The sequence below is a fragment of the Apium graveolens genome, chromosome 2 (assembly GCF_009905375.1).
Source record: "Apium graveolens cultivar Ventura chromosome 2, ASM990537v1, whole genome shotgun sequence".
NCBI classification, from domain to species: Eukaryota; Viridiplantae; Streptophyta; class Magnoliopsida; order Apiales; family Apiaceae; genus Apium; species Apium graveolens.
In genome coordinates this window covers 194,763,311-194,835,399 of record NC_133648.1, presented here as the reverse complement: position 1 = coordinate 194,835,399, position 72,089 = coordinate 194,763,311, and the positions used below count along the sequence as shown (strand labels likewise).

At 36.0% G+C, this 72,089-nt stretch overlaps 3 protein-coding genes across 3 annotated transcripts; 1 reads left to right on the top strand and 2 right to left on the bottom strand.

Moving 5' to 3' along the window:
• The first annotated feature begins 34,711 nt into the window (after positions 1-34,711).
• Positions 34,712-39,088, top strand: LOC141708040 (uncharacterized). Its single transcript, XM_074511514.1, has 3 exons — positions 34,712-35,034; positions 36,360-37,452; positions 37,537-39,088. Exons 1-3 carry the CDS (start codon positions 34,758-34,760, stop codon positions 37,721-37,723), a joined length of 1,557 nt encoding a protein of 518 aa, XP_074367615.1. The 5' UTR covers positions 34,712-34,757; the 3' UTR covers positions 37,724-39,088.
• Positions 39,089-45,548: 6,460 nt separating this feature from the next.
• On the bottom strand, positions 45,549-46,385 carry LOC141695985 (uncharacterized). Its single transcript, XM_074500184.1, has one exon. The coding sequence runs from the start codon at positions 46,383-46,385 to the stop codon at positions 45,549-45,551; it is 837 nt and encodes a 278-aa protein (XP_074356285.1).
• A 1,707-nt stretch (positions 46,386-48,092) lies between these two features.
• Positions 48,093-49,580, bottom strand: LOC141695976 (uncharacterized). Its single transcript, XM_074500177.1, has 2 exons — positions 49,487-49,580; positions 48,093-48,805 (listed from the first exon to the last, which is right to left on the bottom strand). Exons 1-2 carry the CDS (start codon positions 49,578-49,580, stop codon positions 48,093-48,095), a joined length of 807 nt encoding a protein of 268 aa, XP_074356278.1.
• Between the last annotated feature and the right edge of the window lie 22,509 nt (positions 49,581-72,089).

Genomic DNA, 72,089 nt, shown 5'->3' with positions numbered 1-72,089 from the left:
AACAATTAAATAAGCCCTGATCAGTTCTAGAGATTATCAATTTACTCTATCAAGATCAATTAAATTGAAAATGTACGAAACACAAAAGTTGTAGAGAATTTAGAGACCTTTTTATAATGGTAAAGCTCGTCAAAAACAAAGAAGTAACGAATTCAGAAAGTAAATATTTATGAGCTGCTGGAACAGAAGAAGGAACAACCTCGGATCAGTCTAGTTTTTTGATGTTTAGAATAGATAATTTACAGAATTTCCAACCAAAAGTAAACGAGAATCATAGATTATAAAAAGAGCTTTCCTTAATGGTATCACTCACAATTTTTGAACAAATACTCAATTTAATATAATTTTTCAAAGTTTGGATATTCAAATCCTGAAGTCAAACATGAAGGTCATACAAATTGCAGAAAAACTCATATTTAGGGACCGAATTTCATAAACTGCAAAAAATGAAAGTTGTAGATAATTAAAAGACCTTCCCGAAAAAATCAAAATCAACAATATCTAATAGATAACGAATCAGATATGAATTTAACAAGAAATGAGATCGTATACAATGAACTAAGAATACGGAAACGAAGAACAAGAGAACAAAGAAGATACCTGTACCTCAAGATCTTAGTAATCAAGAATGAAAATCAATGAATTTAGAACCCCAATCACAAGAACCCTAATTTTTTTAACTCAAAATCCAAAATCTTCGATTAAGCTTTGTTGTTAATCTTTTTCTCCTTGCCTTGACTTCTCTTCGCCTCTTTTTTTATCTCTTTCACTCCCTCATCTTCTCTCCATCTCTTTCTCTCTTCACCTCCCTCTTTCATAAAAAATAAACTAATTCTCTTAAAACCCTATCTCTCTTTTTTTCTTTTCTCTTTTTTTAAAACCTCACTCTTTTTTATTAAACTAATTCTCTTAAAATAATATCTTAATCACAAAATAGAAATAAAATTACACAAACTTATTTTAATTATAAGTCACCAATATTATTGAATAATAAATACCAAATAATCAAATCATTAAAATATTGGGATGTTACATTGTCTCTCATTTGTTCTTGAGAAATCTTCAACCTTTTCCCAGATTCAAGAAAATACATCATATTTTCTTTTGGCTAATTTGTGTCATATAAATCAAGTACTATTTGAATTGAAAGAATCTTCTGTAAGTCCTCAAGCTTCACAATTTCTCTCATTCCTGTCAGATTTCTCGGCTCTCTTAGAATCAAAGTATTACCAGTATAATTATTAGCATTTGGAAGTCCCAAACCACCTCTTCATCCAGCCATTTTTTATTGTGAATTACCACTGTAGATCTTATTAATGGTCTCAGAAGAATCCCTTTTTGGTGCTGGTGTCTTGTTTCCCCATATTATCTTTTTCTTCTCTTCAAAAGTCAATTCTGATTTATTAGAGTTTGAGCCTTCTGAATCAGAGTTTGAGTTTCTTCCAAAAATATGATGATCAGCTTTAGTTTCTTGAATTGTACTGTCAACAACATGAGTAGTATCAGAGGTTGTGACTGCTTGAATTTCAGCAATTATTTTTCCAACTTGAGCGGTGTCAGTGGTTGGAATGATTTGTTATTTCTCAGCTCAATCAGATACATGAATCACCTTTCTCTTCTTGTGAACCTGATTGGCTTCTTCTTCAAGGACCTTCACTTCATCAGCATCATCATGAGCTTGACTCACTGAATAGACTGGATCTATCAGTATATGTGTTTTAGTAGATGCTGATTTTTTCTTAGGATTTGACTTAGACTTAGAGTTTGACTTTTCACCAACCTTCTCATTTCCCTTTTAACTCATATCAGCATTTAAAATAGCTTGAGACCTTAGAACAAGTCTTTCATCTTTAGTTTGGCTGATTTCTTTAATCACCACTCCTTTGGTTGGTCTTTGTCCAGGAATATCTTGATAAAGTGAGACATCATCAGTATTTACTAGTCTCAAAGATTTGAATTCCTCTTCCAATAGCCTCAGTTGCTAAAGATCGACTCCTGAGTTTTCCCTTTCAAAAATCCTTCTACTCACCTCAAAATCAAAAGCTTGTATTTTAGAATCCTTATAAGATAGAGTTGTCTTCTTACCTTTAACCTTCAGAGTTTGTAGGAACTAACTTGCCTCAGCACCAGCTTCTATCTCCAGATTTGACTCACACTGATCAGATTATGCTTGACTCCTGCAACTAGAGTTACATCTTCAATGATGACATTTCCAAATTTGATTTTTCCATATCCCAAAGTCTTTCCTAAGTTGCCATCTTCATAAGAAACACTTTGGATCATTTGGCCTTTTTAAGTTTGTTAACATTTACAGCAGAAGACTTTACATCAGAATTTATGCTGACATTCTTAAGATCAGAGAGTTTACACATGCAGAAAAAAAATTTGTTTTATTTAAAGAGGATTTTGTTAGGTCCCAATGTGTTTGTAGAAGGGGGGGTTGAATACAAACAATACCGAATAATCGAATTAAATGCGGAATAAAAAATGTGAAACAAAATTCAAGTTAAATAAAAATATTATTAAACTTGAAAGGTGTTACAACAACTGTATCGATTACAAGGAATTAATCTCAAATTAATTATCACAAATCTAGAATAAATTCGACATGAACTTTTTCTATTTTTGCAATAATTAGAATCAAATGCTAAACGCGATTTAAGATTAAGTTCTAGGGATTTTGATCTGCTAGATTGTTACACAAGAACAAGATAAAGATTTCTAGTGGTTTGGATTTAACTTTACAAACTAGAAATTTGATCTTGAAATTAGCAGAGAATATAAAATATTGTAGGCGGCTGCTTCTGTGTTCTTGGTTGTTGGATTGTGTATTGGATTGGTCTTCTGCTTCTTTTTTAAAACAAACAGCCGAACACAAAAGAACTGGCATGACAATTCCTTTTAGCTCAGCAAGACTTTCGGTAGGACAATCAACTGTACTGGCATGACTTTCGGTATGACTATTGATTGTCATACCGATTGTCATATTAGTACAATCAAATTGTCTTGCTGAAGTTAATAACAGATTTTTAATCTAATAATAATTCTAACAAGATAATTAAATGAATTAGCATGACTTTCGGTATGACTATTTATTGTCATACCGATTGTCATACTAATACAATCAGTTTGTCTTGTTTGAATTTAAATAGATTTTAAACCAATTAAAATCCTGAAAGTCCTTAATATTAATTCTGAATTAATTAATCAATTAATTCAATTAATCAATAAATTAATCTTTGCAGATATAATTTATTTTCTTAATTAAATTATATGACTTAATTAATTAATAGAGAATTAATACTAATCCTGAGCAGCAACCAATCTTCTGAATATCTTCTGAAAATCACTGAAATTATGAATCAATTCCACCACTTCAATGTTAACACTCGATGTACTGTCTGGTTCATGAGTGACTAACTTCCGTGACGTTTCTTCATGTCTTGACTTTGATAATTGATTTTCTTCAGATTAAATCCTTGTAATTAATTGATACCCCGACGAGATCTCTGTCACTTAATTAAATCCACAATCTTGATTTATATCATTGAGGCATGAACAATATCTTGAGCTTCTTCCAGTGAATTAAGTCCTCAAGTCTGTAGATGAACCATGTTTCTGAATCCTTTGACAGATGTTACTTTGCGAGATCTCTTTGACGGTAGATCCACTATTTACTTATTACATTCTTATTTGAGTTGAGTTAAATCCTCGAATATACAAATAGGCTATGACATATGCCTTACAATCTCCCCCTATTTGTTTGTTAGACAATAACACACAAATACCTAGATATTAACTCAACTAACAAATAAGAAAAAAAATATAAACAGAAATGCAAAGTAAATAGCATAAAAGTTCTGGATGACATTTAACCTTTTCCAGATTCCAAGTAGATGTTCCTCTAGACTGAACATATCTTCAAGTAGTTTCATCTTCATTTGTACAACCACATTTCCTGTTGAGAAGCCCATATCTCTCTTGCTTCTCCCCTATAAGAATCAACTGATTAAAGAATATCACCTTCGTTTACCACCTCTCCTGTACAATAGGATCCGCAGATAAAAACCAATGGTACTCCCCTAATAGCTTCTTCCCTTACTAGAAAATCACCTTGTGTTTACCACCTCTCCCGTACAATAGGATCCGTAGTTACAAACAACAATGGTGTGGTGTAGTGTACATGTTTGATCTTTTTCTTCCTCCCTGCTATTTCTCCCCCTTAGTTGAGGAATCCTCCAAACTATTACTTAAGCTTTTATATCCCCCTTAAAGAAGGAATGTATGCCGTCGTCTGAAGGAGTTCTCATATTTCACTTGGTTGGAAAAGAAATAACAAGTAGTTTCTCTTTCTTCCTCACTGTGAGTGTGTGATTCTGTTTAGTGTACCTCACATGTATTTCACTCTTCTCTCCACTCGTGTTTACACTCATTTTCACAAGTGTATCACTCCTCTCATAGCTCCAACATTCAGCTGTACCTGCAAGGAAAATCACCTTAGCCATCCTTAAGGAGGTCACAGGTGGTGCAATGGAAGTTCACAAATCCCCATCTTTGTTGAACTCGTCAGATGAATCTGAGTCATAATCTACAAGTTGCTAGTTTCCCTTTTAGGGTTCCAGATTTGAATTCTGGGAAGGTAAACAATGATCCAACGAATTTAACATAAAGATCAAAGTTCCCTTCTAATGTCTGTGAAGACATTTCCTTGTGACTCATCAGGTAATATCTGAATCATTGTTAACAAGTTGCCGATCTGCGCCTATGTCAGATCCACTATCCGCAGATGCATCCAGGGGATTTAAGCCTGGGGAGGTAGACACTGACCACTAACATATGGCTTTTGGATCAGTATCCTCTACTAACACCTGTAAAGGCAATTGGTCCACTAACGAACCTTGAACAATCGAATCTGACCTTAAATGGTCGAAACTCTTGTTTCCGTCAACTCATCCTTTGTGTTGGATTTTTAAATGCAGCGGGGCGTGGAAAAACACTTTTACACACACAAAATCCAAATAAAAGCATATAAATCGTGAATAAAAATTCGAGGGATCGAATCTAACCTTTAAAAATAATTCGGAGACAACGATCAGAGATCCTTAGCAGTTGCTCCTCAAGTGTGAAGCACTCCACCGGTATCCACCAAGAAAACAACTTTTAGGAGGAGGAGGAGGTGGAGAGAATTTGGTTTTCTAAAACTTTTGGGTTTCTTGGGTTAGAATAAAAATAGGGTCTATAATAGTGTATTTATAGGCAAAATTTTCAGCTGAAATTTTCCCATAAATATTATTATTATTATCCCATTTATTATTCTCATTAATAATTAAAACACCTTTTAATTATTAATCCTTTTTCTAAACACTTTAGAAATAATTCTCTCTCTTGATTTAATTTCCAAAAATTAAATCCTTAATTAATAATATTAAGAACTTTTCTTAATTAATTTATAATCAATTAAATCTCATTTAATCAATTATTAAATTTTCTAATTAATTATTTATTTCACAAATAAATAATTATTAGCCATTATTAATTAATTCCTCCACCATAAAATCATTCTCTTTTTATGGTGTGACCCTGTAGGTTCAATATTAAGCCGGTAGTAGAAATAAATAATAATAAAACTATTTTATCATTATTTATATAAATTCTCTAATTTATTAAATATGATTAATTAATTAATCACATTTATTCTACATCGTGAGTGATGCTTCTCAACATATCGCGACTATCCGGATAATATGAATTCACTGCATAGAATACCAAGAACCTGTCAGTGAATAGTTACCGTACAATAAACTCCTTCCACCCTACAATGTCCCGATTAAATACAAGGCATGGATCTTGTGTCAAGCCTATCTAATTCAATCACTTGCTTACCATTTACTATGCATAGTTCTATGCAAATTAGAAACTCCTTTCTAATTTCATTCACTCTGGCCAGAGATTCCTGAACTAGCATAAGTGGATCAGCCTTGAACATTCGCTTCCTTCTCTGGAAGGGGTAGATCCTTTATTGATCATACACTATCTTCGTGTACAAATTCCTATACCCAGAAGAGCCCTAATAATTGTCCCTGGAGACTAAGAACTAAACCAAAGCATAGTTCAGTGTACACAAGATGACTATGATGACCTCAAGTCTAAGGATACTTGTACAACTATCACTATGTGAACAACTGCTGACACGTGAGTGAACTCCATCAGTTGTTCAGCTGTGCGAGTCATGTTCAGTGAACTTATTCTTTAATAAGCACCTACATACTAGCTATAGTGTCACCACACAAATGTCTATGAGAACAGACATCCTTCATAATGAAGCAAGCATAGTATGTACCGATCTTTGCGGATTATTAATTACCAGTTAGTAATCCTATGACCATGAACTATTTAAGTTTAGAGTTATCATCTTTTTAGGTCTCACTATTATGATCTCATCATAATCCATAAAAAGCTTTACTCTAAACTATGGTATATCTTATTTAAACACTTAAATAGATAAAGCCCGTAATAAAAACAAAACAAGTCTTTATTAATATCAATGAAATCAAAACAGATTACATAAAAGTTATTCCTAAATCCTAATACATGATTGGACATAGGACATATTCCTTTCAATCTCCCATTTGTACTAAAGCCAATCACTCTGGTATCTAATACCCATCTTGTCTTTATGACGATCAAAGTGACTTTTATAAAGTAGCTTTGTGAGTGGGTCTGCTATGTTGTTATGTGTGTCAACTCTAATTCAATACAATATAAGAAATGTTACCGCGCTCCCACTAACCCTTTTGTAGACGCATGGTTCATCTACGTTTTTGATAAAATCAAACTCTTTGATTGTCTCATCAAAACGTATGTTCCATCTATGAGAAGCTTGCTTTAAACCACTTATGGTTCGCAGTAGCTTACACACTAGATTTTCATTTCCCTCGGAAAGAAAACCATCTGGCTATATGCCAGATCTCATAGTCGTAGTAAGCAGCAATCGCAAGCAAAATCCGAACTGATTTTAACAGGGCTACAGGTAAAAGGTTTCATCAAAGTCAATCCATTGCCTTTATTTGAATCCTTTTTCCACAAGCCTGGCCTTATAGGTCTCCACCTGGCCATCTGCTATAATCTATCTTTTGTATACCGTATACATAGATTCCATTCTGGATTTCATGGCACTATGCCATTTCTCTGAGTCAACACTACTCATAGCCTCATTATAGGTCACAGGGTCGTCATCATTAATGATCGACAACTCATTGTCATTCTCAATGACAAGGCCATAATACCTCTCAGGTTGGCGAGACACTCTCCCTGACCTATGAATGGGCTGTTCCACAAAAGGTTGTTCAGTCAGAACAGGTGTTTCCACTCGATCTGTAGTAGTTTGTGCTTCTTGAACTTCATCAAGTTCAATTTTGCTCCCACTATTTCCTTCAAGGATAAACTCCTTTTCCAAGAAGGTAGCATGTCTGGAGACAAACACCCGATGATCGTTGCAAAAGTAATACCCTAAAGTCTCTTTAGGATATCCCACAAAACTATATTTTCCGGATCGATATTCCAGCTTATCTGGGTCAACTTACTTGACATAAGCTGGACATCCCCAAATCTTAACGTGTTTAAGACTCGGTTTCCTTTCTTTCCATATCTCATACGAAGTTTGAGGAACAGATTTTGGAAAGCACCTTATTCAGTTAATATGCTGAGGTTTCCAATGCATAACCCCATAGGAATACTGGAAGATTTGCATAGCTCATCATGGACCGAACTATGTCTAACAAAGTTTGATTTCTCCTTTCATATACCAATCTGGAAGAGTCCACTGGGAGACTATACCATTTACTTTGAGATAATCTAGAAACACTCCATTAAAGTATTCACCACCTCGATCTAATCAAAGAATTATAATACTATGTTTGGTTTGTTTCTCCACTTCATACTTATACTTTTTGAACTTTTCAAAGGCCTCAGACTTGTGTTTCATCAAACACATATCCGAATCCAGATCTATCATCTATGAAAGTAATGAAGTATGAAAATCCACCCATGGCATGCGTAGACATTGGTCCACATACATCTGTGTGTACCATTCATAGCAAATTTGCAGCCCTCTCTCTATGTCTACTAAATGGAGACTGCAGTGCCACTATAAAGTGAGATTTTCATCATCCCTTTTCTTTTATTAGTTTGTTCAATCTAAAATAAATTATATCACATACATACAGACCATTATTTAAAGCACCACGTCCATAAAGAATATTATCTCTAAGAATAGAACATTCATTATTCTCAATAATAAATGAAAATCCAGCCAAGTCTAATATGGGAATAATATTCCTCACAATCGAGGGAACAAAATAACAATTATTTCAAACAATAGTCTTGCCCGTAGGCCTATGTAAATGAAATGATTCTACATCTTCAACAGCAACTCTTGCTCCATTTCCATCAGTAGAATCACCTCCTCTTCCTCAAGAGTCCTACTTCTCCTTGGTCCCTGCAATAATTGCAGATTTGAGAACCACAGGCGGTATCTAATACCCAAGTATAAATTTGATTTAATGACATATTCACTTCTATCATGAACATACCTGAATCAGAAGCGGTAGTCTCACTACCCTTCTTCTTCTTCAATTCTGCAAGGTAAACCTTGCAGTTCCTCTTCCAGTGCCCCACCTTGTTACAGTGAAAGCAAACAACTTTGCTCTTGGGGTCTTCAGCTTTTGGTGGAACCGGCGTTTTCTCACCTACTTTCTTCTTCTTGGAAGGGTTCATCTTCCTTTTCTTAGGATTGGAACCTTCACCAATTAGAAGAACAGAACTCTTCTTAGGGGGAAAATTCGATTCCGCAGTCTTCAACATGTTGTGGAGTTCAGGCAGGCTGACATTCAACTTATTCATGTGAAAGTTCACAACAAACTGCGAGAACGAACTCGGAAGCGATTGCAAGACCAGGTCTTGGCTCAGCTCCCCATCCATGACAAAACCAAGTTGTCCAAGACGTTCAATCAAATTGATCATCTTAAGTACATGGTCATTCACAGATGATCCCTCAGACATCCTACAACCGAACAGCTCCTTAGATATCTCATATCGAGCTGTCCTCCCCGCCACATCATACAACTCTTGTAGATGCATGAGGATAGTGTGAGCATCCATATGCTCATGTTGCTTCTGTAGCTCAATGTTCATGGAAGCTAGCATGATGCATTGAGCAACATTTGCATCATCTATCCACTTATGATACACAACATGTTCATCATTATGTACATCACTAGCAGGTTCAGTAGGCTTAGGTGAGTTAATCACGTATTCCAGCTTCTCAATCCTGAGAACAATTCTCAAGTTTCGAAGCCAATCAGCATAATTAGGACCAGTCAATTTGTGAGCATCTAGTATGCTCCTGAGTGATAGTGCAGAAGACATAACGTACAAAGTAAATCTGTAAATGATAAACACATAACAACACTTAGCAAATATTCGATTTCATTTCAAAACACTATATGAATCGGGTCTTTATTCATAAGTGGCTCCCACTAGTTTTCCTAATTTATTCAACCCCCTACATGAAAAATTAAGCATTCATAATGCTAGTGGGAATAGGGATCCTACATTCCATTACACAACCCCGGCTGTGGCACGAAACGCCATGTAATGTTCAATAGGCAGACAACTCTTGTCAATTACATCTAATGTTATTCCCTAATCAAACTTTAGCCTCTTGAATAATTGAGTCACGGCTGTGGCACGACAAACTCAATATTCTAAGTCAAGTCTAACCCAACATTCCGTACAATTGAATCAGTCCCCAAAGGCCCACGGCTGTGGCACGTAACGACCTGTAGATTCTTATTCAATGTACACATCTCTATGTAATAGACAAGTATTTCTTATTTCGATATCAAAGCCCTCGGCTGTGGCACGAAACGATAATGATTCAAAAATAAGAACTACTTTCTACCATGTTGGAAGGCTATGACTGACACAAGCCCGTTGTATCATTGGCCAATTACTACTTGATATTATTTAATTTTAGAGGGATTATATTACGTTACAATCATAATCATATTATAAAGAGATTCTTCCTTTTAAATTAAATATTTCAAATCAATAATCAATAATCAGATGATTCCCAGATCGGGTGGAGCATTGTCAAGAGGCGTCACTTAATAACCCTTTCTTACAGATAGAAATCTGTTGTTGACAGAATCATCCTTTCTCTCATATCGAAAATTCATATTCAATTACGTGTTTCATAAACACAAGAATCTCATGATTGTATTCATAATATTATTATTAAGGTTATGAAATAATTTCACTATACTAGGTTGTCTAACAAACGCCTTATGTTCATTTAAGTTCACCTAAATCTATCATCGCATGATAAACTAAGTATATATCACATATATAAACATGAATAAACATCAAGGTAGGCATGTTATATCATCTAGCACATTAATCTAAGCATTATACATCTCTATGTATCATATGAAGCATTTAAAAGCAATTAAAACAGTCAAAAACAACTTTAAAACACTTCATGGAAATATAAACAGTTCAAAACTTTTATATAAACTAAAATTGATCACTCCATTAGATCCGTCTCGGAAAAACGAATCCAACGGTATATTGCACACCCAAAACGGAGTTACGAAACTCCCAGAAAATCAATTTTAATGTAAACAGTCGGGCTGCAACGCATCACAGGAACGCGTTACAATCCCTGTAACGCATTCCGGTGATGCGTTACAGCCTTTTAAGCCATTTAAAAGGTGTAACGCATTCCCTGAATGCGTTACAGGTGTGTAACGCATTCCCGGAATGCGTTACACCCCTATTTTTTTTTTCTCAACCGCCGCCTGGTTTCTTGGAATCCGCGCCGCCTGACATCTGACCTTCTCTTTACAGCAGTAGACAGACAACAGATGCAGAATACAGCAGAACAGATATATACATACAAACAATTCATATATATATATATATAACTTTATTTAATTATGAATTTAATTGATACAACTTCAAAAATTCATAATAAAAAATCTATACATCATAAAATTATGAAAAAAATACCCAGACGATCTACAACACTTGTAGAACCCAGATCAACATTCAAAATTATTCTGAGAAATGATTTCTCATCAGGCAAAATTAATCCATAATATAACTTGTAAAAATCATAATTAATTCATACAAGCACATAAAATTCTGAAATTTTTACCACAGATCTATATGCATACAACCTATGCTCTGATACCATTGTTGGATTTTTAAACGCAGCGGGGCGTGGAAAAACACTTTTATACACACAAAATCCAAATAAAAGCATATAAATCGTGAATAAAAATTCGAGGGATCGAATCTAACCTTTAAAAATAATTCGGAGACAACGATCAGAGATCCTTAGCAGTTGCTCCTCAAGTGTGAAGCACTCCACCGGTATCCACCAAGAAAATGACTTTTAGGAGGAGGAGGAGGTGGAGAGAATTTGGTTTTCTAAAACTTTTGGGTTTCTTGGGTTAGAATAAAAATAGGGTCTATAATAGTGTATTTATAGGCAAAATTTTCAGCTGAAATTTTCCCATAAATATTATTATTATTATCCCATTTATTATTCTCATTAATAACTAAAACACCTTTTAATTATTAATCCTTTTTCTAAACACTTTAGAAATAATTCTCTCTCTTGATTTAATTTCCAAAAATTAAATCCTTAATTAATAATATTAAGAACTTTTCTTAATTAATTTATAATCAATTAAATCTCATTTAATCAATTATTAAATTTGCCAATTAATTATTTATTTCACAAATAAATAATTATTAGCCATTATTAATTAATTCCTCCACCATAAAATCATTCTCTTTTTATTGTGTGACCCTGTAGGTTCAATATTAAGCCGGTAGTAGAAATAAATAATAATAAAACTATTTTATCATTATTTATATAAATTCTCTAATTTATTAAATATGATTAATTAATTAATCACATTTATTCTACATCGTGAGTGATGCTTCTCAACATATCGCGACTATCCGGATAATATGAATTCACTGCTTAGAATACCAAGAACCTGTCAGTGAATAGTTACCGTACAATAAACTCCTTCTACCCTACAATGTCCCGATTAAATACAAGGCATGGATCTCGTGTCAAGCCTATCTAATTCAATCACTTGCTTACCATTTACTATGCATAGTTCTATGCAAATTAGAAACTCCTTTCTAATTTCATTCACTCTGGCCAGAGATTCCTGAACTAGCATAAGTGGATCAGCCTTGAACATTCGCTTCCTTCTCTGGAAGGGGTAGATCCTTTATTGATCATACACTATCTTCGTGTACAAATTCCTATACCCAGAAGAGCCCTAATAATTGTCCCTGGAGACTAAGAACTAAACCAAAGCATAGTTCAGTGTACACAAGATGACTATGATGACCTCAAGTCTAAGGATACTTGTACAACTATCACTATGTGAACAACTGCTGACACGTGAGTGAACTCCATCAGTTGTTCAGCTGTGCGAGTCATGTTCAGTGAACTTATTCTTTAATAAACACCTACATACTAGCTATAGTGTCACCACACAAATGTCTATGAGAACAGACATCCTTCATAATGAAGCAAGCATAGTATGTACCGATCTTTGCGGATTATTTATTACCAGTTAGTAATCCTATGACCAGGAACTATTTAAGTTTAGAGTTATCATCTTTTTAGGTCTCACTATTATGATCTCATCATAATCCATAAAAAGCTTTACTCTAAACTATGGTATATCTTATTTAAACACTTAAATAGATAAAGCCCGTAATAAAAACAAAACAAGTCTTTATTAATATCAATGAAATCAAAATAGATTACATAAAAGTTATTTCTAAATCCTAATACATGATTGGACTTAGGACATATTCCTTTCACTTTGTGTGTGTAACCTCTCCTTGTGCATCAAGAATTGTTTATGTTTGAAGTGTTGACACTACATTGGATACCTTGGCCGACGGGCAAATTTCAATAGACGCACCCTGTTGAGATAATGAATCTAGTAACTATTTATGTGCCTTTTCAGCCATTACATCTTTTTGAGAAGATGTATGGGGGCTAGCAATTGTCTCGGTTTAAATACTACTCATCTATGTAGGAGACAGAGCTACTGGGTTGACTACAGAACCTTCCTTATGTGGTATACTAAGGCACTATCTCCCTCACGCTCATTCATACTACATTTAGTGGTAAGAGAGTGTTGGTTGGTTCTGTTTCTGTGTTTGTCTTTACAGTCTGGGATAGACGTTGTGGGTTTTCAACCTCATGATTGTCAATGAAAGAAAGCCGTTGGAGACTGAACCTGTATCACAGAACATAGGGCAATATAGAGAGATAAATGTACTTAAGATCTATAATGAATGAAAATTATACATTTAATCTTTTGAGGGAGATGATGTACAATAGTGATTTCAAAGAATTTTACATGAAATAAGAAATCACTAATGTAGAAAGAAGTTTGATTTACTCCTAAAACTCACTGCACATATTAAACAATATGATTGTGCCTAGTGATTAGAGAGTTATAAATATGACGATTGCTTGAGCAGTACACTAGTTCATACCAACCTGAAGTGAGATTGTGAAGAAGAGATTGCATAGTCCAATAGATCTGCAACTGCAAAGTCCATGAACTGAGGTGCATTGACTTCCTCTTTTGACTCACCAACCAGGAGTACACTTGTACACATCTTACTAGAGTCCAATTCTAAGTGTAATGTGCATCAGGTGCCTGATATGTCGTAATATTCTCAAGTCTCGTCACTGGTGCTATATGTTAGATACTGCTTCCTGATAATAACCTAGCACAATATACAAAATTTCACTGATAACATATCTAGCTTGCAAACAGCCATATCCCTCAGATAAACCTTTGCTGTTATCTCCAAAGGTAACCAGGGGGCCAGCTTTCTCAATCCACATTTGATAGCAGGGCTCTATCTCCGGTCATATGTCTTGATGATCCACTGTCAAGAATCCACACTACCGGTTACACCTGTTTAATGCCCTGCACTACAAATGGATTAAACCTTCTTCGGAACCCAAACTTGGTTGGGCCCGACATACTTGTAGAACTGTCCTTTGTCAGGCAAAACAACATTTTTAATTTTAATTATCTCAACTTTCTCACTGACTGAACATTTGACCTTGTAAACAGCCTTAACAAATTTCTGTTTAGGCTTAGACTCAAATGTCTCCTTTCTAGCCTTAGAAGGACTAGCAGTCTTAGACCTATCATGCTTTTGATTATTCACATGCTGACGAGGAGTAGTCTTATCACTAGAAACATGCTTACCATTAAAATAAGCATACATCAATTTAAAAGCACAAGACATACAATTAGCAACACTACATGCTTTATGAGAGTGATTAATAGCAGGCAATTTATGCATGGTAGACATGGCATTTTTGTTATCCAACTCATGTGTGTCTGAGTTAGTCTTAGTTGCTTTCACAACTTTGACTGGAACTTTCGAATCACTTGACTTGGAAACAATCTTCTCATTAGCATGATCCTCAGCACGCATTTCTTCTTGAATAACAGAAGAGGTCGCATCAAATGGTTCAGCAATTGATGGCTTATAGAGGGGTTCATCAACACCCTTAAGCACATGTGGTACTTCCCTCCCTTTAGCACAGACACGAGGAGGGGAGTTTATGCCTAATTCTCCAATAGCAGCATTGTAATCATAACCTATTCCAGATGTTTGATTAACAGCTTGCTTACTGTAGAACTCTTTAGCCTTCGAACAAGAATTGAAGTAGGATCTAACCTTAGTCTCAAGACCGGTGATCTTGTCTTTGAGAATAGTTTCGAGTTTTCTATAACAGTCAACTCTATTCTCTAGAAAAGATACTTGTTCTTTTAATTTATCTTGATTAATGTGCACAAGTCTTAATTCATTGACCTCTTTCTCAAGGTCTGTGATCTGTAAATTTAACAGTTCATTATCACGACGTGCACAATCTAAGTTACCTCTTAGATGATAAACCATTTCAGCATCAGAAAGTTTTACCTCTATTCTTGACGATGAAGCTTTTCCATCAATAGCCATAAGAGCAAGATTTCCTTCTTCATCTTCACTGTCAGTATCATCCCAGCTTCTTCCCTTTGCCAGATAAGCCCTTTCAGAGTTCTTTCTTACTTGTTTTGGCTTCCTACATTCTGTGGCAAAGTGTCCCAACTCATTGCAGTTATAGCATCTAATGGTGCTCCGATCAACCATCCCTATTTTGTATCCACCACTGCTGGTGTTAGAGGATGAAGATCCACCTTTCTGGAATTTGTTGTAGTTGGACTTGTACTTAAGCTTGGGCTTCCTCCTGAATCTGACATGGGAGAATCTCTTGACAATTTGAGCCATTGACTCGTCTTCCAATTGTTCCAGCTCTTCCAAGGAATAAAAATCATCACTTGATTGATTTGTAGTAGGAGGATCATATTCTGCTACTAACATATTTTCCTCAGCCTTGGAACACTGTACCATTCTCTCCAATTGTTGAGATTGCTGTTGTTGTTGACCTTCAGCTACAAGTGCAGTAGATGTGCTGACCATTCTATCCTTCCCGTAGACTTCCTTCTGTTGAATCTGCTCCAACTCATAGGTTTTTAACACTCCATAGAGCCTGTCCAAAGAAATCTCACTTAGATATCTAGCTTCTCTAATGGCAGTGATTCTATGTTCAAGATGAGTTGGCAGTGTTAAAAGGAACTTTTTGTTGACCTCCCTGATTGAATAAAATTTTCCATTGATGTTCAGGTTGTTGATCAACGCATTGTACCTCTCAAACACTTCAGTAATTCCTTCTCCTGGATTTGATTTGAAATGTTCATACTCAGAGGTTAGGATCTCCAACTTGTTCTCCCTAACTTCCTCTGTGCCTTCATTGATCACCTCAATAGTTTCCCACATGTGTTTGGAATTTTTACAGTTCATCACATGTCTATTCATCAAGGGATCAAGGGAATCAATTAAAATTAATTGAAGGCTGGCATCCAATGAGGCTTCTTCCTTTTCATTAGGAGTAAAATCTTCAGGATCTTTAGGATGGGTTCTGGCTTTGGTGATCACAACATCATCTAGTATCACCTCCGGTTCAATAACCATCGGAGTTTTTATCCCCTTCTTTAACAAGTTTGAATATTTGGGATTTGCCACTTGTAAAAACAAGAGCATCTTCTTCTTCCACATAATATAATTCTCTTTATCAAATTGTGGAATTTTAACGGTTCCAACTTTTTGTGAAGTCATTATGAATTTTTGAATGAATAAAAATTCAAGGAGTTGAAAAATCACAAAAGTCTAGGATCTTGATTTGTTCGTTAATCAGAAGGCTCTGATACCAATTGTTAGGTCCCAATGTGTTTGTAGAAGGGGGGGTTGAATACAAACAGTACCGAATAATCGAATTAAATGCGGAATAAAAAATGTGAAACAAAATTCAAGTTAAATAAAAATATTATTAAACTTGAAAGGTGTTACAACAACTGTATCGATTACAAGGAATTAATCTCAAATTAATTATCACAAATCTAGAATAAATTCGACATGAACTTTTTCTATTTTTGCAATAATTAGAATCAAATGCTAAACGCGATTTGAGATTAAGTTCTAGGGATTTTGATCCGCTAGATTGTTACACAAGAACAAGATAAAGATTTCTAGTGGTTTGGATTTAACTTTACAAACTAGAAATTTGATCTTGAAATTAGCAGAGAATATAAAATATTGTAGGCGGCTGCTTCTGTGTTCTTGGTTGTTGGATTGTGTATTGGATTGGTCTTCTGCTTCTTTTTTAAAACAAACAGCCGAACACAAAAGAACTGGCATGACAATTCCTTTTAGCTCAGCAAGACTTTCGGTAGGACAATCAACTGTACTGGCATGACTTTCGGTATGACTATTGATTGTCATACCGATTGTCATATTAGTACAATCAGATTGTCTTGCTGAAGTTAAGAACAGATTTTTAATCTAATAATAATTCTAACAAGACAATTAAATGAATTAGCATGACTTGCGGTATGACTATTTATTGTCATACCGATTGTCATACTAATACAATCAGTTTGTCTTGTTTGAATTTAAATAGATTTTAAACCAATTAAAATCCTGAAAGTCCTTAATATTAATTCTGAATTAATTAATCAATTAATTCAATTAATCAATAAATTAATCTTTGCAGATATAATTTATTTTCTTAATTAAATTATATGACTTAATTAATTAATAGAGAATTAATACTAATCCTGAGCAGCAACCAATCTTCTGAATATCTTCTGAAAATCACTGAAATTATGAATCAATTCCACCACTTCAATGTTGACACTCGATGTACTGTCTGGTTCATGAGTGACTAACTTCCGTGACGTTTCTTCATGTCTTGACTTTGATAATTGATTTTCTTCAGATTAAATCCTTGTAATTAATTGATACCCTGACGAGATCTCTGTCACTTAATTAAATCCACAATCTTGATTTATATCACTGAGGCATGATCAATATCTTGAGCTTCTTCCAGTGAATTAAGTCCTCAAGTCTGTAGATGAACCTTGTTTCTGAATCCTTTGACAGATGTTACTTTGCGAGATCTCTTTGACGGTAGATCCACTATTTACTTATTACATTCTTATTTGAGTTGAGTTAAATCCTCGAATATACAAATAGGCTATGCCATATGCCTTACAGATTTCAGTTCATAATAATCATAATACAAACTGTGATACTCTTTATATGTGCATATTGAATTCCAAACACTACCACAATGAAAACATGAATTATGTGGTTTATACCTAACTGTTCTATTCCTAAACTATGACTTAGGAGGAACAATGTTTATCCCTTTATTCTTCTGCAAGTAACAACAAGATGTTACTTGCAGAAGACTAACAATGAGATTTACAGAAGGAGGGTTGAATGTAAATCTCAAAACTTTTTCAAGTTTTGAGCAGTTTTAAAGGCTTTGTGTTCAAGATAAACAAGTGTGTGAATTGCTTTAAGCTAATACAGACAGATATATATTCAAGCACTGATGTAAAGAACACAACAGACCTTAAAAACTTTTCTGGTGGATTGTTGTTCCACCAGAGATGGTATTTCAGAAAATCTGTGATTCAAGATGTTGATCACAGCTGCGTCCTAGTACAAACTAGATAATTTTTCTCTCAAGATTTTTCTAAACAGCACTGGAAAAATTCTTATCTAATTACTAGCTGCTACTTGGTTTATATATCACCAAGTGTACAAGTGAAGACAAAGATAAAAATACAATAATAAAATGAGTTCTCCACTTGTTTCTTCTCCATATCACTCAAGTACTTTGTTGACTATTGCCTCTTTGTACTAGAGTAGAACGGCTGCTTTTTCTGATGTTCCTGAAATTAGGCTTCCACATTTCAGTTATCTCTGTCAACCCATGTGCCTCTGTCTGCTGTTACAACTACCACTTATCAACTGTTATTTAACAGAACATCCGTTGAAGCCTTCATCCGTTGATGGCTTTATCCGTTGATGTGTTAGCAGTTGAAGCTCTATCCGTTGAAGCTTTAGAGACATCCGTTGAAGCTTTGTTTCTCATCCGTTGAAGGTCTTTAAGACATCCGTTGATACCACTTCATTTATACAAATTACAAGGCATGAAATATTTACAATTGGCCTTCCTATTTGCATATCTTCTAGTAGTCAACATGACTTATACTTTCTCTCAACTTCTAAGAATTATATCTTAAATACAGAGACTGAAATGTGCTACAACACTAGACTTATTTCTAAGTAAAGCTGCACCATCAACGGATAGCCAAAGTGGTCTTATCCGTTGAGGCTACAAACACTAAACTTCTACTTAAGTGTTTTGTTAAACATATCATCAAACTAATGCACATATATTCCTAACAATCTCCCCCTATTTATGTCTATAAGAATTATAGACATAAATTCAGGGTTAACTTGATGATAACAAAACACTTAACAAATATATGAATTGAAACTAAGTAGAAATTTAAAAGTGCTGCAAAAGTGTATGTACTAGGAGGTAATTGAAGATTTACAGAATTTCCAAGGGTGCTCCTCTAGTCTGAGCAAATCATCTTTTTCTTCTTTGTTCCCTTGTTTTCTTTCCTAGCCCTCTGTCATTTTCCTCAATTTGGAGTTGGAGTTGTCTGTAGAATTCAGCTTCATCTTCATCACTGATATCCAACTTAGATTGCATTTTCTTGAGAGTTTCATTGCTGGCAATCTTGAGTTGGTCTTCAAGTCTGAAAAATCTTCTGACTCCTTTATCATCTCTAAATTCCATCAACCAATGAGGTGATTTGTGGATTGTAATTCCCCTTTCTTGAATAAGTAAAGTTCTGGGCAAAGCATTGGGCTCCCTCCAAGTTTTCCTTATGTTGGCAATCTTGTTGAGAATTTCAGTCTTGGCAGTCCTGGTAAAGCCAGAATCCTTTTGTATGGCTGAAAAGACTCTGATCAAGGTAGAGTAGCCTTCATTCAGAATCCTGTAGAGAGGCCATGTTCTTTCCCCAGCTCCTTTGTATCTGAACACCAATCTCTCTGGTAGCTGTCTGTAGGCAGCTATTCCCCTTACATCCTCCAGCTCATCCAGATAGAGTTCAATGTCTGAAATTTCTTTTATGTCACAGATGTGAACATAATCATCTTTAGAAATGGGTGGCTTAGGCTTAGGTTTTTGTTTTTGAGTGAATTTCTTAGAGGTTAGGGGAGGTGTAGATTTGGATTTTCTTTTCTGTTTCTTTGGTAGTGGAAGAGTGGTTAAAAAGGTAGGCAATTTGATGGTTTCCCAATCAATAGGTTCCTCTTTTGGGATGATTAGTTCACCATGGATGTTTATAGTGGGATCAGCAACAAAGAGTTCAGGTATGGAAGGTAGTGGTTTAGATATTGATTTAGTTTCTTCAGTGTTATCTTCACTCCTTCTATGTGCCTTGGCCTTTCTTCTGTTTCCCTTCTGCCATTCCTCTCTTTCCTCCATACTCTCACCAAATATACTCCCAAAAACCTCATCTAGGTTTACAATCTTGTCTTCACCCCTGACTTCAATTCCTTTCTCTCCTTCAACTTGACTTGACTTTAGCTGTTGTTCAAGCTTTGCTTGTGCTCTTTTTTCAGCCTTGAGTTTTTCAGCTTCTTTCTTCAACCTTTTGGTTTCTTCCCTCTTGGCCTTTGGAAATTTGGGATATCCTTGCATCACACAGATACTCTTTCCCTCTCTAAAGATAATGGCCATGTTCATTCTTTCAACTATGTCCTTGGTCTCCTTGTGCTTTTTGATGTTAGCACCCAAAACTTTGTCTTCATCAGGCTTTGGAAGAGGAAAGTCCACTTCTTTCATCTGAGCAAAGTCTAGGGGGTTCTTTGTGGAGTCCTTGCTGGATCTAGTGTTGGGCTTGAGAACTATAGGTTTTAGATTCTTGAAAGAAGTCTCTCCAACCTTATTCCTCCTTTCTGGCTTGTGCTCCATAATGATTGGTTCAACCTTTGTGCTATGTTTCACAGATATTGATTTATCTTGTGTTGAGCCAAACACTTGTTGCACCCTTTCATCAATTCTCCTCCTTTGCTCTTTCACTTGAATTTCAGCTGCTGCTAGCTGGATTAGGTCAATACCATCAGGCTTTCCTTTGATTTGCATAATTGGAGAAGTAGTGATGGCAGGAACTAGCACTTTAGATATCTGGATTTTTGTAGATGGCTCTCCTTCCCCTTCCCTTTTTCTCTCCCCCTTTTTGTTATCATCAAGGAGAGGGGTCAAGCCTTGTGCCTTTGCCAGCTGCATAAGTAGACTTGTTTGAGATTGTTGGTTGTGAAGAATGCTGGCCACAGAATTTTCAATAACTTAGACTCTGTCTTCTAACTTAGCCAGCCTCTTTTCAGTATTTGAATCCTTTTTTAATCTCAACAATAAGTCCTTCATTGTACCATAGGGCATGACTGAATCCAATTTTTCAGAATTGTAGGATTTCAAGTCAGCAATATCCTTCTTGAGTTCATCCACACTCAGATTCTGACTTACTTGCTGCAACTTTATGAGATACAGTGAGTCCAGGTGAGCTGTAAGGATTGCCTTGGTACCAGCATGTGAAGTTTTCTGAATGGCCTGTTGGATAGTACTGATTTGTTTGACTAAGGAGACATTGAATTGCCCTGGTGTAGACTCCTTTGTCAAGGCCCATTCAGGTAAATTTGGAATAGAACTAGGGCTTTCATCTCCCCCTAAGTTCATGCTTTCATCAAAAGAAACAGAGTCATCATCATCAGAATTTACTCCAAATTCCTCAGATGACTCACCAGCTGTAGAAGGCATCTTGTTAATAGCAGCTTTATCCCTTTGAAGAGATTCTGTTGTATGTACTAGATGTAGTGTCTTTTCTGCCTCCTCATTGCCCTGAGCAGCCAACAACTGATAGGCTGACACAGGATGAGTAAAAGTGTCAGCATCCAAGGAAATGTTATCAATTACAGCTTTGTAATGTTGCTGAAATTGTCTTTCCTTTTCAGCATCATCCACAATCATTGACTCACTAGCAATGGCTGGATCCACCCTTATATCTGCTGTACCTGCCTTTCTCTCTTTTTCTCTATATTCTTGCATCAGGGGCTCCCCCTGGCTCACACTCCTCACTTCCTCACCTTCACCTACTAAGGTGGTACTCCTCTCAATTACTTTTGCCATGCTGGAAGAAATAGCATGCATATTTGAGCTCTCAATCTCTCCTTTTTCCTGGGTGCAACCCAGCCTCTCACTCAAATTGTCACTCCCTTCCCTCAGTCCTAAAAGTGATTGTACAGTAACCATGTCTTCTACACTTGGAATTGTTTCAGTTGTGTGTGTAGAGACTATCAACGGATATGGAATAGCCGTTGAAGGTGACACTGATGGTATCAACGGATAACTGCTGTTAAGCTTATCCGTTGAAGAACAATCACTTGTCAACGGATGAGTGATATCCGTTGAAGAAGGAAAAGAAGTAGAAATTGAAAGTGATATAACTGTTGAATCAGTGTGGATTGATTTGAGTTTTGGTGACACAGATCCTTCAATTACATCTGAAAGAATTTGCGGGTGATCCAACAAATCATCTAAAAGATGATGATCACCTGTATTTGAGTGGGGCTCCTCCCTGAGTTGTAAAGAGGGACAATCAGGAATTGATGGGAATAACATATCCACATCCAGAGATGGTGATGAAGTGTGTGGTGATTGATGTGTGTTAATTGTGAGAGAATGGGGTTGTGACTCCACATTTGTTGGAGCCACATCAAACTGAGTTTGAGAAGGCATAGATACAGATGGATGTATCTGTGTAGTGTGTGCACCCTGTGTAGAAGATTGGGTTCTAGCCCTCTTTCTTCTAATAAAAGCTTTTGTTGGTGAGTGTTTGGTTTATGTGTCCCTCCCTCGTTTGTTCTGTGTTCCTGGTTGGGAACTATTTTCAATAGTTACATCCTTTTGGGAGAATGCAGCTAGGGATGTGCTAGTAACCTTTTCAACCACCACAGCTTTTTGAGAAACTGTGGCTTGGCTAGCTTGGGAAACACTTATCTCTCCTTCCTTATCCTGGGGGTTTCTTTGATGTTCACCCCTCCCCTCACCACTCACACCCTTTTCACTCCCCTCAGGGTTAAGGGTAGGTGTTACAACTATTGTCTTTTGAGAAACAACAGAGGTGGTTTTCTTTGTCTTTGATTTTGAAAGTTTAGTTTTGGTGACCTTGGTAGGAATCTGTTGGGGCATTGTCACAGATTCCATGGGCACACTAGAAGATAAAGAAATAGAGGGGTTGGAAGAAGTAGGAGTTGTAGAAATAATTACCTCACTTACCTGAGGTGCATCCATGATTGGTAAATATACCAATGGTACACTGCTGTTGAGATCCATTCTCAATAAATCTGCAAGAACTCTTTTCTCTTGTGCCCAGCACTTGAGTTTATTATTCTCATTGGTTATGACCAAACCTTCAGCAACATGGTTAGACAATAACATAAAGAATCTAGCATAATAGATGTTATTAGGTCTATTAGCCTTGTTACCTAATCTAGTACCCAATTCTAGCATAACATAATTGCTAAAGTTAAAATACCTATCAGAAACAAGCATATAGAGCATATTAACAAGAGATGAAGTTATGGCATCAAAATTACTAATTTTCCCAGAGAAAACCTTGATAAAGGCATCCCCAAGAAAACTCCATTCTTTCCTAAGGCCTTTTCTTTTAATACTCCCTAAACTAGCAGAGTTAAGAGAATAACCTATGGAATCTAACATGTCGGATACATCATTATCAGTGTGTGGTGTCATGGCATTGTTCTCAGGCAATTTAAAATATGCTAGTAAATCATCACAGTTAACACAGTGATTTTTACCTTTGAGAGTGAAAGAGATGGTCATATCTATGGAGTTGAACTCAGCAGTTGTCCAAATCTCCTCAACTACTTCACAGTAAATCGTTGGGGCTTCCAGCATTGCATAGCTAAGTTTACAGTTTTTGATGAAGTCCATCATTTTGTGATAATCTGAGTGGGCTTCATTCTTTGCTACCAAAGCTATGAAATTGTTCTTCTCATAGATGAACCCAGATTGAGACATAATTTTTACTACTGGTGCCATTGTTGTAAGTAGAAATTGCAGAGAATAACTTGAAGGTTTTGCAGAGAGTAAATGGTAAAAGCTTTGAAGTTTCAAGAAAGCGTAAAGTAAAAATGAAAAATCAGAAGGGCTTATATACTTTCTCAAATTAAAAAGCATAAATAAAAGATTAAACAATAAATATTTGTAAGTGAGTTTCAGCCGTTTAAGAATAAACTGTAAGTATTCTAAAAACTACCTTTAAAACAAATACATACAGCTGTATGTATGAGTATCAACGGTTAAGAAAATAGAATCAACAGCTGTAAGACACCTGAATCGACTGATGTGATATTTCAACGGATAAAGTAAATTGTCATCCGTTGAAAAGTACTACAGTTTTATCCGTTGATGGATAAAAATTCCAGAAATGTATATGTCTTTCAACGGATAATGAACATCCGTTGATGGAACAATTTTGACTTTCAACGGATAGGAAATATCCGTTGATGGAATAATCTGTGTTAAGAAGTCAAATTTGTTCTAGCAACTAATACATTTCAGGCTTCAAATTCAAATTGCAATTAGGACATAAATTTTATGAGTAATTAAGCATACCTAGCTCACTTACCAATCTTGTGAATGTTGATTCATCAAGTGGCTTGGTAAATATGTCTGCAATTTGTTGTTCACTTGGAACAAAACATAGTTCCACTGTACCATTCATGACATGCTCTCTGATGAAGTGGTACTTGATATCAATGTGCTTGGTCCTTGAGTGCTGCACAGGATTCTCTGTTATGGCTATGGCACTTGTGTTGTCACAAAAGATAGGAATTCTATCAACATGAAGTCCATAATCAAGGAGTTGATTCCTCATCCATAACACTTGAGAGCAGCAACTTCCAGCAGCAATGTATTCAGCCTCAGCTGTAGAAGTAGAGACTGAATTTTGCTTTTTGCTAAACCATGATACAAGCTTGTTTCCCAGGAATTGGCAGGAGCCTGTTGTACTTTTCCTGTCTATTTTGCAACCTGCATAGTCTGCATCTGAATAACCAATTAGATCAAAGCCAGATTCTCTAGGATACCAAATACCTAAATTTGGTGTACCCTTGAGATATCTGAAAATCCTCTTGATAGCAATTAAGTGAGACTCCCTAGGATCAGCTTGAAATCTAGCACACAGACATGTAGCAAACATTATATTTGGTCTACTGGCAGTTAAATATAAAAGTGAACCAACCATGCCTCTATAACCTGTAATGTCCACAGACCTTTCAGTCTTATTCAATTCAAGTTTGGTGGCAGTGGCCATGGGAGTTTTTGCAGATGAACATTCCATTAAGTCAAACCTTTTTAGAAGATCATGAATATATTTAGTTTGACTAATGAAAATTCCATCACTAACTTGTTTAACTTGTAAACCAAGAAAATAGGTTAGTTCTCCCATCAGGCTCATTTCATACTTACTTTGCATTAGCTTAGCAAACTTTTTGCAAAGTTTATTATCTTTAGAACCAAATATTATGTCATCTACATAAATTTGAACAAGTATACTAGAGCCATTAACATTCCTAAAGAAGAGAGTTTTATCAACAGTACCTCTAGTGAAGTGATTCTCCAAAAGGAATTTTGATAGGGTTTCATAGCAGGCTCTAGGTGCTTGCTTCAGTCCATAGAGTGCTTTCAACAGATAATACACATAGTCTGGAAAATTTGGATCTTCAAACCCTGGAGGTTGACTTACATAGACTTCTTCCTCCAATTTCCCATTTAGAAATGCACTCTTGACATCCATTTGATAGACTTTGAAATTGGCATGGGCTGCATAGGCTAGAAAAATTCTGATGGCTTCAAGTCTTGCAACAGGAGCATATGTTTCATCAAAATCTATTCCCTCTTGTTGAGAATAGCCTTTAGCAACCAATCTGGCTTTATTCCTTATGACAATGCCATTTTCATCCATCTTGTTTCTGAATACCCATTTTGTGTCAATAGGACTCTTGTTCTTTGGTTTGGGTACCAGCTTCCAAACTTTATTTCTCTCAAATTGGTTCAGCTCTTCCTGCATAGCTAATATCCAATCTGGATCCAATAAAGCTTCTTCCACTTTCTTAGGTTCCTCCTGAGATAGAAAACTACTATACAGACATTCATCTTGAGTAGCTTTTCTTATTTGCACTTTAGATGATGCATCACCAATGATCAGTTCAAAGGGATGATTCTTGGTCCATTTCCTTTGAGGTGGAAGATTTGCTCTAGATGAGGTGGCCTCAGTATTGTCATGATGTGAGACAGAGTGTTGATTAGTTGAAACTCCCCCTGAGTTGTTGGTTCTTTGCAGGGAATTTGGAGTTCTATCAACTGATGATGTAAATCGATTATCCGTTGATAAACTATGATCAACGGATGCTTCATTTTGTACTTCAACGGATGATGCACTATGTCTTTCAACGGATACTGCATTGCCTCTATCAACGGATGCAGAATTTTGTGCATTATCCAAGGGCATATTTTGAATCCCTTTTGAAGTGTCATCTCCATCAATCTCATCTTCACTATCATCACAATATATCTCAATGTTGTCAAATTTGAGTCTCTCATTGTGTCCCTCATCTGTTAGTCCATCAATCTTTTTATCATCAAACACAACATGCACAGATTCCATAACAATGTTGGTTCTTAGATTGTAGACCCTATAAGATTTTCCAGCTGAGTAACCAACAAATATCCCTTCATCAGCCTTTGCATCAAACTTCCCTTTATGGTCAGATTGATTTCTCAGTATAAAGCATTTACATCCAAAGACATGAAGAAAGTTTAGAGTTGGTTTTCTTCTCTTGAACAACTGATAAGGAGTCATGCCTTTAGTTTGATTGATCAAAGAAATATTCTGAGTGTAGCAGGCACAATTAACAGCTTCAGCCCAGAAATATGTTGGTAACTTTGATTCTTCAAGCATTGTTCTGGCAGCCTCAATCAAAGATCTGTTCTTTCTTTCAACTACCCCATTTTGCTGAGGTGTTCTTGGAGCTGAGAACTCATGCATGATTCCATTTTCTTCACAGAACAGCCTTATTGACAAATTCTTGAACTCAGCTCCATTGTCACTCCTGATATTCCTAACCTTCAAGTCAGGATGATTATTGACTTGCCTGATGTGATTGATAATGATTTCACTTGCTTCATCCTTTGATCCAAGAAAATAGACCCATGAAAACTTTGAGAAATCATCTACAATCACTAAGCAATATCTTTTTCTTGCAATTGACAATACATTGACTGGTCCAAACAAATCCATATGTAGCAGCTGTAATGGTTCATCAATTGTTGTTTCAAGCTTCTTTTTGAATGATGTTTTCCTTTGTTTGCCTTTCTGACAAGCATCACACAAACCATCTCTTGAGAATTCAACAAGAGGAATTCCTCTGACTAAGTCCTTTTGACTAGATCATTCATTGTCTTGAAATTCAAATGGGATAGCTTCTTGTGCCATAGCCAACTTTCAACTGGACTTGCTTTGCTGAAGAGACAAGTAATAGATTCTGCATCTGTAGAGTTGAAGTCAGCTAAGTACACATTTCCTTTTTTAACTCCAGTTAGAATCACTTTGTTGTCTTTCTTACTGGTGACAACACAGACTTCTGAATTGAAGGAAATTGTATTCCCTCTATCACATAGTTGACTGATGCTCAGTAAGTTGTGCTTGAGACCATCAACTAATGCAACTTCATCAATGATGACATTCCCTGTTGAAATCAAGCCATATCCCATAGTAAACCCTTTGCTGTCATCTCCAAAGGTTATGCTAGGGCCAGCTCTCTCCTTAAACTCAGTGAGCAGGGAGAAATCTCCTGTCATGTGTCTTGAACAACCACTGTCCAAGTACCATAGATTTCTTCTTTTTTCCTGCACACCATAAAATCAATCAAGTTGATTTTGGTACCCAAGTTTCCTTGGGTCCATTCTTGTTAGCCTTTCTCCTAGACTTCATTCCTCCTGCATCTTTAGACTTAGGTAACTTTGAGTCAACCTTGATCTTAGATGTAGTTGGTTGAGGTGTAGGGTTAGTCACAGAATCATTTAGCACATTTGGAATTTGATAAGGCATGGATTGTGCAAGCATGTTATTCCATATTGGCATATTGTATGGCATTTGAGGCATACTAAATGCAACAAGATAAGGATTGTTAAAATATGGCATGTTTGCAAAATGTGCATAAGGATTCTGTTGAGATATAACAGGCATAGCATGCAGAGGTGATGCAGACATATTAGGCATGGAAGAGGGTACAGGTATGGGAGTTTTCTTAATAGATTTGCAATTAGTAGATAGATGATTAACACTACTACAATGCACACAGATTTTTCTAGGAGCATACTTATCAGGTGTGTAATTGTTATGTTTGTTAACCCCTACCTTCCCATTTCTAATAGATTTCCTTTTAGTTTCCTTTTTATCCTCAACCACTTTGAGCCTATTCTTTAACTGTTCTAAGGTCATGTGTCCTATATTCACCTTACTGAAATCTTTGGATGTGCTTGCTTCTCCTTTGACAAAGTTCTTGGAAGTTGAACCAAACTTTTTGTTGAGTTTCTTTAGATTTTCACTTTTAGAAACATCTGCATGTTTTAATTGAGGAACCTTCAACGGATGCTCCTTTTCTTCCTTCAACGGATAACTTTCATCATCCGTTGATTCCACATCCGTTGACAGCCCATCAATTAATTCCAGTTTCTTTTTGTTTTTATCCCAGGCAGTCTCACAGAATGATTCAATTCCTTGGACCTTGGAAATTTGAGCACTAACATCCCTAGATGTCTTCCAGGCTTTAATCACCTCTTGCTCTCTCTCTAATTGATTGGAAAGTATTTCTACTTTCTTAACAGATTCAGCTAGTTCATTTTCAACAGATATACAATGTAGCTTAGTTTTCTCTAGATCAATTAACTTATCTTCTAACACAACATTTCTATTACTTAAAAACAGATTGTTCTCTGTAATCCTACTATTTTCTTTAGCAAGAGATTTAAGAGACACACGCAAATGATACAATTCAATAGACATGTCATTAAAAGCATCATTTCACTCTTCTTTAGTAAGCTGTGTTAAATCAGTAGTGATTACCTGGTTGCTTGATGAACTAACTTCATTTTCCTCAGAATCAGCCATGAGAGCCAAGTTGACATATTCCACATCTTCATCCTCTTCTTCTCCATCAGCTGCCCAGTCTTTTTCTTGAGTAATGAAAGCCCTCTCCTTTTGCTTGAGCAGATCAAAATATTTCTTTTTGTAATCTACTTGGTCAAATTTCTTCTTTTCAGAAGTTGGCTTTCTGCACTCACTTGCAAAGTGTCCACTTATACCACAATTGAAACACTTGAACATGGATTTGTCCACCATGTTCTTATGAGGTTTAGTGGCTCTAGTGTTTTTCCTAAATTTCATCTTTGCAAATCTCCTGGACAGAAATGCAAGATGCTCATCAATACCATCAGAGTCATCTTGGCTAGAGTTGTCTTCATTTTCAGCAACTTGCTCCTTACCCTTGCTTGATTCTGATTTGCTTGTGCCATCTTTGGAGTTTGATGTAGATCTCACAGTTTCTTGTCTGCATTCTTTCTCATTTTCAGCTACCAAGGCAACTGAACCTCCTTTCTTTCTTCCCTTCTCCAATACCTCATCCTGTTCCAGCTCTAGTTCATAAGTCTTCAAGATTCCATATAATCTTTCAAGAGTGAAGTCCTTATAATCTTGAGAGTTTCTCAAGGAGACAGTCATGGGTTTCCATTCCTTTGGCAAGGATCTTAAAAATTTAATATTTGAATCCTTCACCTGGTACACTCTACCATACAGCTTCAGTCCATTCAACAGCTTTTGGAATCTATTGAATGTGTCATTTAAAGATTCATTTTCTTCAAAATGAAAATACTCATACTGTTGAATGAGAAGCTGCATTTTGTTTTCTTTTACTTGTTCTGTACCTTCACACAGTAGCTGAACTGTGTCCCAAACCTCTTTGGCAGTTGTGCAATTTATCACATTATCAAACATATCCTTGTCAAGACCATTAAACAAAATGTTCATAGCCTTCTTTGTGGGGAATGTGAGGACCATTCTCAATGCAGTTTACATAACCTTCATCTTGGGAGAGTAGATGAAGGTGCATTTTCACCTTCCAATGGTGATAACTGTCTTTGTCAAGAACTGGGATTTTTACTCCAATATCCTTCTTACTCATCTTTGTTAGTTTCCAAGACCTTAAAACTCTTTGTGTGTCAAGAGCTTGCTCTGATACCAATTGTTATTCCTAGTGGACTAACAATGAGATTTACAGAAGGGGGGTTGAATGTAAATCTCAAAACTTTTTCAAGTTTTGAGCAGTTTTAAAGGCTTTGTGTTCAAGATAAACAAGTGTGTGAATTGCTTTAAGCTAATACAGACGGATATATATTCAAGCACTAATGTAAAGAACACAACAGACCTTAAAAACTTTTCTGGTGGATTGTTGTTCCACCAGAGATGGTATTTCAGAAAATCTGTGATTCAAGATGTTGATCACAGCTGCGTCCTAGTACAAACTAGATAATTTTTCTCTCAAGATTTTTCTAAACAGCACTGGAAAAATTCTTATCTAATTACTAGCTGCTACTTGGTTTATATATCACCAAGTGTACAAGTGAAGACAAAGATAAAAATACAATAATAAAATGAGTTCTCCACTTGTTTCTTCTCCATATCACTCAAGTACTTTATTGACTATTGCCTCTTTGTACTAGAGTAGAACGGCTGCTTTTTCTGATGTTCCTGAAATTAGGCTTCCACATTTCAGTTATCTCTGTCAACCCATGTGCCTCTGTCTGCTGTTACAACTACCACTTATCAACTGCTATTTAACAGAACATTCGTTGAAGCCTTCATCCGTTGATGGCTTTATCCGTTGATGTGTTAGCAGTTGAAGCTCTATCCGTTGAAGCTTTAGAGACATCCGTTGAAGCTTTGTTTCTCATCCGTTGAAGGTCTTTAAGACATCCGTTGATACCACTTCATTTATACAAATTACAAGGCATGAAATATTTACAATTGGCCTTCCTATTTGCATATCTTCTAGTAGTCAACATGACTTATATTTTCTCTCAACTTCTAAGAATTATATCTTAAATACAGAGACTGAAATGTGCTACAACACTAGACTTATTTCTAAGTAAAGCTGCACCATCAACGGATAGCCAAAGTGGTCTTATCCGTTGAGGCTACAAACACTAAACTTCTACTTAAGTGTTTTGTTAAACATATCATCAAACTAATGCACATATATTCCTAACAAAGATGATTAGTACTATCATAATTTAAACACGCCTTTCTAGGTGCATTAAAATATGTTTGTATTTGTTCTCCTTATTACACCTACTTTCCCATTTCCGTTCTTTCTAGGCTGTTTATCCTTATTTTTCATTTTAACTTCCTTCAGCTTTTGCTTAATCTATTTCCTGAGTCATTAAACCAACATTTATTGACTTGGTGTGAACTTATTTACACTTATCTGTTTTTAAGTTTGACTTAGGTGCTGAGGTTGAACATATTTCACTTACATACTTAACAACATCAACACTTAAACTAAACTTGATAGGTCTTAACTGAGGCTTGTTCAGTTTTACCTTTTTATTAGTATTTACTGATTTAATTTCCTCGGTTTCTTTTCCAGTTACATCATCAGAATCAGATTTATTAGCATAACCTAATCCTGATCCTCAACAACCATTTTTTAATAAATCCTGAGTTGTTAATCCTGAATTAGTCCAAAGCTTAATAATCTATCTTTCTTTTTCTAATTCTTTTTCAAGTTAAGCATGCTTTTCTAATAGTTTTTCTTTTTCATACAAAGTATCATCTTTTTTTTTGAGTTTCTAGCATAAAAATAAACTCAGCCTCTAGGTAATCATTCCTTTTCTTTAGGTCAGAATTTTCAGTTCTAATCCTAGAATTTTCAAGTATTTGATCCCTATAACTAACATGCAGTATTTTAAGAAATAGCCTTAATTCACAGATATCATCAGTATCAAAAGTAAGTATAGTTTGATGTACCTTCATCTTAGTAGTCTCATCCTCACTTTCAGCATTTTCTATGAGGATACAGTTGACATCCTCATCAAATTCAGATGTATCATCTCAGTTCTCCTTCTTTGTAATCAAGGCTTGTTTCTTCTCAGCCTTTGGATTTCCGCAGTCAGCTGTAAAATGTCCAACTCCATCACAATTGTAGCACTTTGTCTTTGACTTGTCAAATTTCCCAAATTTTGACTCCTTCTCATCAGAGTTTCTTCTGTAGTTCATTCTATCACTTTTTGAGGAACTAGATCCTTTCTTGGAAAACCTTTTTCCCTTCTTGAAGTCTTTTTACACCATTCTCTTGAAACTTTTCACCAATAGAGCAGCCATATGTTGAATCTCGTCATCATTACCATGATCACTTTCAATGTCTGAGTCACTTTCAAAGTTCGAATCATTATCAGAGTTTGATGACTCAGTATCATACTTTGAAATGATAGCTTTGCCTTTGGAATGGATTTTTCTCCCAGTCTTCTCCCTTGGTTTCTCTTCAACCTTGAGTACAACCTGTCTGGCTCTAGGTCCTTTCCTCTTATTTTTTTGCTTCATCTCCAGTTCATGAGTTTTCAACATACCATAGATCTCATCTAGAGATATTTCATTAAGATCATAGTTATCCCTTATAAATGTGACTTTCAAGTCCCACTTTTCAAGGAGTGCAAGAAGAATCTTCAAGTTAGAATCTTCTGGATCATATTCTTTATCAACCAGTGACAAGTCATTCATCAGCTTTTAAAACATGTCATAGATTTTAGTCAAAGACTCATCAGCCTTTGAGTCAAAGTGTCCATACTCCTGAGTGAGTATTGTCTTTATGTTCTTCTTGATAGCAATGGTGCATTGACACTTGACCTCCGAAGTGTCTCAAATTTCCTTGGAAGTTTTGCATCCAATAACTGTATTGGACATGAAACTGTCAAGTCTGATATGCAAAAGATGTCTAACTTTTGCATCTTTCATAATAGATGAAAGATCCTCTAAAGAATAGTTTTTCTTCTCTTTGTCAGCCATCTTTTCTTCTTAAACAGGAACAACAACAGCTAGCTTCATAGGCCTGTGAGAACCATCATAAATCCTGTTTAAATATTCAGGATCCGTTGCTTCCAGACATATGGCCATCTTCACTTTCCAAATTGGATATTCGTGAATCTTCATAATTGGAACCTTAATAGCCTCATATTTACTCATGTTGTGGCCGATTTGATTTGTGGCTGGTGATGGTGGATGATTTTGTTGAGCTTATCTGTCAGCTATTAGTGATTGTTTTGTGGATCTTAAACTGTTTGTATATAAACATCAAACTCTGATACCAATTGTTAGTCATTTAATCAACTATAGAGGGGGGTGAATACAGTTTAAACAATCAAATCGAAATAAAAAACTCAACCAAAAGAACAGTTTTTATATTAATGAATAAAACTGATTACAATACTCTCTCAAAGGATGAACATTTATTCTTGAGAGCTGCTAGGTTATATGAATGATATATCAATGCACGAAACATAAAGTGTAAACCTAACATGTGCTTATATACTGCATAGCTACACAATCAATCTAGAATATGTTTTACAATAGAATAAGGAATCCTAATACATATCCATATATTGATTGCTACAAATAAGTAAAGTCCTACACCGACATATCTCTGTAAATATTTCCTCATTTGATATCTTCTGATTTCCAGCTTGACAGATACTAATGTAAATAAATACTGATGACAAATACTGATAAGCAAATACCGATGGTAAATGTTGATGCCGTCATCTTTGTCAAACTCTGATATCAAATACTGATCGGTAAAACTCTAATAGCTAAACAGTGATATCATCAATTTCTTCTAACAATTACTGATCTTCTTTGGAATTCGATAAGTGTTACTTTGATTTATATGCTACTTATGTTGAGGTATGAATGATTTGTCTATACATAACAAATACTCCCTTCATCCAAAATTAGTGGTGCTTTTTGACTTTTACGCATATTTTAAGGTGGATTGACCGCATATATCCGTTAATTTTTTTTGGTGAATAAAACTTTAAATTTTAAACTTTTATTCACAAAAAGAAAATTTAAAAATAATTAACGAAATTACGTGCAAAAGTCAAGTATGACCACTGGGATTGGAGGGAGTATATATTTGTTAATCGGAGCAATTCTTGTATGAACTATCAGAGCATCTTCAATAAAGGGTGTCAATGTCATGTGATATGACGTGACTTGACACCCATAAAAACACTCCATTAAAATTGTGAGATATTATTGGACTGTCAAGTGAGCTCGCATGAGTTATCAAAAGTTGACATTGTGTCAACTTACTTTGTGGTATTATGCATAAAATATTATTTTTCTATTATATTATTATTATCCATTTTTTTTGTTGAATCAACAAAGTTTACATCAACATTAAAATATTTTTTGTAAAAGTAGGGTGCTAATAATGATATGAAAAAAAGAAATAAAATATAATATAATTGTGGCAAAGTTCGCACTACTTGAAGAGTGACAACCATTAGGTATGCTTTTATGTGACCTCTTAAAATAGAAAGGGTGTTATTGGTAAAAAAAAGTAGGATATATTAACTACGTGTATTTAATATTAGAGTCGAAGAATTTCGAATTTTAATGATTGTACTTGTGTTCATAGCTTAATTTTCTGATTTAGCGAATATTTTTGTTGATTTACTTTTAATTTTAGTTATAATATAATTTAATATCAATTTAGCAGGACAACATGTAATTTCAGTAAGTAACGATTATCAATTGTTTAATATTTCATCTATTATAATATTATATTGCATAAAATTAGAGATAATATAGGACAGTATAAAGACAAATTAAAAGTGAAACAAATTTTCTGTAAAACATAAAAATTACAGTTTTTAATGTATGGTTCTAGAATAATCCGAAGCGATTTTTGTCCGCTAGCAGTAAAAACTTTGAAACTGTTACATCAAGTGAAAATAAATAGGGGTAATAAATACAAATATACATACAAAACAATAAAAGCAAATCAAGCTGATGACCGGTGACACCGAAACACCGCCGGCGATGACCGGAGCGGCGAAAATACAGTACAGAACGGCGAAAACATCGGTGTGGTGGGACATAGAGAACTGTCAGGTACCAAAGGGGTTCAATGTGTACGGAATAGCACAGAATATAAGCTCAGCACTTGCCAAAATGAGCTATTGTGGCCCCATTTCTATATCTGCTTACGGTGATATTCTTCGTATTCCTTCACCTGTTCAAGAGGCTCTCAATAGTACCGGCATTTCACTTAATCACGTTCCTGCTGGTACTCCTCTCTCTCTCTCTCTCTCACTCTCTCTCTCTCTCCCCCCCTCACTCTCTCTCCCCTACCGTTCGTTTGTTTTTAGTGTGAATCTCTCTCCCGCCCTCTCTCTCCCCTCTCTCTCTCTCTGTAATGTTTTTTTTAGTGTGAATTTGAGGCAGATAGGTAGGGATTTGTTAGTGTTCTACTACTTTAGTAAGTTTCCAGATTGTTTCTCTCCGGGGTTTAAGGAAATAGTCTCTCTTTATATATATATTTTTTGCTAAATAAGTAAGAATTTCGCTATATTTGTTTGAGTAAGGATAAAATTTAAGTACATTTTAGTTTTAGACTTTTTTTGGGGCATATTTGGTTGGTTTGGTATTTCACCATTTTAGCAAGTATGCTTTATGTCGGAATACACATGAATATTTTAGTTTTTTACTTTCTTTTGTTGTGCTTATTGTGGTTTTTTGATCAAAACACTTGAGAATTGAGAAGCATATGTTGGGGGTGGGAATTGGGAGGTAGCCAGGTAGGCATGTTATTAGAATTACAAACTACGATTATCTTCCTTTTGGGGATATCTTCTACAGTATTGTGGTAAAAAAATGTCTTATATGTGAGTTGTGAGATACGGCTTGAAACTAAGGTTTGTTCGGTTTAGTGTGAAGCATATGACTAGCAACATAGCTCAGCGAAGGGGCTTGTGAGGTTGATCATGTGCTCATTTTCGTGATTGTGCTAATGCTAGTCACAATTTGTTCATACTAGATTGTCTGATGGGTGATGGCTGAAGTCTGAAGTCTTACATTTTTCTTTTCCTTTCATACAAGGTACAGCAGAGTCTGTTTTTTTATCCTTGTCGAAGATTGGCATAGCTTCTTATGTAAGAGAGAGAGAGAGATGTGTATGTTTATATTAAACCAAGAACATCTTTTCTTAAGTCAATGAAAAGTTCCTTGTGCTGATTAAGCTATATTTTGACAAAATGTATGGTTTGTTTGGTGAATGAATTGTGTCTATACGTATATCACAGTATCAGGATGCCTTTCCTTGTAGTGCTGCTAGTATTACTTTTACTTTTGTGGTACAATATTATATATGCAGTGCTCTAACTAGTCTTACTGACTTTATGTAATTAAAATGAACAGTTAGGACAATGGTTATCGGCAAGAGTACTGTACTGCCACATAAGTTGACTTGGTGTAATTGTGATTTTCTGAAACCTTGTATATTCTCAGTAAATTCTTTTAGTACTTGCAAATCTAATTGCGATGTGGAAATACCTAATTTCGTTTGCTGACTTGGAATATTTGATTTTTTTCGTTAAATTTGAATATGGACAGGAGTTAAGGATGCCAGTGACAAGAAAATCTTAGCTGATATGTTGTTATGGGCAGTCGATAATCCTGCTCCTGCAAATCTTTTACTTATATCTGGGGATAGGGATTTTTCTAATGCACTTCATCAGTTACGAATGCGGAGATATAATATCCTGTTAGCCCAGCCCCTGCTAGCATCTGCTGCACTCGTTGCAGCTGCAGAGAGTGTGTGGCACTGGGTAACTCTTCTTAGGGGGGGATTTCCATTTGCCACTGGTGGATTATCGTCGCTTGGTAATGATAGCAATGTTTCACAACCTGCAACATCTCAGGGTCTAGTCCGGGACACATCTCTATTGAACAAAACTGCATGTTTGCATCCCAAAAATGTACCCACAAGTAATCTTAGATTCACTGGTCCTGCAGTTGCTGGTGATGCTACAGAGGGAGGAAACAGTTTTCTAGAAACAAAGACAAATCAGCCTCTTATAACAAAAGCCTTAAATGCTGTTATTAGAGAAAGGAATAAAGCCATTCACACTCCCCAGCCTGAAAATACACCAGCAAGACAGTTTAATAGAGCACCTCATGAATTTTTCGAGATTAATAAGCCTGTAATGCCTTCAAGTATTTCACAATCAACACAGCCGTTATCCGTGGACAAGCTGGGTATTAGCAGTTTCTGCACTTCTGAGGTTCCACCTGTGATATCATCCTCTTCTACAACTAAATTGGATGATAGCATTGGCGGAGCTCAACATCCTTCTGACTACATTGGAGGCCTAATAGGTGTAGTGTTACTTGCTTTGCACCATCTGAAGCTGGAAAAGCTAATACCATCAGAAGCAAACATAAAGGACTGCATTCGTTATGGTGATCCAAAGTTCCGTAACGCTGATGTGAAGAAGGCTTTGGATTTTGCACTTGAGCGTCAGATGATAATTAAACAAAATCTCGGGACAGAATTGATATATGTAGGCAGAATTGGGAAATTGTGGAAATGCGTAGACAATGTCGGAGGCCAACTGGATCAGTACCCAAAAGCTACTTGGGATGGAATTCAGAACTTTTTAAGTTCCTCGGCTGGCCATTCATCAATGATGGCTTCTCAGTGCAGGTGCTTTCTGTACTCAGTCTTTGGGTGTTCTAATATTGAAATTTATGCCTTGTTGATTATTGTTTTAATCAATCTGCCAAACAGGTATGAAGCAGGTTTGATCCTGAAAAATGCTTGTTTACAAGAATTTTCATTGGGTGAGGTATTACAGCTACTGAATATGATAATAACTTTGAAGAGATGGATTACGTGTACGGAGCCTGGATGGCAGCCCATTAATATCGCAGTGACAGAGATTAAAAGCCATTCAAGTTCTAATACTAATGCTTGATGTAGTAAAGTGTTACTCTCTCGGCGTCTGTAAGTATGTGTAGATTGTTATGTGCTACACCTAACCAAAGATCAGGGAAATACTAGGATAGAAATTAGTCATTTTGGTCATGAAAACTAGTGAACTGATTAGCCTACAAACAGAACTGATTAATCTACAGACAGTTGCTATAAGTATGCATTAGTAAGGCACAGTTACACTGCCCGCGTACTTGACTTTTTAAGGCTTGGGTTTTGTTGAGAATGAGTTTATTGCTTTTATCTCTAGTTGTTTTAGGTTATTTTGTGTGAACCCGGGAAAAATATGGCTCACATTCATCCTTGTTGATGAATCACTTCAGTTCTTTCTCTTTTGTTGAAATTAATGATGGTATCTTTTATATTAAAGTTTTCTATTAGTTTCCGTGAGAAAATTAGTGAAAGAAATTATAGTGCTTAGTCAAAATGTAAAAGACAATGGGCTTATCTGGGTAGATGCAGGGGGAATTAACTTACTGTAGTCTATATAAAACTATACTCCCTTTCATGGCATTTGTCAAGTGTTACAACTGTTTGGTCGGCAAAACTAAACTTTATACTTTCCAAATATTGATTTCTGTTTGGAATATGTTGTGTATTGGATGATAAGTTAAATAAAACACCTTAGTAGATTTAATTTAGTGATTTTGTAACTTTCAACAGATGATTATTTTAACATCTGTTGAAAGGGTAGCTTATGTATTAATAAGTTTAGTTGCACATTTCTGCATATTATAACGTCTTAGAGAGTTAGATGTTGTAGAATGTTTTAAATCATGTTGACTACTAGATTGATATGCAAAATAGGTTAGCTAACTGTAAATATTAGATGCCTTGTAATCTTCTATAAGTGAAATAGAGTTAACTGCTATAAAGATGCTCTCAACGGATGTTCCACAAGGTTTCAACGGATGATCAACTAGAGTTTCAATGGATGTTCAACCATGCTCTCAACGGATGATCCAACCAAGTCTCAACGGATAATCTCACAGAGTTTCAACGGATGATCAAATTCAAAAGCATGATAGTGACTTGACAGTCACATGCGTTGATTGTATGTAAATGGAATGTGACAGCCTATTTACAGGTTTTAGAGAATAAAGAAGCATTTTCATTTTCATGCTAAACTGAAGATATTCAAAGATGTTAGAGAGAGAAATGAAGTAGCGTGAAATTAGATCAAGAGACATTTTGTCTTATTTATTTGTCTTTTTATCATGTAACTTGGTGATATATAAACCAAGTGTAGCAAGTAGAACAATCATCGAAGTTAGTAAGCAATTACAAGATAGATAAATAAAGCTATATCTGAAAAGAATTTATCTATTCTTTGTAAGTTCAACTTGTAAGCAGCTGTGTGCAAATCTTGCATCACAGAGTTCTCAAAATTATTATATCTCGGGTGGAAAAGTTCAATCCACCAGAAAGTTTTTTAATACTTGTATTTGATTACTTTGTGTTTGATTTATTCAATACTTTCATTCTGCACTTTAGCTGAATCAAACACAGTTATATATTCAAGGTAGAACAGTTCTTAAAATTCAAAAAGTAGCCAGAATTACATTCAACCCCCCCCTTCTGTAATTCTTTGTTAGATTGTTTGGGAATAACAATTGGTATCAGAGCAAACTCTTGAAGAACAAAGAGTTTAAAGATCACAACTAACAAGATGAACAGAAAAGATGTAGGAGTAAAGATTCCATTTTCGGACAAAGACAACTATCACCATTGGAAGGTGAAGATGCACCTGCATCTCCTCTCTCAAGATGAAGAATATGTGGACTGTATTGAGAAAGATCCTCCTGTCCTTATGAGAGCTGCTACAGGAAATGAGCCATCTATCCCAAAGCCTAAAGCAGAATGGTCTGATCCAGATATTGAGCAAGTTCATAAAGATAAGAAGGCCATGGACATTTTATTTAATGGTGTTGATGGTGACATGTTTGACAACATCATAAATTGTAAAACTTCTAAAGAGGTATGGGATATAATTCAAGTTATATGTGATGAAACTGAGCAGGTAAGGGAACACAAGATGCAACTCTTGATTCAACAATATGAGCATTTTCATAGTGAAGAAAGTGAGTCACTCACTGACATAATTAGTAGGTTTTAAAAACTACTAAATGCTCTAAAACTGCATGGAAGAGTCTATCAGACAAAAGACTCAAACCTCAAATTCCTTAGATATCTGCCAAAGGAATGGAAGCCTATGACAGTCTCACTAAGAAACTCTCAAGATTACAAGGAATTTACCTTGGACAGACTGTATAGGATTCTAAAGACCTATGAGCTTGAAATAGAGCAAGATGAGAAGCTGGAGAAAGGAAGGAAGAAGGGGGGATCCATTGCATTGATTGCTGAGCAAGAGAGAGAGAGAAAGAGATAAAGGTAGAAACTGTGGAATCTGCACCAAACCTTAAAGTTTGTGAAGGCAAAGAAAAATGGCTAGTAGCTGAACATTAAGACCATCTTAGTCAAGATGATATAAATGACATAGATGAGCATCTAGCTTTTCTATCCAGAAGATTTGCCAAGCTCAAATTTAAGAAGAATTTTGGAGCATCCAAGCCAAACAGAAACATGGTTGATAAGTCAAAATTTAAATGTTTCAAGTGTGGCTTGAGTGGTCATTTTGCAAATGAATGCAGAAAGCCTGATTCTGATAGAAAGAAGTTTGAGCCCGTAGATTACAAAAAGAAGTACTTTGAGTTTCTCAAACAAAAGGAAAGGGCTTTTCTAACTCAGGAAAATGACTGGTCTGCTGATGGATTAGAAGATGATGCGGATTCAAGCTATGTCAATCTAGCACTTATGGTCAAATCAGATGAAACAGAAGTCAGTTCATCCAGTAATCAGGTAATCACCACTAATCTAGCACATTTATCTAAAGCTGAGTGTAATGATGCTATAAATGACATGTCTACTGAATTATATCATCTGCGTGTTACACTCAAATCACTTACTAAAGAACGCACTAAAATTAAAGAGAACAAATTGTTTTTAAGTGAAAGAAACAATGTGTTAGAGACTCAGTTTGTTGAGTTTGAAAAACTGAAGATGGAGTGCAAGATTGCCAAAGATGAACTAACTGAATCCTTAAAGAAAGATGATATTTTAATAAAGCAACTTGAACGAGAACAGGAAGTAATTAAGGCATGGAAATCATCTAGAGATGTCCATGCTCAAATTACTAAAGTTCAAGGTATAGATATCCTTCTGTGATGAAGCCTGGAAAAAGAGCAAGGAGAAACTGAATCCCAACTTAGAAGAAGGACTTTCAACAGATGTGGATTCGACAGATGAGGAATGTTATCCGTCGAATGATCAAAAGAATTATTCGTCGAAAGATAAGAAATCACATCTGTTGAGTGAAAGAAAGCCAGTTAGCAAATCCCAGCTAGCTAAGTTAAATGAGAAATATGGATCAGTTTCCAAGAATTTTGTTCCAGGAGAAACAAGTCAAGTGAAAAAGAACAAGAGAGTCAATGTATGGCATCTGTCAATCAAGCAATTGAATGACAGATTGGAGAAAATAGAGGTTAAAGCGGAATCAAAAAGGAAAAATAATAGGAATGGGAAAGTAGGAATTAACAAATATAACAACTACACACCTGATAAATATGCACCTAGAAAAATCTGTGTGAAATGTGATAGTGTTAATCATCTGTCTGTTAATTGCAAACTTGTTATGCCTGCTCCCATGTTTGTACCTTCTTTATTTCCTAACATGCCTACACTGCATGTGAATGTTATGCCTGCACATAATTTGAATGCACAATTTTCTAGTATGCCATTTGCACAAAATCCTTACTACGCTATATTCAGTATGCCACAAATGCCATTTAGCATGCCTTACTGGAATAACATGTTTGCACAAAATATGTCCTTCCATGTTAACCAACCTGTGCATGATAATAATGTGATGATGAATGGTTTTAAAGGATCTACTCAATTGACTAAAAATGAATCTCAGATACCCAAGTCAAATGAGGACAAGCCTAAGAAACCCAAGAAAAAGGCTAACAAAACAGGACCCAAGGAAACTTGGGTACCAAAATCAACTTGATTTGATTTTGTTATGTGCAGGGAAACATAAAGAATCTTTGGTATTTGGATAGTGGGTGCTCAAGGCACATGACTGGAGATTCTACCCTGCTCACTGAGTTTAAGGAGAGAGCTGACCCAAGTATCACTTTTGGAGATGACAACAAGGGTTATATTGTGGGATATGGCTTGATTTCTAAAGACAATGTCATCATTGAGGAAGTTGCCCTAGTGGATGGACTCAAGCACAATCTATTGAGTATCATCCATCTTTGTGACAAGGGCAACTCAATAACATTTAATTCTGAAGCCTGTGTTGTGACCAACAAGAAAAGCAACAAAGTGGTTCTCACCGGTGTGAGAAAAAGAAATATGTATCTAGCTGACTTCAACTCATCAAATATAGAATCTGTCACTAGTCTCTTCAGCAAGGCAAGTCAAGATGAAAGTTGACTATGGTATAAGAAGCTGTCCCATCTAAACTTCAAGACTATGAATGAATTGGTCAGGAAAGATTTGGTAAGAGGCATTCCTCAAGTGGAATTCTCAAAGGATGGATTATGTAATGCATGTCAAAAAGGAAAACAGATCAAGGCATCATTCAAAAAGAAGTTTGATTCAACAATTGAAGAACCTCTACAACTACTGCACATGGATTTATTTGGACCAGTCAATGTGTTGTCCATTTCAACAAAAAGATATTGCCTAGTAATTGTGGATAATTTCTCAAAGTTCTCTTGGACATATTTTCTCAAATCCAAAGATGAAGCTAGTGAAATCATCATCAATCACATAAGGCAAGTTAACAATCATCTTGATTTCAAAGTTAAAAGAATCAGGAGTGACAATGGAACTGAGTTTAAGAATTCTGTGATGAGATTATTTTGTGAAGAAAATGGGATCATGCATGAATTCTCAGCAGCAAGAACCCCACAATAAAATATAGTGGTGGAAAGGAAGAACGGATCTCTTATTGAAGCTGCAAGAACAATGCTAGAAGAATCAAAGTTACCAACATACTTTTGGGCAAAAGATGTAAATACTGCATGCTACACTCAGAATATTTCTTTGGTTAATCAAGCAAAATGCATGACACCCTACCAATTTTTTAAGAACAGGAAACCAACATTAAACTTTCTTCATGTCTTTGGCTGCAAATGCTATATCTTGAGGAATCAAACTGATCAGAATGGAAAGTTTGATGCCAAAGCAGATGAAGGCATTTTTGTTGGATATACAGTTGGAAAAGAATGCAGAGTCTATAATATTAGAACTAATATTGTTATGGAATCTGTACATGCTGTGTTTGATGATAAAAAGATTGAAGGACTTCAAGATGGAGATTTCCATAAAAGCCTCAAATTTGACAATATTGAGATGATTTGTGATGATAGTGATTATGAAAGTGATCAAGAAACAATATCTAAGGATAATAAAGAAAAGTCTACAACAAATGAAGCACATCATTCAATATCCGTCGAAAGACCAAGTGCATCATCCGTTGAAAGACAATCTATATCATCCATCGAAAGGCAAAGATCAACATCTGTTGAGCCATCAATAAGAGTTGAAAGCCAATACATATCACAATTAGAAAGAACCCCAACTTCAAGTCAAAGATCCACAAACTCAGGGGGGTTTCTTCTAATCAAACTCAGTCATAAATCAAGACAACTATGAGGCCTTTTCATCTAGAGCTAATCTACCACAACAGAAAAAATGGACTAGAGATCACCCATTTAAATTGATTATTGGTGATGCATCTTCAAGAGTGTAAACTAGGAAAACAACTCAAAAAGAATGTCTCTACAACAGCTTTCTGTCTCAGGAAGAACCTAAAAAGGTGGAAGAAGCTCTTTTGGATCCTGATTGGGTTTTAGCTATGCAGGAGGAGCTAAACCAATTTGAAAGAAATAAAGTTTGGAAGCTAGGACCCAAGCCTAAAGGAAAGAATCTGATTGACACCAAGTGGGTATTCAGAAACAAGATGGATGAAAATGGCATAGTAGTCAGGAACAAAGCTAGATTGTTTGCTAAGGGCTACTGTCAACAAGAAGGAATAGATTTTGATGAGACATTTGCTCCTGTTACAAGACTTGAAGCCATCAGAATTTTTCTAGCCTATGCAGCACATGCCAATTTCAAAGTCTATCAGATGGATGTTAAAAGTGTCTTTCTGAATGGAGATTTGGAGGAGGAAGTCTATTTCAGTCAACCTCCTGGTTTTAAAGACCCCAACTTTTCAGAATATGCCTACTATCTTTTGAAAACGCTTTATGGACTGAAGCAAGCACCTAGAGCCTGGTATTATACTTTGTCAAAGTTTCTCTTAGAAAATTATTTTATATGAGGTACTGTTGATAAAACTTTATTTTATAGAAATGTTAATGTCTCTAGTATACTTGTTCAAATTTATGAAGATGATATTATATTTGGCTCTACAGATGAAAAACTTTGCAAAAAGTTTTCCAAATTGATGCAAAGTAAATATGAAATGAGCATGATGGGAGAACTAACTTATTTTCTTGGTTTACAAGTTAAGCAAGTTAGTGATGGAATATTCATTAGTCAAACCAAATATATTTATGATCTTTTAAAGAAGTTTGACTTAATGGATTGCACATCTGCAAAAACTCCCATGGCCACTGCAACTAAACTTGAATTAAACACTACTGAAAAGTTTGTGGATATTTCAAGCTATAGAGGCATGGTTGGCTCACTTTTATATTTAACAGCCAGTAGGCCAGATATAATATTTTCTACTTGTCTTTGTGCTAGATTTCAGGCTGATCCTAGTGAATCTCATTTAATAGCTATTAAGAGAATTTTCAGATATCTTAAAAGAACACCAAAACTTGGCATTTGGTATCTTAGAGATTCTAGTTTTGATCTAACTGGTTATTCAGATGCAGATTATGCAGGTTGTAAAATTTGATAGAAAAAGTACTATAGGAACTTGTCAATTTTTAGGAAATAAGCTAGTATCCTGGTTTAGTAAAAAGAAAAATTCAGTCTCTACTTCTACAGCTGAGGCTGAATATATTGTTGCTGGTAGCTATTGTGCACAGATTTTATGGATGAAAAATCAACTGTTGGACTATGGTCTACAGGTGAATAAGATTCCTATTTTCTATGATAACACAAGTGCCATTGCAATTACTGAAAATCCAGTTCAACATTCAAGGACCAATCACATTGACATCAAGTACCACTTCATTAGAGAATATGTCATGAATTGTACATCGGAACTTCATTTTGTTCCAAGTGAGAAGCAACTTGCAGACATCTTCACCAAGCCACTTGATGAATCCACCTTTACTAGGTTGGTAAGTGAGTTAGGTATGCTTAATTACACTTAATCTATTTTGATGTCTAATCTATTTGAATTGCAGCCAGAATAAAACTTGATATTTCTTGTCAAAGATGAAATTTTGGCTAAGTCATAATTTACATCTCGACAGATGTTCATTATCCGTTGAAAATGAATATCCGTTGAATCTTATCATCCGTTGAAGTATCAAATATTATTCTGGGTACTTTTTTTTAGTAAATTATATATATATTAGAAAGAGAATAAGAGTATATACAAAGGGTTAAACCCTTACTCAATGAAACCCATAGAGAGACCTATCTAAACACAATCTGTAAAAGCAGATTGAGCGTACAAAGCAAAAAGGGAACACCCCAAAGAAAACGAGGATCACTAATTAACTAATACATAAGTCAGGCCTATTACATAGTCTGGAAATCTAATTAGTACTCTACAGTTTAGCTCTAACATGTGTAAGAATTCCATCAAGCAAACTGTGAGGAGTAAGAATGCCCTTGTTGTGTCTGCGGGAGTTTCTCTCATGCCAAATGTAATACGTGAAGACCTGGACCGTAAGCAGGGCAATGGTTCTTTTTATACAGTCCGTAATGTCCATTATGTTCTGAAGGAGCTGCAACCATGTATTACCAGCCGCCAAAATTCCCAACCTCGATCGGATCTTGGAGAGCATATAGCTACCATAGGTTAGCAGTATCTTGGAGCTGCAACCATGTATTACCAGCCGGCAACGAATGAAGAGATGTGAATCAGTTTCTCTACCACCAATACAGAGATAAGACTGCTGCGAGACTATCATTCCAAACCTCGCCATACGGGCCAAGGTTAGCAGTTTTCCATGGCACAACAACCAACTATGGTGAGCATATCGAATAATTTTAAGCGTGTGCCAGATTGCTTTAGACCAAGGAACACCAGGTCCTCTATTTCGTGTACTTTCCCAGATGTGCCATGGTTTAACTTTTCTCAACTCTAAACCATCCCAAAGTATTGCATCTGAAGAATTGAGATTAAAGGCAGGATAATCAAAAGTTTCTAACCATTGCAAAAGATTTGTGTCAACATGGTGATGCCTCTGATTTGGGGTCGGAAGACACCATGTCCTGGTGTTAATAAGTTTACTGACTTTTGCATCCACCTCAAGCCCACACTGTCTGATAATAGGAGAATACATGTTATGCGCAAGACAAGTGTGTCTCCACCATGGGTCAAACCAGAGGGAAATGCTCTCACCGTTGACAATCCTGTATGAAATATAATGGAGAGCCATGACTCGAAGACGAAGGACTTTTTTCCAAATCCAAGAACAATCATTGGGTAGCTTTAGAGTCCAGAAGTGCTTATTTTTTAGTACAGTTGCATTTACCCAAGAGGCCCATAAGCTAGGATCCTTAGAGATGACTTTGAGTAGATGATATAGGATTTGGGCACGGTTCCATTCCAAAGAGTTCTTGATCCCCAGTCCACCTTCCTGCCTTGGTAAACAGATAGTATTCCAACTAACTTTGGCGCCACCTTTGTCATTTATATTACCCCTCCACAAAAATTTGGTGAGCAAAGATTGAACTTCCTCATGCACAACATTTAGCAGCATAAAATGATTGGACCAAAATTCTTGAATGGAGCATAGAACTGCTTTTATTAATTAAACTCGTCCTACAAACGAAAGCAATAGAGAGGTCCATATATGGATTCTACTAGTAATTTTATCGATCAGGGGAATACAGTCATTTATGCTAAGCTGAGAAGAAATTAGAGGTACACCCAAAAAACGAATAGGGAGCTGACCTCTCAGAATACCAAATTCATCATGAAACCAATCAAGAAAAGTAGTGGAGCAGTTATAAAAAAAACTCTCACTCTTTTGAATGTTTGGAGTTAAACCACTAACCTCTGAGAATTTAGATATGCAGCTCATGATGTGGGTGACTGAGACTTGGTTACCATGAGAAAACAATAAGACGTCATCTGCGAAGAATAGGTGTGTCAAGTCCAAGTCCCTACAACGCCAGTGATGTTTATATCCCTGTGGCTTAGCTTTAAGCAGGCAAGATAGAATATTCATGCATAAAGCAAAGATATATGGTGACATAGGATCACCCTGGCGAATTTCTTTAGCTCCAGCAAAATAACCATGCATTATACCATTCAATTTAATAGAAAACTTAGTGGTACAAATACATGTCCCGGTCCATTTAATGAATTGAGTAGAAAATATCATTTTTTGTAAGACTGTGATGATGAAGTCCCAGTGTAGAGAATCAAAAGCCTTTTAAAGGTCTATTTTAACAGCACAACAAGTAGCACCTGCTTCTCTATCATATCCACGAAAGAGTTCTTGAGTCAGCAAAATGTTATCAGAGATATGCCTACCCGGTACGAAAGCCAACTGTGCAATATCAATGATACTCGGAAGAACAGTTTTTAGCCTTGAAGCAATGATTTTAGAGATGCATTTATAAGCAATGGTGCATAAGGAAATGGGCCTAAAATCTTGCATAGTAGAAGTCGTTAAGATTTTAAGTATAAGAGCTATATTAGTAGCATTAATACCTTGATGCATGTTGTTGTACACAAAGAGAGACTGCACTGCTTCACAAAAAAGAGGGCCACAAATATCCCAAGTTGCCAGAAAGAACTCAACATTGAACCCATCAGGCCCGGGTGCCTTATTCTTCTTCATTTTCTTTAAAGTGCCATGAATTAAATCAGCAATTATTGGGCGACATAGACTCTGTGCTTGCTCTTCAGTAATTACAGGGCATTGAAGTTCTTCCAACCACAGAGGTTGTCTGCCTGAGATAGTTTCAGTACCCAGAAACTGTTTAAACTACTCAACAGCCACCCCCGCACACTGCCTTTGTCCATGAACCAAATTGCCCTGGGAATCCTGGGTGGCTAGGACCTTACTGTAATTCCAATTTGCCTTGCATTGGTTGAAGAAAAATCTGTTGTTTCCATCCCCTTTATCCAACCATCACACTCTAGATTTTTGCATAAGTAACTTATCTTCCTGAAGCAAAGCCTCGTTCAAATGTTCAATAAGCACTTTTTCTTCCATCAATAAGTCAAGGCTAGAGTCATTAACCATCATATCTTGGATGTTAGATAGCTCAGCACGAGCCTTGTTGACATTAGAATGAAGGTTACCATGTTTCCTATTTAGATCACCAAGGGCAAGTCGAACTAATTTGAGCTTTCTGCATAAGATGGACATGGGGCCTCCATAAAGGGGCTGACCCCAAACCTTGGCTATAATATCAGGGAACTCCGGAAGCTCCAACATATGATTAAAGAACTGGAATGCCTTACCAAAGGTCTCAATATCCGTGGCAATATTTAAAATTAACGGGTTGTGATCCATAACCCCTCTATTTTTAACAAAAGCTTGACTTTCAGTGTAGGTAGGCAGCCAAACACCATTAACAACAGCTCTGTCAAGATATTTAAGGATCGGACTCAAAGGCCTCTTATTTGTCCAAGTAAACAATTCACCAACTGTTCTGATTTGACAGAGACTAGCAGCAATAAGGCAATCTTTAAAAGCTTGCATATCAGGCGTCCAGTGAGCACGACCACCACGAACTTCATCGATGTTAAGAATACTATTAAATTCACCCAACACACACCAATGCATAGCTGTAGTGCTTAAAGAATTCAGGTCATTCCATAGAGTAACTCTATCAGCAACTTCATTATAAGCATACACAAAAGTAATCATGACAATGTGCTATTTTCCAATAAACGTATCCAGACAAGTTACGTGTTGAGCAGACTTGGATATGGCACTGATGGACCAGATGGAGGGATCCCAACCAACCCACACTCTTCCATTATAATGTTGATCATAATTAAATAACCAGGACCATATTTTATTTATGCACTTAGAAACAACCATTGTATTCTTTTCTTTGACTTTAGTTTCTAGAATTCCCATAAGGCTTAATTTATTCAGGGAAATGTAATTGATAAGCTCTTTTGGATGAGGACCTTTGTTAAGCCCCCTAACATTCCATGAGGAAAAGTTCATTGTAAACGGGGTAGAGGTGCATGCTTATATGCCAGTCTTAAACTCTTCTTCTTGTGTGAAACCTGAATGAATCCCTCCGCATCCACTTCTTTTGTAAGTTTTGGAGTGTCCAATTTTTTTATATTGGGAGTGCTAGATGTCTTCTCCTTCCTTTTTTTTTGGTGATGTCTTTCCATTTATTGATACAATTTCTTCGTCATTCTCCAAGACTTGAAATGCATTATTTATGGTTACAGGTTCCTCATGTATTTCACCCTCCTCATGTTGGCTGATTTGCATCTTCTGGATATGCTAGTCTTACTGTGTGTGTTGAGGCTTTTGTGGTTCTGGATTCTGAATACCAAGTGCCTCACGTGCTTCAGGATCATCAAGGTCATCAATATTATTTTTAGTTGGCCCATTGTGAGCTTGTTCTACTATCTGATCTTCATCCATTACTATAGAACAGCCTAAAAATTCTCCTATGACATAAGAAACTAATTCCTTGTTAAGATTATCAACATAATTTTCAGTAGGTTCGACCCTGTCCCTTTCTTCTATTACAGTAGCATGAATATCAGCTCAAGCTCTTTTCTTGCCATGTGACTTGGTTGTTTTCGGTTTTTGTGGAGCCTCTCTATCTCGGTTATCTGTACACCTAGCCAAGAAATGTCCAAACGCCTTGCACAAGCTACAAGAATAAGGCATTTGTGAGTATTCCACATCAACTTTGATTCTTTCTTCCGTACCATCCTCGTGTATAACAAGAACCCACATGAAAGGTGGGCGAGGAGCTGAGTAAACAAGTTTGATTTGCACCATTGCATACTTAAGTGGCTCAAAATGACTTGTGATCTTATCAAACTTTAAGACTTTCCCAATCAATTGAGCAACCATTGTGAGACCATCCCTTGACCAATACAAAGGTGGAACTTCGGCAAGTTTAATCCAACAAGTTATTTTGTCAACCACATTACGCTTAAATATGCTGCCCTCCATCCATGGCTTTAAGTATAATGTTTTACCACCCAGTTGTACAGAATTGAGATTAAGAACATCATCCTTTTCTTCAACGATACCAAACCAAAATGTAAAATACCCCTTTGAGTTATAAAAAACTTTATACAGCCCTTTGTTTCTCCAGAGTTTCATGGCTTGGTCTCGAACAAATTTAAAATCAAAACTCCCTCCTATGAAATGCCCAATACAGCTGGAGTCCCATTGCTTATGAGCATGAATAAAAAATTCCTTAGTGGGCAATAAGTTTACCGAACCATCATCATTATAGGAGAACCCAACAGTGGGTATATTTCTTGGAGACTCATTATTATCATTACCTTGAACCACAGCACTCCATGACATAATTTTTTTAGAATTATCAATATTATCACTAGCCTTTTTACTTGATTGCCAAATCTCAAAGTTTTTCCCAACATCAGTATTAACAAGAATAAGGACCCCCTTTTGGATAACAAATTTATCCTGAAGATTTTCCAATGAAGTACCATCATTAAGGGCTGCTGGGTTAAGCGTATTACCTGTAGCAGGAGCAATTGTTGGGTTAAGCACCGATGTGACCTCAGGTGAACCGCCCCTATGACTTCCTTGAGAACTCTTTGAAGCAATTGTGAGTGGTCCAGAATCATGTCTTGCAGAGCCATTGTTAAGTATAAGCTAGTTTTGCTCACGAATACGGTTCAGTGTAATTAGAGACAAAGGTTCATCATGAACAAAGTCTCTAGTGTGCATCGAGTTTTCTTCCTCCATAGTTATGACCAATAAAGTTAGAGAATTCTTCAGAGTTCATGGAGTCAGAGTGCTCTGAATTCCTAGAGCCCATCAGTATGAGCAGAGAAAACGAGATAAGATTAAGACCAAGTGGATCTGGAAGTAAAAGTTGAGATAAGCATGAAAATAAGGAGCGTGGAGAGAGTGAGGCAGGCAAAGGTTGCGAAAAAGATAGATGAAATCTAGCCGAAAGAGAAGAACTCACATTTTAATTACCCTTGTATTATTCTGGGTACTTTTAATCCTTATCCGTCGAATTGCACTCAATCTTAGTTGTTTATTCTAGGCATTATCCATTGAATTCACTTACAGCCTGTAAGTATATTTCAATGGATAATCATTAGAATTTTGACAGTTTTCCTTATTTTTTTAAATGGCTATTTTGGGCAACTTTGATTGCTTACTTTATTTTTGCTTTTATTTTTTTAACCGTTTATTTCTGAGAAAGTATAAAAGCCTATTTTTTTTTCATTTTTAATTTTATCTTTCTCAAGCTATCTTTAATCTCTCTTCGTCTCCAAAGCAAAAACCCCCCTTTCAGCAACTACTTTCAATCACAGTAATGACACCCATAGTCAAAATCATGTCTCAAACTGGGTATGTCTATGAAAAGAACAACTTGGTAGCTTTGGTGAACAAGCAAATTCCTGCATCTTAATACTATCACAAAATGATGGACTTCATTCAAAGCTGCAAACCGAGTTATGCTATGCTTGAGTCTCCAATCATCTACTGTGAAGTTGTTGAGGACATTTGGACTACTGTTGTGTTCAACTCCAAGGATAAAACCATTACCTTCTCTCTCAAAGGTAAGGAACACTGCATGAACTATGATGCTCTTGAAAAGTGCTTTAAATTGCTTAAAAATAACACTATTGCTCCACACACAGACACTGATGTGAGTAACATGCTTATTTCTCTAGGTTATGCACTTACTGCCACCAAGTTAGGTGAAGTTTGGAGACCGGGCTTTAGGAAAGAATGGAGCTTCCTATGTGATTCTTTTATTAAAGTGTTTTCTGGTAAAGTTAGCAATTTTGATGATGTAACTTATTCACTTGTTAACATGCTTTATATGCTTCCTAGTGATACATATTTTAATTTCAGCACCTCTGTGATGTATGAATTATGGAGTAAATTAGGAGACATTAAAAATAGGTCTAAGAACATCTATTAGGCTAGATTCTTTATGATGATAGCTAACTTTGTTTCTGAGGATCTCTCAATTGTGAACCCAACAAACAAGTTGGATTGTTGGGTCCAAGAGAGAAAAGTAATTGTTGATCTTAACAGGGCTAATCACCATATGGAGGTTCCCCTAATCTGCATGCCAGTTATGGAGCAGCCTCAGGTAAGTAGGGTAAACACTTCCATCCCTACTACTTCTCTTCTACCAGTTTCATTGCAGACAACTGTGGCTATGGCATCTATGATAATTACCAAAACAGGTGCCTACCCAAGCCACAAAATCAAAAATTTCCAAATCAAAATCAAAGAAAACCCACTCTAGTTTCTCTCAAAAGAAACTAGTTTTAAAATCTACTAAAAACCAAGAGGGGAGTGTGAAGGGAAGTGAGCCTGGTGAGGGACAGGGTGAAAATCAAAGAAACCCTAAGGATAAGGAGGGGAGATGTGTTAACCCATCCTAGACACACTGCAGTTTCCCAATAAACTGTAGTGCTTAATAAGGATTCTAGCTCTTTACTAGTTTCATCCTCCCAAAAGGATGTAACTATTGAACAAAGCTCTTAGTCAAGAACACATGCCAAAGGGTTAGAGATACAGACTCACCCTAAACTTACACTAGAAAGAAGAAATCTAAAACACTTGAGAATACACAGGGTTCACACACTGTGCAAACTGCAGTCAAATACTCAGTTATAGCACTTTCTCAAAGTCAGGTTGACGTGGCTCCTATAAATGTGGAGTCACAACCAAAATCTCTCACAATAGAAGCACCACACACACAAAACTCACCCACAAATTCTTTGGATATGGATATGATTCACACATCAATTCCTGATTCTCCATCTTTAACTCTCATGGAGAAGCCAAAATCTCAAGCAAGTGAGCATCATCTTTTGGATGATTTGTTGGCTCACTTGCCATTCCTTTCTGATTCTACTGAGAAATCTGTGCAAATTCTCAAATTAATCACAACAGATTCTACTGTAGTTTCAACTCCAAACTCTGTCATTTCTATGATCTCGACGGATATTTTTCATTCGTTGACTAGTGATCGTATCTCGACGCATGTGTGTTAGTCCCTAACAATGCAACAAGAATTACAGAAGGGGGTTGAGTGTAATTCTAGTAAACTTTTTCTTGAACTATAAGATATTCTAACTCAAACTATATATATAAGTGTTTTAATTTGCACGGTGCGGAATCACAAGTTAAATAAATCAAAAACACAAAGTAATAAAAACACAAGTCTTTAAAACTTTCTGGTGGATTTGAAAGTATCCACTAGATATATATATATATATATATATAAACAAACTACAGAGAAATTCTTAACAGTTACAGCTTTTTCTATTTCTCTTCTAAAAGTGTTTGCTTAGTTATTTGTTCTACTAGCTACACTTGGTTTATATAGCACCAAGTTTACATGGTAATAAGACAGGATAATAAAGCAAAACTATCAAGTCAAACTCCATGCTGCTTCACTACTCTATTCCAGCATCTTTGAAAATCTTCTTAATCTTGCATGGAAATGGTAATGCTTATTTGTTCTTCATTTCCTGTTAAATAGGCTGCCACATTCCTTTTACAAACACCCAACACATGTGACTGTGTTGTCATTGTCAACAGATGTGTGATTTGATCATCCGTTGAGTACATGCTTGTCATCCATCGGGTTGCCTTGTTGATCATCCGTCGGGTAGCTTTGTTAATCATCCATCGTGTAGTCATTTATCACTTGACTCCATTTTATTTGTGCAAAATTACAAGATATCTTATATTTATATTTAATCAACCTTTTCTGCACATCTACTAGCAGTCTACATGACTCATAAGCTACTACAGAATCTATACAAAGATGTTTACAGAAATGTGCTACATGACTTATTGTTACATAAGCTACTCACCCGATTGATATCAATTAGTCATCCGTCAGGACTATATTGAATCATCCGTCGGGAGTATAATTAAACATCCGTCGGGTGCTACATTTTTCACTAAGTTAAATCTACTAAGGTGTTTTGTTAATGTAATCATCAAGTTCACAACATATTCCTAACAATCTCCCCCAATTTATGCCTACTAGAATTGTAGTCATAAATTAAGAGAAACTTGATGATAACAAAACACCCTAAAAATACAAATTTAAAAGGTAGTAGATAAAACTAAAAAGTGCTGCAATAATTACTGAAGAATTTACAAGACAAAGTGTACAAAGATTTGCTCACAGTCATTTTCAAGGTGCTCCTCTATTCTGAGCAGATTGATCTATTTTCTTGATAGTCTGGAATTCTTTCCAAGCTTCCTGTTGTTTTCTTCTATCTGATTTTGGAGCTCTCTGTGGAATTCATGTTCATCAGCTTCTGACAGATCTAGCATTTCTTGCATTTCCAGTAGAGTCTCATTGCTAGATATGCTCAGTTGGTCCTCTAGTCTGAAGAATCTTCTAACTCCCTTATCATTCATGAATTCCATCTGCCAGTAGGGCCTTAGATGCACTCTACTTCCTGTGTAAGGAATAGTTAAAGTCTTTGGGAGTGCATCTTTGGCTCTAATACTCCTCAGTTCTTCAATCTTCTTTAGAACTAGTCTTCTAGCTGTCACATTGAATCCAAAGTTCTTCTTGAAAGATGAATAGACTTTTATCAGTATAGATTGGCTCTCTTGAAGAATCCTGTGAAGTGGCCATGTTATCTCTTTTCCTCCCTTGTACTTGAATACTAGCCTTTTAGGTAGATTCCTATAAGCATAAATCCCTCTAACTTCTTCCAGTTCATCTAGATAGAGATTTAGATCAGAGAATTCCTTGATGTCACAGATGTACATGATATCTCCCTTGTTGACCTTGGTTTGAGCTTTGGTTAGGGACTTGGATCTGAGAGTTGAGGGCTTCACTTTCTTGACTGCTCTGGACTTTGTTTTCTTTGGCTTCATGAAATGAGGTAGATTGAGTTCAGGAATTGGTAGACTATCCCAGTCTATTGGCTCATCTTTTGGAATGATAGGTTCACCATGGAAATTCTTGGATGGATCTATCTTGAATTCTTCATGTGCCACAGAGGGCATTGATATTTGAGTTGTTGTAGAAGTAGACTTTTTTGGAAACTGATCTTCCAATTCCTCTTCATCAAAGTTCACTTTTATCTTGGAATGAAGTTTGTATCTAAACCTTCTTTTCTGCTATGATTCTTCTTGCATTTTCAGATCCTTAGATCCAGTGGTTTTAGATGGTTGTTCAGGAATTTGTTGTGTGGGTTTCACAGCTTGCAACTTGGCCAAGATAGCAGCTTGTTCCTTCTTTTGTTTGAGCTTTTTAGTATCTAGAGCAGCTTGCTTCTTTTCTTGCTTCAATCTTGCCTTTTCTTCCCTTTTTGCTTCAACAAATTGAGGGTGTCCAGCCACCACATAAATTTCCTTACCATTTCTGAAAACCTTGGCAATTCTCATTTTTAGAGCTGAATCTGCAGGATCTTTGTAGAATGCTATAGACCTAGCCAACAGCTTTTTCTCATCAGGCTTTGGTATCTCACACACTGTGTCCAAAGGGTTCTTGTGTGAAGACTTTGGATAGTTCACCTTTGGCTTCATTATTAGATCTGCCTTTGGGGATTTGATACAGGATGCCTGGCCTCTCTCCAGATAGTTCATGCTCATATCATTCACAGAAATTTGCCTGACTTGAGAGTGATGAATGACTGATTTTTCTGGCTTATTTGCTAGACCAAATTTCTTTTGAATATCCTCATCAATTTTCTCCCAGTTGATTGGACTAAACTTCTTCTTTTCAGCTGCTCTTAAAGTGGTTGCTGCTTCATTTATCAGATCAATGTTATCTTTAGCTGATGGCTTTGTGAAAGTTTACTCACTTGAATGTTAAGCACTTTTTGCTCCCCCTCACTCCTAGAACTCTCTTTCTCCCCCTTTTTGTTATCAGCAAGTTGAGTAGAGGAGGAGGTCTGTGCAGCCTCCAGTTTCTGAAGCAAGTCTTTTTGTTGAGCTTGGTGTATATGGATTGCTGTAAGAGAAGCTTCCATAGCAACCATTCTTTTGTCCAAGGAGTCCACCTTGGTTGCTGTAACACCCCCAAATCCGGGGTCGGGGATCCGGGTTGTCACGAGTTCCATTTCCCTTAATAACACCCAATCTTAATAAATAATCGATTACTCTGTACTGCGACCCCACAATAAACACACACACCACAAGTTATAGTCTCAGAGATGAATATCCAAAAATAATCACAAGTCGTTTTATTCCACAATTATATGCCAATACACCTTAAAAGGGTTTCTGAATAAATTTACATTTCTTTGCCATTATTACAATTCATAAATATACATAAATCTGGTACATCAAAAGTTGAAGCCTAGCCTATTGGTAGTTCCTACCTCAGCTACAGCGACATCAATGCCTATAGGAAACTGCGGAACGTTTCCTATCCGCTCGCGAATTGGGAGCTTGGTCCTGTTCATCTTTTCTATCCGTTGTTGTGTGATGAAAGAAGAAAGCAAGGGTGAGCAGCAAGCCCACCAAAATAATATGTATAATGATTAACAATATATGAGCCTTCTCATAGTACTCATGAAAGTCTTGGTCAAAAGAAATGAACCAAGTTTGATATCTTAATGCGATGAAATCGCAAAATATTCAGTATATATACATATATACTTTTCAAAATCTTGGAAGTCCTCTTCCATGCATAATATACACAGAGTTCCAGTTTATAACTGTATAAAAATATCGTTGCAAGGTGATCTCATATGTCTAACCTTGTCTCAACGTTTTTCAGAAAATCTTTGACATGCACAAGATAATCATTTACTAGATATAAGTTTAAAAGATGAAGTTACAAGATACTCCAATATACTTATATCTTTTCCAAATACTGCTTGAACTACCACCGTTCAAGTTATAATGAGCTTTCAACAGTTCATCACATAGATGAGACTACAAGACAAGATTTGAATAGATTAAATCTTTAAAATATCATCAAAATAAAATGAAGTTATGAGATACTTCATTTGATGCAAACATCATTTTGAAAACTTGACCCTGCCAACACTCAACAATCGCCCAACCGTAGCCTTTCTATCGAAGTGCTCTGGGTAGTGTTGCAGAAATATCCAATTGGATGATGAACTCATTACGGGAGTTTGCCGCGCCAGGAAGACCACTTACGATGATCAGTCGTAGTAGTACAACCCCACCATTTTCTACATGTAGAGGAGAACCTGTCGGATTTACTTGTCAACCGAACACTGGACTCCTAAGGAATGTACCGTCTTGCGGAACTTCCAGGCCATTTGGGCCAATATAATAAGGTTGGGCCGGCGCCACTCGACCACTTACGCCACTCCTAGTCAGATGAAATCCATGACTCTGAAACGTAAAGCTCGTCCCCCCTTTCCCCAAGTAGAAACTTGTTGATACGGCTCCACCAAGAAGTCGTATCTAGTTGGAAAGGAAAACTCACCGATATTTCCCAGGCGATGCCTGTTAATGGATTAACTTGTTCCAAGAATTCTACTTCCCGAGTATTGGGTAAGTAATCAAAACTCTTTTATCAAAATAGCAACCTTGTTGCGAATATAAAACATACCACAGAGCCGGATCCCTCAGGTTTTGAGCGAATATTTAAATCCCCTTTGAAAGGAAGATCTTAAATATAAAAATGAGTTTTGGGATCCGCTCTAACTTTTAAAATCATTTTGAAGACTCGCAAAACATTTTTAAGAATATTTGGAGTGATGCTGATTTAATAAGATAAATCAGTCCCAATATATTAGAAAATATCTGAATATTATTATTTAAATAATATTCTCATAAAGAATAATCTTTATAAAAATAATTGAAGTAGAAGTTGTAAAACTTATACTTGCAATGATTATTAAATAACCAAAGATATACTTATACGAAAGTACTATCTTTATTTGAATAATCAAAAGTAAGTTTGATTATCGACACATTATTCTTTAATAAAATTAAGAATAATAATTAGTAAATAATCGGAGTCATAAGTCCTCGAATGAATATTCAAAATAATATTCAATAATAAAATCAACGGAGTCATAAGCCCTCGAATGAATATTCAAAATAATATTCAATAATAAAATAAACGGGGTCATAAGGCCTCGAATGAATATTCAAAATAATATTCAATAATAAAATAAACGGGGTCATAAGCCCTCGAATGAATATTCAAAATAATATTCAATAATAAAATAAACGGGGTCATAAGCCCTCGAATGAATATTCAAAATAATATTCAATAATAAAATAAACGGGGTCATAAGCCCTCGAATAAATATTCAAAATAATATTCAATAATAAAATAAACGGGGTCATAAGCCCTCGAATGAATATTCAAAATAATATTCAATAATAAAATAAACGGGGTCATAAGCCCTCGAATGAATATTCAAAATAATATTCAATAATAAAATAAACGGGGTCATAAGCCCTCGAATGAATATTCAATAATAAAATAAACGGGGTCATAAGCCCTCGAATGAATATTCAAAATAATATTCAATAATAAAATAAACGGGGTCATAAGCCCTCGAATGAATATTCAAAATAATATTCAATAATAAAATAAACGGGGTCATAAGCCCTCGAATGAATATTCAAAATAATATTCAATAATAAAATAAACGGGGTCATAAGCCCTCGAATGAATATTCAAAGTAATATTCATTAATAAAATAAGGTTATCGAATAAACCTTATTCGATTAATAGTTTTGAAAACTATAACCGTATATATATAAATATATATATATATATATATATATATATATATATAAAATCTACTCAGGATCCTCGACTCCCGGTTTTAGAAAATGTTTTAACCTTTGGGTCCCTATACTAAGGGTATATGCAAATACCTCTTATCTCTAGCATAAGTATTATGCAACTTATAAGCAATTGAATCAACAGATATATATCAAGATTACGAAACAGACAAGCATATATACCATATCAGCATGCTCCAATATATCGCAAGAATTTGCTAATAACAAATATGCATTTATCGCAAGATCATGCATATACACATATACATCACAACAACAGTTATACGGGTAGAAAACTTGCCTGAGTGCTCCCGGATAGACTTAAGCTTAGAGTGGGTCCGATAACCTATGAACAACAACATAAGTCGGAATTAAACCCCGGTCGCTTAAGAAACTAGACTTTAACCATTTAGAGTTCTAACGTTCGCTTTCGCGCTTAACGATTTACTTAAGTCGCTCAAGTACCCTCGGCTCCACCATTTTTAATAAATTAACCATTAAGGGTTTTAAGGCGATTCTTTCGCGAGTACCTTACCAACTGCCTAATCCACTTTACATAATTGTTTCTTACCTCAATTAGTCATTTAAGGTCCTTAACCAAGGTTTCAAAGTAAGGCGAGGGGTAATGGTTCGGTCGCGAAACGCCGTTACTTAAAACGGTCGTTTCTCCTAAACCGTACATCGGAATCAAACGAACTACATATCAAAACGAAGCTCGTAACATGAACTATATAAACTTGGCAATGGTCAAAACCTAACAGTGAGTTCAAGGGTTCTGATGTTAAGAACAAAAACAGTCTACGGTAAACCAGGCATTACGACGGCTATGTTTACGCGATTTCCCAAATTTTATACCATTCCAATTCAACACCAAACCATCACCAATCAATCCCAATACAACCATATGACCATATCACTCCTCAACCACTTTAAACCATTTAAACCAATCTCAAATCATACCATGAATCATCAAGAACAACTAGTGCTATTTTTTAACTCCAAAATCAACAAAAGCACTTAACCACTAAGATCTCAACATGACAAAACAACTACTACACTTAATCTATCATTCCATCATCATAATCATTTATATCAAACAATCTTAATACTAAGATCATGAAGAGTTATACCTTCCTTGAAGCTTTTAATCAATGAAAGATCCTTGGAATGTCCATGGAAGCCTTAATATATGCTTAAGCTACCTTGACCTTGCAAATAAAATCAAGAATCAAAAATTTGTTCTTGAAAGTTACTATTCACCCTAAACTAAAATGATTTGTTTGAGATAGAAAACCTTTGATTCAAGCACTCAAACTACTTGCTCTTCTTAGTTATGAAATATAGGATCCAAAGAAATAAACCTTATAATTTTCCATGGAGTATAGCTTGTGTTTTGAATTTCTAATTCACCATTTTGGTGAAAAATTCGAAATGAAGAAGATGAAAAGGGGGGGAGAGAAGCTTGCTTTGTTTTATTGATCTTTGTGCATAAAAGGCTTGGTTGATATCCTTTTGTTTTGTTAATTACCTTTTAACCATGGTAAAATTTGTGTGGCTTGAAATCAACCAACAATACCTTCCCTTTGGTCATGCTTATGTCATCCTCCTATGTCATCTTCCCACACTTGGCATCTTCTTGTTGGTGTGGTGACATCATCATCACTAACCTCTTTGATTAGCTCTTAATTACTTGGATAATGACCGCTGATCTGTTATACGGTTCGCTTAACTTTCGTTCTCGTTTATCGTTTGAGGGATCATACCCGGGATCTTATTACTTGGGTTCCCTTAACCTTTCTCAATACATTATATTCCTTTTATGATCCTCTCTTATAATCCTTGAATTTAAATCCTTTTAATCATGTTACCTTATACTCAATTCTTTCGGTATCTGGTGGATTTTCGGGAAAAATCAAAGTGTTCGGAATTGGATTCTGACGATCTTTACATACACTTATATATCATATAGAGTACTAATAAAATCTTAGGATATCAATAACAGAACCCCTACATAGTGTGGCATGAAAAGTTTTCTCATTCAGTATAATCTGCAAAATCACTATTCATAAGGGTTTCAAAAATTTCCAAAAATTGGGGTTATTACAGTTGCAAGATCAGAGTTTTTCATGAGCTGTCTTTTGATGTCTGTCATTGTTGTCTCTGGAAGTTTAGAATCCAACCTTTCAGAAATGTCCCTTTTCATTTGACCAATTTCACCTTTGATAGTAGCGACATCCTGAGTATGTTGAAGACCTTGGATTTGTTGTAATTGCAGAGAAGCAAGGTGTGCTTGCAGAAGCTTCTTGGTGCTAGCATTTGTGGTTGATTGAAGTGCAGACTGTGTTTGGCTGATAAGTTGGATGAGTGTGGTCTTGAAATAGTGATCATCACAATTTTTGGAGAAGGCCCGTGATGGTAAGCTTGATCTCGAACTAGGGCCTACTTCTCCCCTTATGTCCAATGGCTCTTCTTCACTATCTCCACCCTCACCTCCAAAGAATTCTTCTGAACCACCAGTCTCATAATCAACATCACCTGCAGTTGAGGGAAAAGCTGTGATGGCATCCTTAGCTCTTTGCATGGACTGTGTTGTCACACCCCCAGATCCGGGGTCGGGGATCCGGGTTGTCACGGTCTTTCTTTCCACAATATCACTTCACTTAATTAATAATAAATAACCTCATGCTGTGACCCCATACTAACACACACCACAACCCGTTATAGTCTCAGAGATGAAATTAAAATAAATACAAGTCTTTGAATCCACCATTTAACAGTTATTACAACCCAAGATGATTACTTGATAAATTTACAGTTAATTGCCATTATCTGCCACAAGTTATAATTATACATAATTTGATTCTCAAAAGTAGATGGTCTGATCTACCATGGATCTACCTCTGCAGCTATAGCAGCTACAACATCATCGGGAAGACGCGGGACGCTTCCCACGCGCTTGCGCTGGGTCTGCTGGAGTCTGGCCATCTTTCCTAACTGTTGTTGTGTGATGAAGAAATAAAGCAAGGGTGAGCAGCAAGCCCACCAAAATAATATGTATAATGATTTACAATATATGAGCCTTCTCATAGTACTCATGAAAGTCTTGGTCAAAAGAAATGAACCAAGTTGATATCTTAATGCGATGAAGTCGCAAAATATTCAGTATATATACATATATACTTTTCAAAATATTGGAAGTCCTCTTCCATGCATAATATACACAAAGTTCCAGTGTATAACTGTATAAAAAAATATCGTTGCAAGGTGATCTCATATATCTAACCTTGTCTCAACGTTTTTCTAAAAATCTTTGTCATTCATAAGACAATTATTAACTAGATATAAGTTTAAAAGATGAAGTTATAAGGTACTCCAATATACTTATATCTTTTCCAAATACTACTTGAACTACCACCGTTCAAGTTATAATCAGTTTCAAAAGTTCATCACATAGATGAGACTACAAGACAAGATTTAAATAGATTCAATCTTTGAAATATTATTGAATGAAATAAAGTTACGAGATACTTTATTTAGTCCCGATATATATATATCCACATATATATATCTCTTAAACATTTCCTGGAACCTCTGTTATGTAAAGTATGAACAGAGTTTGAAACATCCAATGTATTTTGGAAAGGAAAAGAATTTTGGCATAAACCCGATATCTCGCTGATCAGGCAAAGATACCAATAAGTAACCTTTTCTACTGTAGATGGATGAATTCCTCACCGGTCATCACCCTGGCCGCATTAGGACCTTGCGCTAGACCGTACCCCGGCCCCTCACGCGTTGATGGACTGCCACCCAGCCACTTACACAATAATAGACCGTACCCCGGCCTGTCGCTTATGCCGACTCAATGAGATGGGCTTACTTCCCGAACGTTGGGCAAGTAATCAATTCATTTACCAAATCTGCAACCTCGTTGCGAATATTAAATACACCACAGAGCCGGATTCCCCAAGTTTTGAGCGAGTATTTAAATCCCCTTTAAAAAGGAAGATCTTAAATATAAAAATGAGTTTTGGGATCCGCTCTGACTTTTAAAAATCATTTTGAAGACTCGAAAACACTTTAAAGAGTGTTTGGAGTAAGGCTGATTTAATGAAGTAAATCAGTCCCCAGAATATTAGAAAATATTTGAATATTATTAATTAAATAATATTCCCATAAAGAATAGTCTTTATAAAAATAATTGAAGTAGAAGTATTAGAATTTATACTTGAAACGAGTTTTAATTAACCAAAGCTATACTTATATGAAAGTATTATCTTTATTTGAATAATCGAAAATAAGTTTGATTATTGACATGTTATTCTTTAATAAAATAAAGAATATATTTCAGCAAATAATCGGAGTCATAGATCCTCAAATGAATATTCAAATAATATTCAATAAATAAAATAAGCTGAGTCATAATACCTCGAATGAATATTATAAATAATATTCATTAAATAAAATAAAGGAGTCATACATCCTCAAATGAATATTCAAATAATATTCAATAAATAATATAAAAGAGTCATAAGCCCTCGAATGAATATTCAAATAATATTCAATAAATAATAAAAGGAGTCATACGCCTTCGAATAATATTCGAAATAATATTCAATAATAAATAAAGTTTAAAGTTATCGAATAAACCTTATTCGATTAATAGTTTTGAAAACTATGACCATATATATGTATATATATATAAATATATATATATATATATATATATCCATATCCATATATATACAAAATCTACTCGGGATCCTCGACTCCCGGTTTTAGAAAATATTTTCACCTTTTGGGTCCCTATACTAAGGGTATATGCAAGTACCGCTTATCTCTAGCATAGGTATTATGCAACGAATAAGCATTTGAACCAACAGATATATATATCAAGAATATGAAACAGGCATGCATATATACCATATCACATGCTACAATATATCGCAACATTTGCTAATATAAACATCATGCATCTATCGCAAGATAATGCATATACATATATACATCACAACAACAGTATAACGGATAGAATACTTGCCTGAGCGACTTGGGGGTGAGAAAGGCTCGGGACGAGTCTGATAACCTATAAACAACAAGTAAGTTGGAATTAAACCAAAATCACTTGTAAATCTATACTTTAACTAACTTAGACTCTAACGCTTGTTTTGCGCTCACTGATTTGCTTAAGTCACTCGGGTACCCTCGGCTCCACCATTTTTAATAATTTAACCTTTACGAGTTTTAAAGCGATTCCTTCGCGAGTGTCTTACCAACTGCCTAACACACTTACCATAAATGTTTCATACATTAATTAACCCTTTTTGGTCTTTAATCTATGTTTCAAAGTAAGGCGAGGGAAAAAGTTTCGTTCGCGAAACGCCGTTACTTGAAACGGTCGTTTCTCCTAAACCGTGCATCGGAATCGAACGAACTACATATCAAAACGAAGCTCGTAACATGAGCTATCTAAACATGGCAGTGGTCATAATCTAGCAGGGGGTTCTCGGGTCATAATGCTATGCACAAAAACAGTCCAAAGAAAATCGGACGTTACGACGGCTATGTTTACGCGATTACCAATATTTATACCACTCCAATTCTTTACCAATTCACTACAAACCACCCAACCATCATCAATACATCAAACACAACTTATATCAAGGCAAAGTCAGTCCATAATCTCAAGGTTTTCCAACTTATTCAACCACAAACATGATCTACTAATCCATAACTTAAGATTCATTAACCATTAACCAAGATTCATATCCAAAATCACCACAAATCCAACCCAACTATCTAACATACATGGATCTTGCTATACATACATGGATATTTCTATATAGACATTAATCCATCCATAAACTCATCAAAACTCAAAGTTCAAACTATAAGTTAAAGGTGAAAGTTGTTTATACCTCCTTGAAGCTTCCTAACACAACCCAAGAGCTTTGAATGCCTAAAAGAACCTTGATCCTTGCTTGTATAACCTTAATCTTTCATAAAAATCCAAGAAAACTAAAGTTATTTCTTGAAGGTTACTATTCACCATCTTCTTCCTTGATTTATAGAAAAAGATTGGCTTGGAATTAGAAGCTTAAACTTATAGGAAGTATGTAACTTAACTAGGAGAAGCTAGGATAATTACCTTGCTAAATAATAAGTGGTGGAGCTTGGATCTTCAAATTTTAAGAAATGGGCCGAGAGCTAGCTTGGGAAGAATGATATTTTTGTGTTTTGTTTGATGAAAATGAAATGATTTGCTTGGTTGGTTGATTTTTGTGTTGTTTTTGGTTAATGACTTAATTAACCTTTTATTTGTGTGGTTATAAACCAACCACACCTCCTCCTTCCCTATGTCATGCTTGTGTCACCTTGCACATGTCATTATGCTCCCACTTGTCCACACCTTGTGGTTTGATGATGTCACAATCCCTGGCTTCTTGTACAAGCTTGTCTCTTGGTCACTTATTTGTTTTACGGTTCGCTTATCTTTCGTTCTCGTTTATCGTTTGAGGGATCATACCCGGGATCTTATTACTTAGGTTCCCTTAACCTTTCTCAATATATTATATTCCTTTTATGATCCTCTCTTATAATCCTTTAATTTAAATCCTTTTTATCCTGTTACCTTATACTCAATTCTTTCCGTATCTAGTGGATTTTCGGGAAAAATCAAAGTGTTCGGAATTGGATTCTGACGATCTTTACATACACTTATATCCCATATAAAGTACTAATAAAATCTCAGAATATCCATATCAGAACCCCTACATAGTGTGGCATGAAAAGTTTTCTCGATCAGCAAAAACACTATTCATAAGGGTTTCAAAATTTCTCAAAAATTGGGGTTATTATAGTCTCCCCTCCTTAAAAGGATTCCGTCCCGGAATCAGATAGAAAACAAATGGGGATACTTTCTTAGCATTACATTTTCTAACTCTCAAGTAAATTTTCCCACATTGTGGTTCTTCCATCAAACTCTGAATAGTTTGATAACCCTTCTCCAAAGCACTTGTTCCCTTTTCACTCTATAACCCTTCCTGGTTGCTCCATATAGGTTACGTCGGGTTACATATCTATGCGCTCATATGCCCTCTATTTATCTGGCATCTGAATTTCACTTCCTTAACATTGATACGTGGAATACGTTATGAACTTGTTGCAGGTTCGGGGGTAAGGCTAGCTCATATGCTAACCTCCCAAACGTCTTAATATATCCAAGGGTCCAACAAATTGTAGACTTAGCTTTCCTTTCTTTCCGAACCTCATCAATCCTTTCCAAGGGATACCTATAACATTATAGGTCCCCTATTTCATACTCTTTATCCTTTCGTGTCAAATCAACATACTTATCATGTCCATCTTGGGCTACTACCAGCCGTCCTCTGATTAGATCTATCATACCCTTGGTCATTTGGACTACTGCGGGTCCGAGCATCTTGCGCTCTACAACTTCATCCTAACATAAGGGAGATCGACATTGTCTTCCTTCAAGGATCTCATAAGGCGACATCTCGATAATGACATATGATCTATTGTCGTAAGATAACTCAATCCGAATTAAGTGATCATTCCAATTTCTTTCAAGTCTATTACACAGACTCTTATCATAGCTTCCAATCATTAGAGCTCTTGCTTCTCAATACCCATTCTTTTCCAGTTCGTAATCGCTATCACCTTCCGTTCCTAATATTATACTGGTTATACTTTTGCTCGTTAGCGTTCTATAACCTTTTAATAACCACGTCAACCTTAGTATCACGAACGTGTTCCCATTCCGCATACTACCACCACTTTATTACTCCTTTTTCAGTTGTTTCTATTTTCTGGAATTTGATCAATCAAATAGAAGTAAAGGAATTTGTTGAGAGATCACTATGATCACGAACACTTGTTATATCGCATAGTTAGTACAGAAGGTGGCCAGCCTTTAGTACTTGACAAACAATTTAACAATAGATGGTATCCTACTAGGCTTCTATCACACAGATAGATAGTCATTCGGCAATACCTCCCCTTCTGGAAGGGTTGTTCTTCTCAGCTTACATGAAATGAAAAGAAGAGAAAAGAACAAATTGAAGAGAATTGTATATAAAAAAAATATATACTGCCACAAAATATCTGGCTTGGAACCTACCTCTGAACTATAGAGGTTTGTCATAGGAGAACAAAACATATAACGTATTTATATCAGCATCAAGTATTATAGCATCGTATTTCCCAGTGCCTAAATATTTCCTATTCCGTCCATCATTCTATGGACCCATGCTCTTCCTCGAGCTTTAACACAATCACCTTTGAAACTCCCTCGACATCGAAAATCAAATCTGGGATCTCATTCTATACATCATCGTTACTTAGAATTCTATGCTTGCACCGCAACCTTCCTCGTATAATAATACGACTCTCTATTGATAAGAAAGAATAATAATTCACTAGGTAGATACTCTACTTAATTAGTCTATCAATGATAACTTATACACTACCACTACCCGATTAGTGGTACTCAATCTCAACACCCATTCCAATACAACTCTCACGGTTGTAATCAGCTCACTACTCGCAGAATCATTGCTGCCTTACTATGGTCCACCACTGACCTACTGTAGTCATTCATTTTCCATGAAGTCTTAATAACTAACCATACGGAGTCCATACATCTCGTATCTAATTCTCCTAAGGAGTTAACATAACCACCAATCACAATTCATGAAGAACACTCCAAACTCTGACGTACTTTCATGACATGAAGCAGATAAAATTTGCAGAAGAGTTTCGCTCAAAGCAACGATAGCAGGTTAATACCATTCTTAATCATATGCCTTCAATAGAAGACTTAACTCAAAGGTTTGTTTAGTCCTTTTTGAACTATGGTCCTGGCTTATCTCAAGATAGTATCTTCTGAGATAGATAGCCCGCTCATGGCGATTACACGAATTAAACCTTTACTAACTACTATTACGGTTGGGTATTGCACAGTCATCAGAAGGAATGTCAATCTTCCAAACCATAATACAACCTTCACAGTTTTAACCATCATCACTGTATTCCTTTGGCACAAGTGCCTATAATTATCCTCTTACCTTTAAAGTGTCGGCCACCTCTTTGGCCTTTCCTGATAGTACAATTTCCTTACAGTCAATGTCATTTTAACCACCTCCAACTAATTTTCTACCTCATTTCAATCACAGCTTATGTGAAGATGTATTCCTTAAAATCTGATGAGTAAAAAAAAAATATCACCATTTTTCCATAAGTTATTGCCTCAGTCTTTAGAGGTTAATCACTGTCACGACTGACTCTCAACTATACTTAGAACATCTTTTATCTAAGTCCTAATTGCCTAGACAATTTCAACCTTTACTGGTTCGATCCATACTTTCTCGTGGTTTAACACGTGCCCCACTTGGCAACATCATAATTACGTCATATTTCCTTTATCATCATTTCTATTCTTGAGAATTTTGGATATTACCTTTCTCCTTGTAAAACCTCTAAGGTTATTCTTAAATTCTTCATTCGGTACTCCCTAGGTACAGGGTATATCAAAATACCATTTACTAATACTAGAACCATAGTCTATATACTTCTGAAAAAAATTTCTCCATTGATCCTTAAAGGTTGTTAATACCTTAATCCTTCCCAATTCATACTGTCAAACTCATACTATCCCTACTAAGGGTGAAATGCCAACCTTTATGCATTCCCCTTAGGATTCATTTTAAGTTACCGATGTTCTATCCTTAATTCCACCTTTAAAAGGTACCTGCATCCTTCCATGGATAAATCAAGTCATATATCCTTGATAGATTATCTTATTCAACATTCCCCATCTCGATAGTCTATACCTCACTTCATAATAGCATCCTTATTCAAATTGAGGTCAATCCATATGGCCTCCAAAAGATAACAATGGTCATCCGCTTGTCTTGCCTAATTTGGTAACGATAACAAGGATGTTCTGGAAGATATTGGTCGTGTTCAACGTGAACTTCTTCTTAATAATTCCTTATTTACTTTTGTTGTTTATCTCAACAGTCATCTCAATGTTGGGATATCGTTCATACCTGGCGTCTCCCTTCCTGGGTATCAAGCCACCGGTCTTACACTTCACATTCTTGAAGGTTACTTCCTTCATCCAATTTTCCTAATTTCTTACTTCCTTGTCTCCTCAGTCTATCCGCGTCTCATATTTAACCTTCGAACTATCTCAAGTTTTCCTCAAATCCTCCCAACTTACAGGGGATAAACTATATGCATCTCTTATGCCTTCAACCATCAATTTAACTCATGGTGAATCACCCTTATCCTGACGATCACATACTTTTCTATTTCTATTACTACGAGTTCTTAGGGTTTCCTCATACCCAACTCCCTTATCGTTCCTCAAACTCTATTGCTGTTATATTCTTTTCCACTTCAATTTCCTTTTATTTTCCTTTCTCTTATCATTATTTCATGAACCAACACAACATAAGCATTGATTTCAAACATCCCGTCATTCTGGATTCGTGTCCTCAGAACGAATCTTGATAACTTTTATAACTTAGATTCATAATTCATCATACTCATCCACTTTTGTTCTAGCTCCAAAGCTTTTACACTATCTCCATAACCTTGGGAATTACTTTCCCGAAAACAATTGACTGAACTTAAATCAGTTTATTCTATCCTCTGGCTCCGTGCCTTTCTTGGTCTTTCACCAGCAGGTGGCCTCTCTCTTAGGAGGGTAAGTGATAAAAATAGTCTTTTGTGATTCGTCAATCATTTAGAATCTCAACTGATTCCTCTATTTCCTTTAGCCAGGCTATTGCCTCGACTGGGTCAACCTGTTCCTTGGAACTCTGAGAGCTTAACGACTTAAAGGTCATGAAGAATTTCCTACCGCATTGTTTCCTCAAGGTGGTGGTTGGGGATAATAGTCTAAGTTCTTTTAAGACAGGTCCATGAATTTCCGTATAGGAGTACCGTCTTGGGTCTCCTTATCTCGCTCGACTTTTGTTTCCTCAGTCTAAATGTTTCTTCCTACTCCCCATACTTGGAGTCATCTTTTAATTTAAAATCTTCATTTTCCACTTTATTATTTTCCGGGTTCTTTATATCTTAATTGCGACCTCCCTGATTATCACGTTCAGGGTTTGCTCTAAATCTTATTCCTCAAACTAGCTTTCATCTAAGATTTCATCTTTAGGCTCTTGAACATTTGGAACCCAATTTCTATAGGAATGCCTCATTATTCCTTTATCATCTTTCTCGGTATTAATCTCATATCTATTTGTTGGCTCTCTGCCTTCATTCATCACTTTTACTGGCACAATATTTTCTTTTCCAATAATTCGGGCTGTATTGCAATCTCAAACAGCTTTTCGGTACCGGCTCCGGTTACCTTCACTTCTATTTCCATTTTCTCAAAATCTCTTATAAACTCCCCAAAAGACATTATCATCTTGAGTCTCTCCTTTTTACTAAGGGCATCAGCCACCACATTGGCTTTCCCCCGAATGATAAAGAATCTCATAACCGTAATCCTTGATTAGCTCTAACCGCCTCCTCTGGCGTATGTTGAGCTCTTTCTACGCAAAAAATGTACTAGAGCTCCTATGGTTTGTGTAAATCTTGCACTTCTCTCCATACAAGTAGTGCCTCCAATCTTTAGGGAAAAACTATTGCCACGAGCCCAAGCTCATGGGTGGGGATATCGAATTTTATACTTCCTTAATTGTCTTGACGCAGACGCGATTATCTTGCTGTGCTATATAAGAAGCACCCTAATTCCTTATGCGAAGCGTCACTTACAAATCACAAAATCTCATTTTTCATCCGGCAACGCCAACATATGGGCCGCCACCAACCTTTGCTTCAGTTGTTAAAATCTTTTCTCGTATTTCTCTGTCCATTCGAACTTCTCAGTCTTACGAGTAAGCCGCGTTAAAGGGGCTACTATCTTTACAACTTGAACGAACCTCCGGTAGTGACCGGCCAATCCTACCTCTGGTAGTTTCCCTAACCATGGTCATCAATTCCTCAGTGGTCCTTTATTCATTCTTGTCAGGATCCTCCATGGGATCCTCCTCAATAACTATCCCTTCTAGGACAACATCATCAACCGCTACATCCTCACTATCAACATCATCCGGTCCTGCATTAGGACACTCTATCGGATCCACAATCCGATCTCCAATTAGTAATAAAACATCATCGCGCTGTTGCTCCTCAACCTCAGGGTTCGGAGTCCCGCTACCATATACGATAACGAACTACGCTCCTATCATGATATTTATAAGGGTTCCCATAAGGGTTTTAACTGTCAGTGCTACGTTAGGTAGCCCGACTATGAACTTGGCAAGAGTTCTTATTATCTTAGTTAACTTATTATCTTAACGTCCCATCATCTCTGAGGTTTATAACGCTTAGCTCTGATACCATTTCTGTAACACCCCCAGATCCGGGGTCGGGGATCCGGGTCGTCACGGTCTTTCTTTCCACAATATCACTTCACTTAATTAATAATAAATAACCTTATGCTGTGACCCCACACTAACACACACCACAACCCGTTATAGTCTCAGAGATGAAATTTAAATAAGTACAAGTCTTTGAATCCACAATTTAAAAGTTATTACAACCCAAAATGATTACTTGATAAATTTACAGTTAATTGCCATTATCTGCCACAAGTTATAATTATACATAATTGATTCTCAAAAGTAGATGGTCTGATCTACAATAGATCTACCTCTGCAGCTATAGCAGCTACAACATCAACGGGAAGACGCGGGACGCTTCCCACGCGCTTGCGCTGGGTCTGCTGGGGTCTGGCCATCTCTCCTAACTGTTGTTGTGTGATGAAGAAATAAAGCAAGGGTGAGCAGCAAGCCCACCAAAATAATATGTATAATGATTTACAATATATGAGCCTACTCATAATACTCATGAAAGTCTTGGTCAAAAGAAATGAACCAAGTTTGATATCTTAATGCGATGAAGTCGCAAAATATTCAGTATATATACATATATACTTTTCAAAATATTGGAAGTCCTCTTCCATGCATAATATACACAAAGTCCCAGTGTATAACTGTATATAAAAAAAATATCGTTGCAAGGTGATCTCATATATCTAACCTTGTCTCAACGTTTTTCTGAAAATCTTTGTCATTCATAAGACAATTATTAATTAGATATAAGTTTAAAAGATGA

What these genes read in the sequence shown, in the direction of transcription:
- LOC141695985 (XM_074500184.1), bottom strand. Translation starts at nt 46,385, where the DNA reads ATGGCTCTCCATTATATTTCATACAGGATTGTCAACGGTGAGAGCATT.
- LOC141708040 (XM_074511514.1), top strand. Translation starts at nt 34,758, where the DNA reads ATGACCGGTGACACCGAAACACCGCCGGCGATGACCGGAGCGGCGAAA. An exon ending in ACTTAATCACGTTCCTGCTG is followed by an intron (nt 35,035 to 36,359) that starts GTACTCCTCTCT and finishes GAATATGGACAG; the next exon opens with GAGTTAAGGATGCCAGTGAC. An exon ending in ATGATGGCTTCTCAGTGCAG is followed by an intron (nt 37,453 to 37,536) that starts GTGCTTTCTGTA and finishes TCTGCCAAACAG; the next exon opens with GTATGAAGCAGGTTTGATCC.
- LOC141695976 (XM_074500177.1), bottom strand. Translation starts at nt 49,580, where the DNA reads ATGGATGAAGATCAGATAGTAGAACAAGCTCACAATGGGCCAACTAAA. An exon ending in TGAAGCACGTGAGGCACTTG is followed by an intron (nt 48,806 to 49,486) that starts GTATTCAGAATC and finishes CTTATAATGAAG; the next exon opens with TTGCTGATAGAGTTACTCTA.